Source organism: Pithys albifrons, chromosome 28 (genome assembly GCF_047495875.1).
Source record: "Pithys albifrons albifrons isolate INPA30051 chromosome 28, PitAlb_v1, whole genome shotgun sequence".
NCBI lineage: Eukaryota > Metazoa > Chordata > Aves > Passeriformes > Thamnophilidae > Pithys > Pithys albifrons.
The window spans coordinates 4732466-4800663 of NC_092485.1; the positions used below are offsets into that span (position 1 = coordinate 4732466).

The 68198-nt window shown below is 51.6% G+C and overlaps 3 protein-coding genes across 8 annotated transcripts; all 3 read left to right on the forward strand.

Annotated features, from left to right (window-relative positions):
* Positions 1-961: 961 nt before the first annotated feature.
* On the forward strand, positions 962-19475 carry SLC41A1 (solute carrier family 41 member 1). 5 transcript variants are annotated; one of them, XM_071578801.1, is made up of 11 exons: positions 962-986; positions 2352-3551; positions 8432-8539; positions 12097-12168; positions 12642-12786; positions 12883-13029; positions 13847-13994; positions 14078-14157; positions 14941-15075; positions 15857-16005; positions 17026-19475. In XM_071578801.1, the coding sequence occupies exons 2-11, from the start codon at positions 3186-3188 to the stop codon at positions 17209-17211; spliced, it is 1536 nt and encodes a 511-aa protein (XP_071434902.1). In that variant the 5' UTR covers positions 962-986; positions 2352-3185; the 3' UTR covers positions 17212-19475. The 5 variants fall into 5 exon arrangements, with proteins under 5 accessions (XP_071434902.1, XP_071434900.1, XP_071434901.1 ...); XM_071578799.1 differs by lacking the exon at positions 962-986 and adding an exon at positions 1571-1637; XM_071578800.1 differs by lacking the exon at positions 962-986 and adding an exon at positions 1584-1671.
* Positions 19476-20901: 1426 nt separating this feature from the next.
* On the forward strand, positions 20902-30768 carry RAB29 (RAB29, member RAS oncogene family). The gene is made up of 5 exons (XM_071578821.1): positions 20902-21039; positions 22584-22655; positions 24384-24565; positions 27202-27323; positions 27625-30768. The coding sequence occupies exons 1-5, from the start codon at positions 20916-20918 to the stop codon at positions 27740-27742; spliced, it is 618 nt and encodes a 205-aa protein (XP_071434922.1). The 5' UTR covers positions 20902-20915; the 3' UTR covers positions 27743-30768.
* Positions 30769-33161: 2393 nt separating this feature from the next.
* NUCKS1 (nuclear casein kinase and cyclin dependent kinase substrate 1) lies at positions 33162-52345 on the forward strand. Of its 2 annotated transcripts, none has more exons than XM_071578449.1 (8): positions 33162-33524; positions 42557-42606; positions 43615-43720; positions 44681-44736; positions 45049-45201; positions 45427-45579; positions 46031-46180; positions 46800-52345. In XM_071578449.1, exons 1-8 carry the CDS (start codon positions 33508-33510, stop codon positions 46997-46999), a joined length of 885 nt encoding a protein of 294 aa, XP_071434550.1. In that variant the 5' UTR covers positions 33162-33507; the 3' UTR covers positions 47000-52345. The 2 variants fall into 2 exon arrangements, with proteins under 2 accessions (XP_071434550.1, XP_071434551.1); XM_071578450.1 differs by having other exon boundaries at positions 33163-33524; positions 46034-46180.
* The last annotated feature ends 15853 nt before the right edge of the window (positions 52346-68198 follow it).

Here is a 68198-nt window from a genome sequence, read left to right on the forward strand (position 1 = left end):
TATCCCTGCCCTCTGGCACTGTAAAACCACCACTCCTTGTCCTGTCCCTCTGCCCATGTAAGAAGTCCCTCATCAGAACCACCTTTGTGCTGCTTTCTGTAATTAGTTATCCTGCTCTGCTCCATGTGTTCCAGTAACCTTCTTCCAAAACAACAAATATTTCAGGGAAAAACCTCTCCTTGCTCAACCTTTAATGAGAACAGCCAGAAAAGAAGCAGCAGAGCCCACAGCTCCAGATCACAGTGGATCCCCTGCTGCCATTGCCCACCACTGCCTTTGTTTCTGTAAGAAATGAAGTCACCAGCCCCAGCCACACTTGGCTCGCTGTATCCAGGGGGAATGTGGTTCCTGTGCTGCCCTCCCTCTCCCCCTCCACGGGTGGTTGTGTCACCACCACCCCCATTGGCCCAAGACCTGTCTCCAAGGCCTGGAGCTGGGGATCACGTCATCACTCTGAGTAATAACTTGCTGCTGACTGTTTCCTGGGAGGAAAGGAAAGGCAGGAAGGAAAAAACAACTGCTCATAAGTTCCACTCATGCAGAAAAAAAAAAAAAAGGGAAATGAAAACATGAATCAGAAGAGCTGGTGTCATTCAAGAACACAGAATTCTACTGAGCAATGAGGAACTGACCTCTGTGGCAGGAGTGTTTGTGCTTTTTATGTATTTGTTGTGGGGCAGTTTGGTGTAAACAGAAGCAAAGTGTGTAGGTGACAACGTTCCTGATTTTTTTCTGCCCTCCATCAGTCTGGCAGAGGCGAGAACACCAGTGCTGGAGCTCCTGGGCCTGATTCCAGCCACGTGTCCCGGGATGGGGGGATAACAGAAGCATCCCTGTGGTGGGATGTGGCCACCCCAGTGGACACGGCGTGACCTGTGAGTCCCCTCTCCCCAGGGAGGCAGAACAGAAGCTGCACAGCTCAGAGGGATTCCAGAGGAGGAGGAGGAAGGACAAGGGGAACCTTTGCTTCCAGCACCGTGTCCCAGGTGGGAACAGGGAAAGTCCTGGGGCGAGCAGAAGGGTGGTGGGAGAGGGAGAGGGATGGTGGGAGAGAGGGGAGAGATGGCGGGATAGGGGGAGGGATGGTGGGATATGAGGAGGGGTGGTGGGATAGCAGGATGGGTGGATGGTGGGATGGCAGGATGGATGGCAGGACAACGGGATGGAAGGCAGGATAGCGGGATGGGTGGATGGATGAGGGGATAGCAGATAGATGGATAAGGGGATGGATGGATGGATGGAGAGAGGGAGGGAAGGATGGAGGGATGGATGGAGGGATAGATGGAGGGATGGAGGGAGGGATAGATGGAGGGACGGACAGACAGACGGACCGACCCCACACACCACCCTGATCACCCCACGGACTCACCACCACTGGACCTCAGGCCACGCCCCGCGTGGCGAAAAGGGGCGTGGTCTTTCGGCGGCCCCGCCCACTGCTCACATTGAGGGGCGGTGTCTTTTGCGACGTCACGGCTCGTAGCCAATGGGCGCGCGGCGCGGCGCGCTGGGCAGGGCCGCCATTGGCGGGCGGTGATGTCAGGGCGGCGCGCGCGGCCCGGCCCGGCAGAGCGGGGAGAGCGGCCCGGGGAGCGCTGCGGGAGAGAGGGGACCGAGAGGGGAGCAGAGACCGATCGGTGAGGGGACCGAGAGGGGAGCAGAGACGGATCGGTGAGGGGACCGAGAGGGGAGCAGAGACCGATCGGTGAGGGGACCGAGAGGGGAGCAGAGACCGATCGGTGAGGGGACCGAGAGGGGAGCAGAGACCGATCGGTGAGCGGATCGGTGAGGGGACCGAGAGGGAGCCGTGAGGGGATCGGTGATGGAACCATGAGAGAGCCGTGAGGGGAGCAGTGAGGGGAACAGTGAGGGTGCTGAGGGATCTGTGAGGGGATCGGTGAGGGTGGTGAAGGAGCGGAGGGGGAGCTGTGAGGGGAATAGTGAGGGGGGTGAGGGAACCGTGAGAGGAGCCGTGAGGGGAGCCTTGAGGACTCTGTGAGGGAGCCGTGAGGGAGCGCTGAGGGAGCGGCGGCACCGCGGCAGCTCCGCAGGCACAGACGGTGCCGCAGCGCGGGGACCCGCCGGGCCAGCCCCGCTCCGCTCGGGCAGCGATCCCCGCCCGTCCCGCGACTCTGCGGGCGCTGCGGCACCGCCGCGGGGGAACAGTCCCGGCCGGAGCGTCCCTCTGGCTTTGCAGCCCCTGACACAGCCCCTCGGAGGGGAAGAAGAGCCGAGGGATGGTCCGGGGTACAGTGGAGGCTGAGCCTTCAGCAGGGCGTTGGAGGGGCATGAAGGAGCTGCTGCGCTGCCTGGAACCCAGCGGAATGTCTGTTTTCCTCCCTGTGTTCCAGGTGAAAGACGGGCTTCTGGAAAGCCGCGTTGAATCCAGGGCCACCCGAATGCCAGAGCCCACCCTGCAGCCTCCCTGCCCAGTGAGTGACCTTAACTGAGGACCTGCTGTTGCTCTAAATAAGAGCTCTCATTGCCTCGTGTTGTTGGGTGAGAAATTCTTCTAGGAGAGGAGGACGGCAGTGACACTTGGAGCTTGCTGGAGTTGCTGGCTGTTTTGGCAGAGAGCACAAACCAGGCTGAAACAGAGCAAAAAACCCACAGGAGCCCTCAGACTGGAATTCTGCAGGGGGACAGTGCCACTGGAGAAAGTGAGAAAACCCTGGTAGCAAGAAGAGCTTTTCTGGATGGGAGCATCTCTAAAAGCCAGTCCTGTGCTTCATTATCCATTTAAGCTTCTGTGTTGTTCAGTGTTCCTTATTTCATCTGGTTTTCCCCCTGCCTTGGCTGCTCCATCACAGCAGCTGTGCTGCTGGGAGAAAACCTGCAAAGAGATGCTCTGAAGTGTCACACATCAAAGAAGGAACACTTGGCTCCTGCCTTGGCAGCCGCTGTTCCACTCAGCACTGGAGAGGAGGAGAACCAGAGGGGTCTGGCTGCCATTCCCAGGTCCTGCTCGCTCAGTGGTTGGTGCCCCCCATTCCTGGACTTTGCTTGATGGGGATCTCTGCTGCAGGAGCAGGCTCTGCACTCCAAGGCAGGCGAGCAGGGGTGGGAGAGGTCGCTCCTCGATGCTGGAAAGGCCGTTTGTGTAAGCTCCTGACAGAAGATCCCTCGTGGAACAGCTGCTGGCTGTAGGCCCACCAAGCCAAGGGTCAGGGGAGCCTCTGAGCAGCATGTCTTCCAAGCCTGAGCAGAAGGAGACCCACCAGGCCAACGGGGCTGTGCCTGTGGACCATCTCAGCAGCCCGGACCGGGGGCAGCTGGTGGAGCCCTCGGCTTTCCTGGGGCCTGATGGCAGTGAAGTGCAAGCAGTGGTGTTGGAGTCCCGTGCCAATGCTAAAGGGGTGCGAGAAGACGATGCCCTGCTGGAAAACGGCAGCCAGAGCAATGAAAGTGATGACACCAGCACAAACCAGAGCCCTGAGCCAGCCTCGCCCCTCAAGGAAACCTCCTTTTCCATTGGGTTGCAAGTCCTCTTCCCGTTCCTCCTGGCAGGCTTTGGGACAGTTGCTGCTGGAATGGTGCTGGACATTGTGCAGGTAGGATTGATGCTTCCCTGGCATGGCACTGGGCTCTGAATCCTGTCTCTGTGGACCAGGGTTTTATCCCAAGCCGGGAGGGACTGGAATGCCAAGGCCAGTTCTGCAGATGGCAATGGGGAGGGAAGGAGACCAGTTCCCTCATGTGCTGGCTGGGTAGTGGGAGATGGGGAGACCTCAGTGATGTGTGGAATGAGAGAAGGAGAGGCTGAGGGCACCCCTGCACAGCTGTGGCTCTGAGGAGGAGATCACAGCTGGCACAGCGAAGGACCTGAAACTACTCTGCATCACAGCTTGAAATAAAGCCCTTTCCTGATGGTGCTGGTGACATCCCAGCCCCAGTCACTAGTTCCACTTGTGTCCCTTTTCCATCTTGGCTGTTTGGTGTGCTACACACCTGTGTGTGGGCTCATTCTGAAGCCTGAAGGCCAAGTGGCCCCTTCACCACCTCCTTGTGCTCCTGGAAGTGGCCAGGGGTGGGAGGGCTAAAGGAGTGGTTCCTCCTGAGAGATGTGTGGAGGTGATCCTTAGGAAAGGCCAGCCATTACTCTGGATGAAAACCATTGTGGTACACTGGCAGGTGATGCTGTGGGAACCTGACAGCCTGGCTGTATTTTTATGTGGGAATAGTGCCTCTGGAAGCTGTGGCTCCTGCACTGGTATCTAAGGTGTTTTCCAAGCATGTATGTCTGGCAGCAGATGAGCTGCTTCACCTCTTCCCCTCTCCCTGAAAGGCAGGCTGGGCAGAGCTGTCTGGTGCCTAGCCCAGAGCGGTGGCTGAGGCACAGAACTCGCTCATCTGTGCAGTGGAGGTTTATGAAACTCTTTGGATGGGGGAGTCAGCCATTTTGGAGCTGTGGTCAACCAAAAATGCTCTGCTTGAAGTTCCTCTGTTTGCTCAAGTGAGATAAACAAGCCCTTGCGTGTTGGCAGAGAAAGGCTTGAGTGTCAGTCCTGTGTGTTGCTGGCAGTGTGGGTCATCCTCTCCCAGCCCTGTGCCAGGGTAGGTCAGAGGGTGTTTTTGGGTGTGTGGGTGGTCAGGCTGACACTCCGTGTGCTGTCCTGCCCGTAACAGCAGTTTCCCTGCGTGCCTTTGCACTCTGGTCATCCCCTGCTGCTGGCTGTGGAGAGAGCTGTGAAGTGACTCAAAACAGGAAAGGCTGGATGTGCTATATTAATCTGGGAGGGAGAGATTCAGCAGAATCATTTTCTTAAAACCCATGTTTCTCTTTGCAATGTCTGTAAACTCATGCTTGGCTCTTCTGGAAGATCCCCAGAGTCAGGGATTTGAACCCAACCTAAAGTTTTTCCTGGAGAAGGAGCAGCCCCTCTGGCCAGGAAGGAGCGGGCAGGGGCTGAGCCCCGTGTTCTCCTGCCTTTTTTTAATGGCCATTAGAAACAAAGCTTCGTAATTCCTGTGTCCCACAGCAGCTCAGCGTGTGGCTGTGCAGCTTTTCCTGCCAACAACTGTAGCTCCCTTTAGCCTTGGAATTAGATGAGGCATCACAGGGTGGGAAAGGGGGATGGGAAGCGTGTGGGCTTGGCCTGGGGAGCTGATCCTGATAACTGGCTTCCAAAGGCTCAGAGCCTTGGATGAAAGGAGGCAGCATGTGGAGTGGGTCACTGGAGTCCTGTTGCTTTGGATGCAGCCCTGGTTGGTGCTGCCTGGGGGGCTCCATACACTCCATGTCCTCTGTTTTGGATAACTGGACTAATCAGCCAGCTGTAATTGGTCTCCCCACTGTGAAAACAAGCAGGCCTGGCCTTTGGCCATGCTGTCCCATTAACGTGTCCCTGGGAATGTGCCTCTCAGGAGGAGGATTTGCCTCTGCTCCTTTTGGGAGTGGAGAGACTCGGGGCCAGGTACATGTGAGTGCACCAGCTGGTTTGTGTGTACAGTACAGGACTGTTGGCACAGTCCCCTTTCCCAGCAGAGCCCAGTTTTTGTTTTCCAGACTTGTCTGCTCCCTGGAGGTTCTTTGGATGGACAGGATTTTGTACGGATGAGAGAGTCTGCTCCTTTCCCCTGCTTGACCCCCTCTGGTGTTACCATCCCTCCAGGGTGGGTGTCAGGGACTGCCAGCCCTGGATTCCTGTTAGGGCTGCCCATTCCTTGCCATTTTGGATGGAGAGTGCTGGGAGAAGCAGCTGCACCAAGGCAGTCTTAGCTCTGACCTGCAGCAGCCCTTCCCTTGAGCTTTGAATCACCACCCTGCTGTGATGTGAGTGAAACCAGCTCTTCTTCTGGCCTGTGAGCCCTGAGTTCACTCCCAGGGCTGAAATGGCACAGCTGAGGGACAGCTGTTCCCCTGGGAATATCTGTCTGCAGGTGCAGAGCTTCCAAAAGGCAGCCAGACAGGAGGGAGCTGCAAAACAGCACCTGGGGGTTGATGTTTCTTCCAGAACTTCTGCCAGGCCAGGCCAGGGTCTGGTCTTATCCCTCCAGTACTGCATGGAAGAAACCAGGATCTGCTGTGTCTGGGTGGATTTGTGTTCAAAGGGGCTGTGGCTTAGTAGAAAATAAAGCTGAAATAAATGAAACCCAGACTGTATATATTATATGCATATGTATTATTTATGTATATTATAGTCCCTGTGCTCCCCCTCTGCAGAGGGCAGGGAGGGGGTGCTGGAGGTGAGGGGCCTGTAATTCCCTCCCACAGCCCTGCTGGAGGGCAGCCAGAGCCCCCTCACTGCCCAGTTCCCCTTTGCTGAGCAGACAGGATGATCCTGGAGGATCCTGCATGCTGTGTTTGCTTCCCTGAAAACAGGCTATTCCTGTGCTCCTCAGAGGGGCTGTTACAGGCAGAAAGGGGTTTTAACAGCTCGACATCCTGATCTTAAATTCTTATTTCCTCTTCTCTTTCCCATTTTTTGTCTTGCCCAAACAGCCTGGCTCTGGTTCTCCCCATGGAGCCCCGTGGTGGGCACAAAGATCTCCACAGGGATCTTTGTTCCCTGCAGGAGCCACGGAGGTCTTGGAGCTGTACAAAATGCCCATAGCCCAGTGTTGTAGAACATCTTAATATTAATAAAGCTGGCAGGAGCCCATGGGTCCTGCTCTTTGCAGTGAGCAAGCTGCTGAGGTCTGCAGAAATCCAGAAATCTCCCTGTTTCTCTTCCCCAAAGATGGCTTTTATTCCTTCTCCAGGAGCAGCCCTGCCTTGCTCAGGGAGCTGCTTTAGCAGCCTCCAGTTACAGCTGCTCCTGGCACCAGTTTGCAGTGCAGCCTCCCCTTAAAGGTTAATTCACAAAGCGAGGGCTGGGACAGGGTGAGGGAGGGTTTGATCTGGTGCTGGCTCTTGCCTGGTCCTGCCTCTGTGAAACTCTGGAGCCAGGAAACCAGCACTCCAGCTCATGGTGTGACTAATGACAATGTTCCCTTAATTAAGTGGTTCTGGTGACACCCAGCTCGTCCTGCTGGGAAGTGGGAGCGTGGTGTTCACTGAGGGAGTTCTGGATGCTGCTGAGGGAAGTTGTAGCAAAGGATTCACCCGTACAACACACAGCAAAATAATCCCAGTGACTGCCTAAAAATAGACTGGGGAGAGCCTGGCTCGCCTGGATGTGTCTTAAAGGAAGCACAGCCTGAGTGAGGCTCTGCTGGCTGGTGTTTCACACTGTTCTCCCCTGCCCTGCTCAGCCCTTTGAGGAAAAATAGTCCCAGCTCATTCATCTCAAGCTCCTCCTGCCTCCTGTGATCACAGTTTTCTCTCCAATGTTCTCTCAAGTGAGTGCAGCTTGAATGTGGCATTGCAAAGGACCTACCAGGAAACTGGAACTTGTTGGTTCAGTGGAAAAATAAACAAAAATAACTGAAATCCTTCCCCACAGGAAGGTATTAGTCACACAGGTAGTTACTTGTATTTGCTGTAAGGTGTTGGCTGACAGTCTTCCTTGTCCTAGAAAGAAGTCCATGTCCCTGGTGAGCCTGGCAGTCTGACACTGCCAAGGAAAGCACTGAGAGCCTCTCCCAGGTGACTTTTGCAGGTCACATTTACAGGTAAAGCTGCAGAGCTGTGATGTTGAACATGCCCAGCACAGCCCCAGCTGCTGGGAGGGCCATTGCAGCCCTGCTCAGTGTCCTTTAAAGAGTGTGGAGCCAGGCAGTGTGGGAAGCAGGAGTTATTTTGGACACAGGCCCTTCTTGCAAAACACCCATGACGATACAGGACGGGCAGTGAGGTTTGAGGAGATTTTTTAATGCGGTTATGAGGTTTTTTGGAGTGGTTTTGTGTTTTCCTGGAAGCCAGCTGCTCTTCTGTAAGGCTGCTTACCCTGCAATTACCCTTTGTTTTTAACTAAATAACCATGGCTGCCTCCCTCCCTCATCCCAGGGGAGGTGACTTGACTGCAGAGCCAGAGGAGTTAGGAAATACCTGTGATGTGGGTGCCAGGTGAGGTAGCAGGGACAGGTGGCCACAGTGGGCTGGTTTTTGGATCAGGGAGCAGCAATGCTTTGCTCCAAAATGTGTTTGTAAGACACACATGCAGGAGTGGCTCTCAGCTGAGACTGACCAAACTTCAGACTCTGCCAAAAATTGCAAATACTGGGCAAACTCTCTTCCTCTTTCCCTGTTTTGGCCTCTCTGTGCATAAACATTTTGTCAGTGGTGAATCTTTGGGGGATTTTTCACTGAAAATTGCCAGCTCAGAGCTGGTTTTTGAGCTCAACAGGAACACGTGGTCACTGCTACACAAATGTCAAACACTGTAAAATTGCTGCAAAATTCCAAGTGTGGCAGCAGGAAGGGGACTGGGATGGCTGCTCAGGGCAGTGCCAGGTGTCAGAGGTGATGAGGAAGTGACATCAGACCAGAGCAAGGGTTTGTATCAGCCATGATTAGATTTAATGGTGTGTCTGTGTTTTAATCTTGCAGCACTGGGACGTCTTCAAAAACGTGACTAATTTGTTTATCTTAGTACCTGCACTGCTGGGCCTGAAGGGGAACCTGGAGATGACTCTGGCATCCCGCCTGTCCACGGCTGTGAGTATCCAGGGAGCTGAGGGAGGGAGCGGGAAACCGGCCTGGGGAGGAGAGATCTCTGTGGCACTGACCACAGACACCAGAGCCTGGAGTTCAGCGTGCTGGGAAGGTGTTTTCATCCCGCTGGACTGATTGGATTTGAAGGTTTAATGGCCCTTAAGCTCTGCTGACAGTTCACTGCCCTGTGCTGGGGGCCTGGAGGCTGAGCTGGCTTTGGAGTGCTTGGATCCAGGGTTTGCCATGAGGAAGTGCAGGAATGTCATCAGAGCAGGCTGGAAGCAGCCAGGGTGAGGAGGGAGGGCTGGGGAGGAGAGAGCCTGGAGAGGAGTGTACAGCCAAGGCTAAAGCAGAGGGGACCTTGCACTGAGAGGTTGCAGAGGGATTGACAGGCTCTTGAAGTGATGGAGATCTCTTGCTCCAATTCAGTTGGATTCCTGTGGAACACTGAGCTCCTTGTGAGGGATGGGGCAGGCTCTGTGAGCTCCTCAGAGCACTGTGTTAGTCCAGCTGTAAATGAATTGCTTTGTGTTTAAACGTTCCTACAACACAGCACTTCTGTCTGTGGAGCTGCTGGAGAGAGACCAACATCCTCTCCTGACAGGGACAATAACACTCCTTCCTGCAGCAAGGCATCTTCTGCTTGAGCATGACAGCGAGTGACTGCCTGATGTTCCTGTGCTCCCCATGATGGGAGCTTGGAATTTTACATCCAGAAGGTGTTAGTGCCTGCTGCCAAGCTTTTGACTCCTCTGTGCTGTGAGTTGCTGAGGAGAGAGCCCTTCAGCTGCCAGCCTGGCCTTGGCTTTGACAGTGCAAAGGAGCTGATATGCCTTGGCTCGAGAGAGCTGCCTGGGAAGTGCTCACTGAGATGTAGGGATGCAGAGCTGTCTGCCTGGGTGGCAGCAGCCCCCTCCTCCTTGGCATGTTCCCTTCCTCTCAGCCTTCCCTCCTGCTTGCTGTGGGAGAAAGCACAGCAGAGTTGAACAGATCTCTGCTCTCCCAGGTCCTCTCTTCTTCTCTCTTGAGCAATGGGGAGATTCCAGCTGTGACTTTTTGCTCCTCAGTGCTCTGTGGTGATTCCTGCTGACCATGGGGGTCACCTCCTCCTTGGATCCAGCCCTTGCCCTTTGTTCCCTGAAGGAGCAGGGCCCTGAGCTGCCCTGGGAATGGCTGTGCCAGCACTGCCTGGCAAAAGCTGGGCTGTGGCTGCTTCCCTTCAGTGCTGGGCTCCTCTCCCCAGGCATTGTGGAGAGGACAAAGCTGCTAGGAGGCTCCACACTGCCCCTGGCCCAGCTGTGCTCCAGTGCCAGGGCTTGCAGGGACAGAGGCTGAGCTTTGTTTGCCCCTTCATTCTGGGAAACAAATCCCTTTGTTTTAGTCCCTCTCTATTGTTTGGATCATGACAGGATCCTTGCTGCCCCAGACACAGACTCTTCTCCCTCTTGGCCTTGGCCAGCTTGCACTTCTGAGCATGGGCTGGTCAGGGGAGTGCTTGGCTGTCCTGGGACAAGGGTGGAATGTGGCACTTGTGCATCCTCCTTCATCCTGGGGCTGGCACAGAGCAGTGCTGGGGCTGGCCTGGCAGAGAACTGAGACTGCAGAAAGTCAGGAATGCAAAACTTTGCCCCATCTGCCCTGGTGGCTGCAGGAGAGTCACGAGGACACCAGCACAGAGACCACCCACCTGCCTGGTCTTCTGGTGCCTCGTGGCATCAGCCTTGTGGCCCAACAACCAAGCTTTGGCCTCTGCTTCCCTTTGCCCTGCCTGCCCTCCACATGGATCCCAGAGCTCTGCACTCTGCCTCCTTAAAATCATGGAATCACAGGCTGTAAAAGGCCTCCAAGCTCATCAAGTCCACCCTCCTGGTGTCTGTGCAAGGTGGGATAGGACAATCCTTTGGCCTTTCCTTTTTCCCCCTTCCCTCTTCATCCCTCACTGTGGGGTCCCACATGCAGGTGTGTGGAGGGACCTTCCCTCTGCCTGGAGCTTCCCACTGTGGATCCCGTGCTCTCTCCACAGGAAAGCAGCCCAGGGTGGTTTCTCAGGCTGTGGGTTTCTAATTAGTGCTGCATTAAGGCACCTCAGAAATTCCTTTCACAATTAAGAAGCAAAACTCTCCCATTAGTTAAAGGATTTAAATCCTGTTGGCAGTGTCTACAGCTGGGTTAGGTTAATCCCAACCTAATTGCCCTGTGGCTGGAATTTTAAGGTCAGGCTTCATATGAAGCTCAAATTCCTGTGCTGGATGTGCCACTCCAGTGAACTTTTTGTTGGTTTTCCCCCATTCCTTCCTCCTCTCCACTGAACTGCCCAGAATAGTTCACTCCAGAGGTGGAGGCATCTCAGTGCTGGTTGAATTGAGCTGCCAGCTCTCAGGCACATGCAGCAAGGAGAGCAGAGGGATTAGTTGATCACTGACTCTGTTTTCTTGTTTTTCTTTGCTGGAGACCAGCAAGGAAACCTGAGAGGAGGAAATTGCTGCTGCATTGTTGTGCTGAAGTTTGAGTTTGGTGCTCTCAGCCAACAGCTCCAGTGTGCATTTACCACTTCTGTTTGAGCCTCTCTCTTGCTTCCTCTTCATCCTCTAATAATACAAGTTGGATATAAGCTTATACACTCTGCTTATCCATCCCTCTGTGGTGCTGTGAAGCCCCAGAAGGTGGTAGGGAAAGCAGAGCTTGTGCTCTACATGTCCAACCAACTGCAGCGACTCCGCTGGGCTATTTTGGATCCCACTGCAGGGAATTAAAGCAACTTCCCGTCTCTCCTGGTTATCCTGATTGGCATCTCCTGCAGCTGCAGCGGTGCCAGGTGACCCCTGTGCCCTGTGCTAGTCCATCCCCACGTGGCACTGGCCTTGTTTACTCAGCTTTTAACCGAAACAGGAGGTTTTGATGCCAGCTCCCCCTGCCCACATGCTGCTCTGGCCTCGCTGCTGTCAGAGCAGGGGCACACAGCTGACCTGGGACCCTGTTTCCCTCCTGCCTGGCTGACCTGAGGGGCAGCGTGACCCAGCTGGGCCTGAGCCAGGCTTGGCTGGATCTGCAGGAGGTGAATTTGGTGAGTAAATGGGCAACAATGTGTGACTGCACAGGGACAGAGATCTGGGTGCTTTTGCAACATTTCCATCAGACACTTGATTGATGTTGGTTCCCCTTCACACTCCCTCAAACCCCTCTGCAGCAGGTCTGGCTCAAGGAGAGTCAGCCCATTCCTGCAGCTGGAAAGGAGAAGGTGCTGAAGTTGGAACTGGGAACTGCTTTCTGGGACTATAAAACCAGAGTGTCCTTTAGAAGAGGTGCTGTAGTTACCCAGGGTGTACAGCCCAAGGGACACTCACAGCCTGTGCCCCAGCTGTCCACCCACACCTGCACACAAACACACACCTTTGCTGTGAATTATTCTCCTATAAGACCTGAGGAGTTGAGGGCATCATCCTCTCCTGTTCCTGGCACAAGGAACAGCTGGATGGCAGCAGAGCTGGAAGGCAGGAGTTTGACTGTGAGCATGTGCAAAGTGCTGTCAGTCTTTAATGATGTTTCATGTCCTCTTACAGGCAAATATTGGCCAAATGGACACACCCAAAGAGTTCTGGAAGATGATAACAGGAAATATGGCTCTGCTGCTGGTAAGAAAAAGGGAAAGAAAAAGGAAGTGGAATATTGGTAACTGGTGCAAGCCCAACTCTGGCAAATGTAGAAGGTTTAAATGCCTGGGTTTGCTATTGACAATATTCTGTGTCTAATGGGGAGGCAAGTGGCACCTTTTTGTCCCATAGTCATGTCTGCCCTACAGGTTAGACTTGGTGTTTCCCTGCTGGATTCCAGTCCACCTGACATGGAAACCTGGGTGGTGCTTTCCTCTTAGAATCATAGAATAGAATCATGGAATGGTCTGGGTTGGAAGGGACCTTAAAGCTCTTCTCCTTCCATCCTGTGCCATGGGCAGGGACACCTCCCACCAGCCCAGGTTGCTCCAAGCCCTGTTCAACCTGGCCTTGGGCACTCCCAGGGATGGGGCAGCCACAGCTTCTCTGGGCAACCACTTCCCTCAGCCTGGGACCATTTTCTCTCTTGGTGACCCTCCAGTTTCCAATTTCAGGTTCAGGCTACCGTGGTTGGCTTCCTGGCCTCGATTGCAGCGGTGGTGTTTGGATGGATCCCAGATGGGCACTTCAGCCTCTACCACGCTGTCCTGCTTTGTGCCAGCAGTGTGGCCACTGCCTTCGTTGCTTCCCTTGTTCTGGGTGAGAGACACTTGCTGAGCACCCTCCCTGCACCCCTGCCTAAAATGCTCAGCTCCCTGTGACCTCATCCTGCTTTTCTCCTCTTTTCGGCTGTAGGAATGATTATGATTGGGGTCATCATTGGATCCAGGAAGATGGGGATCAATCCTGATAACGTGGCCACCCCAATTGCTGCCAGCCTGGGGGATCTTGTCACCCTGGCTCTGCTTTCAGGAATCAGCTGTGGCTTGTACAAGGACCTGGGTGAGGAGCAACAAAGGGCCTTTGTCTCTCCCTGTTCCTTCCATGTGCTGCTGCCTCTCCCACTCATCTCGCCCTCTTCCTTTGCCCTTTCTGTTCTTGGGATATGTAGGATTCCTGGTCTGCAGCTCCCTCAGTTAGTGAGACCTAGTCAGACTGATAAGGGGAGGAAATGGACCTCCTTAGTGCCTTGTAGCTGCAGACAGCCTTGGCAGGGACCTGCACGCTTCCCTCTCACCAGGTGAAGTGGTAAAGGAGAGGTTGTCCCCATTCCAGGTGCCAGGGGCTTGTTTGTGGCTGAAGCACTGGGAGAAGGAAGGTTTGGGTTTCACCTGCTGTGCTGTCAGCACGGCTGGGGATCCTCAGTGCAAGGCTGCAGCTGTAGACTCTCCACTTCCTCCTCCTGCCCCTCCGCCTTCCTGCCCTGGGGCCGGAATACAGGGGATGTGACTCAACCAGGTTCATCCAGAGGTGAAGCAACACTGAGAGATCTTGCCCAGGAGCAGGAGGTGGGAATGAGCAGCTGAAATGGGAGAGACCTCACTAGGATCTTTTGATAAGCAGAACCGTGTGTTGTACTCACAGTCCTGTGAGCTGGGATGTTGTACTGACACCCCTGTGTAGGCCCCCCTCTGTAAGTACACCAGGAGAAAGAAGGGCCACATCCTGCAGAGTTGAAGCTGCACTGGCCCACTTTCCCTGCCCTTCCTGGCATTCCCAACTCCCAGTCTGTAGACAGGCTCCCTGAGCTCGGCTGAAGCAGCACCTGCCTCACTGCAGTGGGATGTGTCCTTGATATCTCTGCTTATTTCTCCCCCAGAGAGCAAATTCTACGTGAATGCCCTGGTGTGTGCCTTGTTCTTGGCCCTGCTGCCCATCTGGATCTTCATTGCCAGGAAGGATTCTGCGACCTGGGAGGTGCTTTGTTCCAGCTGGGAGCCCGTTGTCATCGCCATGGCCATCAGCAGGTGGGAGGGTTCCTGTCCCCAGACACGCAGACTCACCTCAGGGGACTCTTCCAGCACTGACCTCTTCAATCTTCCCCCTGCAGCGTTGGGGGGTTGATCTTGGACAGGACGGTCTCGGATCCAAACTTTGCTGGGATGGCTGTTTTCACACCAGTGATCAATGGTGAGTCCTTTCCACCCTGGTTGGTGTTGCAGCTCTTGGGGGCTCTTGGCAAACAGTAAATTGTCCCACATACCTCATTTCAAGCAGGTTAAGGACACTGATTCCCTTTTGGATGCCAGTGAGACCCTGTGGTTTGACTCAAGTTTACAGCACCATGGCTCCCCAGTGCCAGCCTTTCATTGAAGGGGGTCTGGCCTAGGAGGGTATTCCCTAAAAGACACTTTTCCAGGGACTTCTTTATTTCCTGATTCCTTCCCCATCTTCCAAAATATTTGCCTTGTGGCACCTGGCAGCATAAAGATTTGTATTTGGACCTCAAAGTCAGGAAATCCAATTGCTTCTGGTATAAAGCTCTGATCTCCTTTCTGCCTAATTAACCAGAGAAACTCCTTTTTTATTACTTTTTGCAAGAAATGGAGTTAATTCTGAGCCAGTGCCTCTTGTGCTGGTGAGTTTCACAGTTTCATTATGCCTCATGTGAAAAATAATAGTTTTAAACTTCCTGTGTCTGTTTTGGTGTCTGACTCATCATTTTTGTTTCACGTGTTTCTTCCAACCCAAGCTGCACTAGTAGAAGTGCATCTATTTTACTGAGGGGTCTGAAGGGAAGCCACAGAACAGTGTGCTTTGTCTGAGCTCCTCACATCCTGCAGCAGTGGAATTTGGGTCAAAAACAGACTGCCCTACATTATCCCAGCACCTGGCAATTCTAGATCTGCTGCTTGTTGAAAACAGCTCTTCAAAGTGTTTGAGCCATCACCTTCTCTCTCTCCTGACCTGCAGGTGTGGGTGGCAACCTGGTGGCAGTGCAGGCCAGCCGAATCTCCACCTACCTGCACATGAGTGGGATGCCTGGAGAGAGCTCCAAAGCGGCCCCCTGGAAGTGCCCCAGCCCTTGCAGCACTTTCTGCAGCTCAGGTACCTCAGGCAGCTGTTGAAGTGCGTTGACTTGTGGCAGCTGCAGTTGCTGGCTGGGCTCTCTGTGGCTGTGGCTGGAGCCCTGTCACATGGAATGGTGGCTTAAGCCTGTTGGGAGGCAGTCGTGGGGCAGAGCACAGCCCAAATTCCAGCACATTCCAGCAAAAAGTGGGCAGAGGTTGTTACTCTCCAAACCTCATAGATGAGCTTCGTAGCCTGCAGCCTGGGGCATAGAATCCCAAATGGTTTGGGCTGGGAGGGACCTTAAAGCTCATCTTTCTAGACCAGGTTGCTCCAAGCCCTGTCCAGCCTGGCCTTGGACACTTTCAGAGGGGACACTTGCAGGGTCCTGGCCTTCTGTGCCAAGGTTGGCCCTGAAGAGCAAGGAGAGGGGAGAGGTCTCCAGTGTGGTCATGATCTGTTAGAAAACTGATCACTAAGCAAGGTACAGGCAGAAATCCAAGGAAATTCACTGTTCATGGTAAATTCTTGAGACCTCTGTTCTGAGTAGCATCACAGGTGGGCCATGATCCTTTTGGCAGCTCAGCTCTGAGCCAGCTTTTACTCTGGGGACAGAATTAAGCTCTCCTTGGTGCAGAGTCCTTGGGGATTGTGGTGGTTGGGTCAGTGTCCAGGGTGCTGGGAGTAGGGTCCAGTGTGGTGGCCCCTGCTTCTGATGTGGCCCTGGTTGTGCTGCCTTGTCCCCCAGAGCCTGGGTGAGCTGCAGGGTTGTGTGTTCAGGTCTGTCTCAGGCCTGATGTCCATCTTTGCCCCCTCACAGATGTGAACTCCCGCTCTGCCCGTGTGCTCTTTTTCCTGGTGGTGCCTGGACACTTGGTTTTCCTCTACACCATCAGCTCCATGCAGGGTGGACACACCACACTCACCCTGATCTTCATCGTCTTCTACATGACAGCTGCACTGCTCCAGGTGAGTGGAGCCCCTCAGGGGCTGAGCCCTCAGTCTGGGTGAGGGGACACTGCCATGTCACTGCAGAGGGAACCTGCTCAGTCACTTGAGTGGGACATCCACAGCTGAGGGAGGGCAGGGTGCTGTCACCCAGCAGGCTCAGTTTAGGCTGGGATTTCCTTCTGGTGGGTCTGGGCACTCCGAGGGGCTCTGCAGAGGGAGCAGCTTGGGAGCCCTGGAGCCAGAGGTGGCACTGGAGGGACCACCATGTGCTGGCTCTTGGGGTCCTGAGCTCTGCCTGTCTTAAGCAAGACTCTCCCAGCCCCAGAGACACCAGAGCAACAGTTCTGTGGCACTTCAGATCCTTGTCCCACACCAAAGGCTTGAGAGGATCCCCTGGAGATTCCTTGTCTTTAGGTACCAACACGAGCCTTTTGCTGCACTGAAGCAGATGGGGAGAACATCCCACTGTGGCAGTTCCAGTTGCTGGGCTGAAAAGTTACTCTTTTAAGTACTAATTTAAAAAAAAACCAACAAAAGTTACTCTTTTATTTCTGGAAGCCAGGTGTTGCTGTCCCTGCCTGAGCAGCCTGTGTGCTTTGAGTCCCATCTCTGCCCTGTGTCTCCTCAAACTTGTTCTGACTAGATCTGAAAACTGAGATGCAGAATTCAGACCCTCTGGTGGCAGGGTGGCAATGATCTCTCCCTTTGAGCCTAAATTGGGTGGTGACAAGATAAAGAAGGGCAGGCAGAGGCTGTTCAGTGCACAGAGGGTTTGGATGCTCAGGGACCCACTGAAACTCGACAGCTCCTTTGGACTGTACTTGTTGCTTTGGGGATGCAGCAGCATGAAATGTCTGGACTGCAGCACTCGGGCAGGTGGCTCTGACCCCTCACCAGCTCCATTCTTTGGGACCTCTGTGCTTCTCTGAGCCTGCCCTGCCCAGCTGGAGCTGCCCCAGCTGACACTCCCTCCATGAACACTGGGACTGCAGGGTCAGGATCCATGGCTGACGTGGCTCTTTCCTTCCTGCCTCCCAGGTCCTTATCCTGCTCTACATTGCTGACTGGATGGTGCACTGGATGTGGGGCAGGGACCTCGACCCCGACAACTTCTCCATCCCGTACTTGACGGCGCTGGGGGACCTCATTGGCACAGGGCTCCTGGCCCTCAGCTTCCGCATCCTCTGGCTCATCGGGGACCGGGACTCCGATGTGGGGGATTAGCTCTGCCTCTCCCCTTCCCACAGCCCTCCTCCTCCTCATTTCTTGTTGCTTCTTTTCCTCCACCTCTACTCTTCTTTGCTTCCTCGCTGTCTCTCTTGAGACTTCATCTTTAATACCAGATTCTCATTATTTTCAATGGGAATTTTACGTGGTTTATATTTCAAGCCGACTTTGTACAGAAAATCTTATCTAGTTTTAGGAAGGAGAAAATAAGAAGTGTAATGAGACAATCACCAAGTGCAATTCCGTAGTAGCTATGGCTGAACCAAGGTTACAGTGCAGTTCCTGATCCCTCAGACCACGCCAGGAGCCCACCCTGCCCCACTCACTCCAGGTGAAGGGCTGCTTTTCGCTTCATAAGCGTTTTAAATCCTGGAGGTCAAGTTCAGGTTTATTTTTTTCTGAACTGCCACCTTCTGGCAAAGTACAACCTCATGGGTGAGGGCACAGGGTATCTCCTGCCTTCTCTGCCCTGCTGTCCTCCTGCTGGCTCTCTGAAGCTTCATCCTGTGCCCAGCATCCAAAGGATGAGTGAGTCTCTGGGAGAGGGAGGGGTGAAGATGGTGAGGAAGAGTCCTGTGTGTGCCCACAGGGAAGTGAAGGATCTTGGGATTGCTCTCGGGAGCCATGAGCAGGCTGGTCTCTGCTGGCAGGTTTGGTGTCCCTTTTGCCAACCACCCAGCAGCACCTCAGGCTGCTTGTTCTGTCTCTTGTGAGCCCTGAGCCTGCAGGGCTGGCCACGAGCCCCCCAACACACACACACACTCAAGGTGGTTGATCCAACACAGTAATTAAACAATCTGGTGATATACAAATCCGGTCCCTCACAGGCATCTGTCAAGGATGGGGAAAACAGCCCATCCCATGGAGGCTGTGTCTGCTCTGCAGAGCTGCTCCTGCTCTGGGCACTGCCCATCCTACTGTTGTGCAGCTCCCAAAATTCAGGATTGGATTTGGGGTTGTGTGCTTTTCCTCCCAGCACAACACAACCATCCTTGACTGGCATCAGTTCCTCCTTTGGCTTAATTTCCATATTTCTCACACTCACCTACTGTCTGTGACCTCCCTTTGGCTTTCTGGTAAACAGTCCAGTTGTGGTGCTGGGAATGCTTCTCTTCACCTGAAATAAGGCCAGGTGGGGAGACCTCTTTGTTACTCTGGACTGCCAGACCTACCTGAGCTTGACAAAGCCCTGCCTAAGTGGGCACAGCTTTGCTTTTCAGGCAAGGAGCAATTCCTTGGGGGCAGTTCCTGCCTCTCCCAGAAACCAGAGCTAATGCACCTGGTGGGCAAGTCAAGACCAAAGTTAGTCTGGGATGACTGTCCCAGCCCAAAGATCTGGGTGCACAGTTTGTCCTTACTCTAGAGCTAAGCCTGTTGGGAAGGAAGATCAGGATCAGTGAGTTCTGGAGCAGGTGTATCCAAACCAAACCAAGCAGCAGCCTGCTCCAGGCCCTCTCTGAAGTTGTGGAACCCTTCCCTGGGGCCGATGCTGTGCAGGAGGCAGAGGTGGGGTGCAGGCTGCTCCTCTCAGCCCCTCAGAAGGGCAGGTGACGTAGTTTTGAGATGATTTCCCCCTTTTTCCTTTGCTAATCCAACATCAGGCTTGTTTCCCTTTCTCCTCTGCACCATGTCCTGTGTGGGAGCAGCTCTGACCCTCCTCTCCACCCTGGTGAGTTCTCACAGATACCATTTGGCCAAAGCTGTGCTCAGAAACAAACCCCAGTGCTGCTGTGCTGAGCTGTCAGCCTGGAGAATTCTGGAGTATTCTCTGCTGCTCACCTGATTTCTCTGCCTGATGCTGAGGAATAGATACAAAACTTCCTTCCATTAACACTTCAGCTTTTATGTATATATAGAGAAGCTCTCCTGGTTTTTTAGGTGTCACATCACCCTTCATTTCCTCAAAAAAAACCAGGAAAAACCTGCCCCTCTTGGTCTCCTGTGCAGTGCAGAGACCAAGAGGGGGTGGGAACTGCTGGGCTGGGGGTCCATATGCTGTATATGGTCTAAAGGTGTGTTTGGGGAATGGTCAGGGAAGATTCTAATTTAAAACTGAGGAATATTGATGGAAAAACCTCTTCCCACTGGTTGCACTCAAATGCATGCCTACACTACAGCTGCCTGCAGATGGAAATCCTGGTCTATTCTTTTATTAAAGGAAAAGAACTGTCTTTATTATTTATAGTTCCTATAACTGACAGATGTCAACTTAACTGATAAATTATATTTGGTTAAATAAAGATGACATTTATTTATGTGGACTGTGGGGTGTTTCCTCCTTGTGCCTCTGCTTGGTTAAAGGTCCCTCTCACGTTTTGCAGCTTATTTTAGCTCACTCTGAAGCTCTTTTGTTACCCAGTGGCAGGAGAGTTATGAAAATCAAATAAATTGCTGGGCATGAAGCAAACTGGGATTAGTGTAAGTGCCAGATTACCTCGACCTGGCCTTGGTCAGGTCCTGGGAGCTCAGGGGGGGCTCCCAGCAGGAATCTGGGTGTTTGTTCTGGATACAGAACCCGAGTGCTGCTCACACGTGGCCTCTGCCTGTGCCTGGTGAGTAAGGTTTGTGTGACAAAAGGGTTCTGCACCTTTGGGGTGCCCCTGGAATTGCAGGAATTGGTGGCTGTGGAATGACCCCCATCCTCCCCAGCTGTGGGATGTGCTCTTGGGGACTGTTTCCCTGCAGGGCTCTGCCTCCAACAAGGACCGTGATGCAGAATCCCAAAACAAAGCCCTGGCAGTGCCAGAGATGGGGGAGCAGCCACTCAGCCCGTGTCACACACTGAATATTGGGGTGATCCTCAGGGATCCTGCCTTAACCTGGTCTGGGCTGGGGGCCTTGTGGTGGCCTTTCCTGGGGCTGGTTGTGGATGTGATGGGATCTTGGGGATGCAGGAGATGCACAGGGCTGGATCTGGGGGTGCAGAGAGTGGGATCTGAGGGTGCAGGGGACTGGGGGGGCACAGGATGCACAGGCCTGGGTCTGGGGGTACAGAGAGCTGGATCTGGGGGTGCAGAGAGTTGGATCTGGGGGTACAGAGTTGGATCTGGGGTTGCAGAGAGCTGGATCTGGGGGTGGAGGGATGCACAGAGCTGGGTCTGGGGGTGCAGAGAGTTGGATCTGGGGGTGCAGAGTTGGATCTGGGGGTGCAGAGAGCTGGATCTGGGGGTGGAGGGATGCACAGAGCTGGGTCTGGGGGTGCAGAGAGTTGGATCTGGGGGTGCAGAGTTGGATCTGGGGTTGCAGAGAGCTGGATCTGGGGGTGGAGGGATGCACAGGGCTGGGTCTGGGGGTGCAGAGAGCTGGATCTGGGGGTGGAGGGATGCACAGGGCTGGGTCTGGGGGTGCAGAGAGTTGGATCTGGGGGTGCAGGGGACTGGGGGTGCAGAGGATGCACAGGGCTGGGTCCAGGGCTGCAGAGAGCTGGATCTGGGGGTGCAGAGGATGCACAGGTCTGGATCTAGGGGTGCAGGGGGTCCACAGGTCTGGATCTAGGGGTGCAGGGGGTACACAGGGCTGGATCCAGGGGTGCAGGGGATCTACAGCGCTGGATCTGGGGGTGCCCAGGGCTGGCCCGGCGGTGTCCGGGGCAGGCAGAGCCAGTTCCATCGCAGCGAACTACAGGTCCCGGCAGCCCCGCCGCGGTTCCGCCGCTGCCCCACCTGACCCTCACATGACCGGCGGGGCCGGGCCGGACCGGGATGGGGCAGCGCGATCGCATGTTCAAGGTGCTGGTGGTCGGGGACGCCACGGTGGGGAAAACCTCTCTGGTTCAGCGCTACGCGAACGACAGCTTCAACCGGCACTACAAATCCACCGTGGGCGGTGAGCGCAGCCTGCCCTGCCGGGGGTCCCGGGACAGCCCCTCCATCCCACGGGGGGTCCCGGGGCCATCCCCTCCATCCCGGGGGGTCCCGGGACCATCCCCTCCATCCCACGGGGGGTCCCGCGGCCATCCCCTCCATCCCGGGGGATCCCGGGGCCATCCCCTCCATCCCGGGGGGTCCCGGGACCATCCCCTCCATCCCGGGGCCAGCCCCTCCGTCCCGGGGGCTCCCCGGCATCCTGGGGATTTCCTCGGTGTCCCAGTACCATCCCTGGGCTCCCGGTGCCCTCCCTCTGGTCCCGGTGCCATCCCTGGGGTCCTTGTGCCCCTTCTGGGGTCTCGATGACATCCCTGGGATCCCGATGCCCTCCGCGGGGTCCTGGTGCCATCCTGTGTGTCCCGGTGCCATCCCCGGGGTCTCGGTGCCCTCCCCGGCACCGGCACCGTCCTCTCCACGGTCTGTCCCCGGTTTGCAGCCCGAGCCTCCGGTCCCTCTCTTGGAGCATCCCGGGATCGCCGCCCCTCGCCCGTGGGATGCTCGTCCCACTCCTTCCACAGCCACAGGGATGGGAATTCGGGAAAGGAACAGCCTCCCGTGGGTGGTTTGTTGGGCATTCCCGCGACAGCTCCCAGACCCTCCTCCCTGAGCCCCCGGGGGGTTCTGTTCCTCTGCCCAGCTCTGCCCCAATCCCCTGGGAATAACCATCCCCGGGAGCTGGAACCGGGACAGTCTGAGGTTACAGGCTCCGCTCTCCCCAGCACAACCAGCATTTGGCGTTTGTTGAACAGCCTGGAACCACCACTGGGGTGTTGGAGGGGCTGGGGAAGGGGCTGGAGCAGCGACAGGGCTGTGAGGAGGAGCCTGGGAATGGGGCTGAGCACGACTGTGGCTCTCTGTTCCACACCAGTGTAAATTAATAACCTGGAAGGAGCAGGAGCTGCCAAGGCTTGGAAATCTCCCCAAGGACCCCAGATAGTCCAAGGAGGAGGGTCCAAGCACAGCTGTTTAAATATTGTTGATGAATCAAGAGGGGATGGATTAAAAGTGGAAAACACTGGAGAGCCACATCCCTGTGGGCAGAGCTCTGGGCTGTGTCTGTGGTCACTCCCAGCAGGAAGAGCTGTAGACATTTTTCTTTCTCTTTTTTTTTCCCTTAGTTCCTGGTTTTGGTAAATTCCAGCCCTGCTGGGTCTGGTTTCCCCTGCAGTGAAAACCTGGCCCATGGTAATCTGAGCAACACAGGGTTTCCCCTTTTGACTCACTGCATTGTTAGAGCAAATCATGGAATGAAGGAAGGGACCTCAGAGCTCATCCCATTCCCCCCTGCCATGGACAGGGACACCTCCCACAAGACCAGGTTGCTCCAAGCCCTGTCCAGCCTGGAGTTGTGCATGGGCTGGTAACAAACCTGGTGGTTCAGGACTCTGAAAGCTCCCGTGGTTTAGCCTGTGCTGGGAGATGGGGAGAGGCTGTGGAGGAACGAGCCCCATGGGGCAGAACATCCCTGATCAGGTTTCCTTTCTCTTTTTGGGGATTCTCCAGTGGATTTCGCGCTGAAGGTGGTTCAGTGGTCGGAGTCGGAGACGGTTCGGCTGCAGCTCTGGGACATTGCAGGTGTGTTCACAGCACCCAGGGGATGCTCAGGAGCAGAATTTAGAGTTCTCAATGTCTTGGCCCTTTCCCCCTTCCCTTTTCCTCTTCTTTTTCCTCTTCGTTTCCCCTTTTTCCTCCTCCTTTTCCGCTTCCTTTCACCCCTCCTTTTTCTCTTCCTTTCCCCTTTTTCCTCCTCCTTTTCCCCTTCCTTTCCCCCCTCCTTTTCCTCTTCCTTTCCCCTTTTTCCTCCCCCTTTTCCCCTTCCTTTCCCCCCTCCTTTTTCTCTTCCTTTCCCCTTTTTCCTCCTCCTTTTCCCCTTCCTTTCACCCCTCCTTTTCCCCTTCCTTTTCCTCTTCCTTTCCCCTTTTTCCTCCTCCTTTTTCCCTCCTTTCCCCCCTTCTTTTCCCCTTCCTTTTCCCCTTCCTTTCCTCTTTTTCCTCCTCTTTCCCCCCTTCCCTTCCGTCCTCTTTTTCCCACTCCTTTCCCCCCTTCCTTCTCCTCTTCCTTTCCCCTTTTTCCTCCTCTTTTCCCCCTTCCTTTCCCTCCTCCTTTTCCCCCTCCTTTCTCCCCTTCCTTTTCCTCTTCCTTTCCCTCTTTTCCTCTTCCTTTTCCCTTCCTTTCCCCTCTTCCTTTCCCCCCTTCCTTTTTCTCTTCCTTTCCCCCTTCCTTTTCCCTTCCCTCTCCTCTTCCTTTTTTTTCCATTTTCCTTCTGCTACCGAAATAAATCCCAGGAAGCCTGTGCTGGTTTGCAGGGCTGGCTCTGCACTGCCATAGTAATTTAAATATCTAATTAGAAGCCCATTTGCAAGGAGCTCAGCAGCACAGACTGTAATTGCTGCTGAGCATTTCCTTTGGATTTCAAAGCCAGAGCAGAGGGAATGGGGGAACAGGATCATCTGCAGCTGGATATGTGACATCTCTGGGGGCCAGAGCTGTGTGAGCTGAGGTGGAGTGAGCAGCCCCTGCTCCCTGCAGAGGTGCAGAGAAATGTGGCTCCCAAATTCCCTGACACCAGGACAGGTCAGGGCAGCAGCAACTTTAAAGTGTCACTTCTGGATCTGGAGAGATGAGAAAAACAGGGCTGTGGTTTCCTCTGGTTTATCTGCTGAGCTGCCCAGGGCTGGATCCTGAAAAAGGCAACAGGAAGGAGAAGTTGGCAGTGGGAGGGTTGCAGCAAGAAGTGGTTTCAGTTTCAGCCCTCAAAAGGCTTTGGGGATGTGGAAAGCAGAGGGGCCAGGCTGGCACTGTGCCCTTGTTGTGCCCCAAGAGAAGGAGATGCCCAGACTGACAGTCCCTGGGCACTGCTGGCACCTCAGAGGTGTGTGGGGACACACAGGTGGCTTGAGGGGACTCCAAGTTATACCAGGAATAAAGCAAATATTGTGGCTGCCCCAGCCCTGGGAGTGTCCCAGGCCAGGATGGACAGGGCTTGGAGCCCCCTGGGCTGGTGGGAGGTGTCCCTGCCCATGGCAGGGGGGGAAATGGATGGCCTTTAATGTCCTTTCCCACCCAAACCACTCTGTGATTCCATGAGTTTATGATCTGAGTGCTGGGGCAGGATTCAGACCTGCCCAGTTTGCTGCAGCCCTTTCACTGGAACACACTGGAGTGCCTGTATGTCCTCATTATTCAACTGAGGGTCATTAGTGTCAGCTGAGGCAACGATGGACTGTGACAAACACATCATTTGCAAGAACAAATCGAGAAACAGGAACTCTGGGGGGTAATTTTGTGCCTCTTGATCCAAAGGACAGGAACGTTTCACCTCCATGACCCGCCTGTACTACAGGGAGGCCTCAGCCTGTGTCATCATGTTTGATGTCACCAACATCAGCACCTTCAGCAACAGCCAGAAGTGGAAGCAGGATCTGGACAGCAAACTCCTGCTGCCAGATGGGAATCCTGTGCCCTGCCTGCTGCTGGCCAACAAGGTGAGGAGCTCTGGGTGTGGTTGTGTGTGTGTTCTGTGTGTTTGTGGATGTGTTGTGTGTGTTCTGTGTGTTCTCTGTGTGTTGTGTTCTGTGTTTCTGTGTGTTCTGTGTGTTTCTATGTGTGTTCTCTGTGTGTTCTCTGTGTGTTCTGTGTGTTCTGTGTGTTTCTATGTGTGTTCTCTGTGTGTTTCTCTGTGTGTTCTGTGTGTTCTGTGTGTTCTCTGTGTGTTTGTGTGTTCTGTGTCTTTGTGTGTTTCTCTGTGTGTTCTGTGTGTGTTCTCTGTGTTCTCTGTGTGTTTCTCTGTGTTCTGTGTGTTCTCTGTGTGTTCTCTGCATGTTTCTCTGTGTGTTCTGTGTGTGTTTGTGTGTGTGTTCTCTGTGTTCTCTGTGTGTTTGTGTATTCTGTGTCTTTGTGTGTTCTCTGTGTGTGTTTCTCTGTGTTCTCTGTGTGTTTCTCTGTGTTCTCTGTGTGTTCTCTGTGTGTTCTCTGTGTGTTCTCTGTGTGTTCTCTGTGTGTTCTCTGTGTTTGTGTGTTCTGTGTCTTTGTGTGTTCTCTGTGTGTTTCTCTGTGTGTTCTCTGTGTGTTCTCTGTGTGTTCTCTGTGTGTTCTGTGTGTGTTTCTATGTATGTTCTCTGTGTGTTCTCTGTATGTTTCTCTGTGTTCTGTGTGTGTGTGTTCTGTGTGTTCTCTGTGTGTTCTCTGTGTTCTCTGTGTTCTGTGTGTGCTGAGCTGCTGGAGGGAGGGCTGTCTCACTCCCATGTGGATGCAGCCCCAGGTTTCCCTGTGTGGATCCATTGCTGCCTTTCATGATGTGTTTTCCCTTCCTCTGAGAGCTCCCTTTGTGTTCCTCGTGTGCCAGCCCTGGCTCAGCAGCTCCTTCCACTTTCAGTTTGAGACTTGCCTGCTTTGGGAGAGCCTAAAACTGGAGATGACTCAAAAACGTGATGGGTGGGCAGGAGAGTGGTTTTGTTTTTCCAATTCTCCACAAATTACACTTCCCTCAGTAACTATTTCCCTTGATTGCTCTCTGCAACTCCCTCAGGCTCTGCTCTCAGGGAACAGGGACAGGAGAGGGAACGGCCTCAGGGAGTGCCAGGGCAGGGGCAGGTGGGACATCAGGGGGAATTTCTCCAGGGAAAGGGTGGTCAGGCATTGGAAGGGGCTGCCCAGGGAGGTTTGGAGTCCCCACCCTGGAGGTGCCCAAGGAAGGACTGGATGTGGCACTCAGAGCTCTGGGCTGGGGGACAAGGTGGGGATCAGGCACAGGGTGGGCTCAGAGATCCTGGAGGGCTTTTCCAACCTCAGTGATTCTGGGATTCTGTCCTGAGGTAACAGCTCTGCCTGTTTTAGGGAAATCTGTGTGCCTGACCCATGAGCTGTTACAGGGCTGGGTCTGTCTCTGCCTCCTCGTTGCCATCAGGGTGGCTGCAGTGCCACCACAGCTGGGAGTCCCCTCCTGGCACATCTGGAATGGGCTTTGGAGCTACATCCTGTGCCACCACAGCTGGGAGTCCCCTCCTGGCACATCTGGAATGGGGTTTGGAGCTCCATCCTGTGCCACCACAGCTGGGAGTCCCCTCCTGGCACATCTGGAATGGGCTTTGGAGCTCCATCCTGTGCCATCACAGCTGGGAGTCCCCTCCTGGCACATCTGGAATGGGGTTTGGAGCTCCATCCTGTGCCACCACAGCTGGGATCCCACCCAGGCACATCTGGGATGGGGTTTGGAGCTCCATCCTGTGCCACCACAGCTGGGAGTCCCCTCCTGGCACATCTGGGATGGGCTTTGGAGCTCCATCCTGTGCCACCACAGCTGGGATCCCACCCAGGCACATCTGGAATGGGGTTTGGAGCTCCATCCTGTGCCACCACAGCTGGGAGTCCCCTCCTGGCACATCTGGAATGGGGTTTGGAGCTCCATCCTGTGCCACCACAGCTGGGAGTCCCCTCCTGGCACATCTGGAATGGGCTTTGGAGCTCCATCCTGTGCCATCACAGCTGGGAGTCCCCTCCTGGCACATCTGGAATGGGGTTTGGAGCTCCATCCTGTGCCATCACAGCTGGGATCCCACCCAGGCACATCTGGAATGGGGTTTGGAGCTCCATCCTGTGCCACCACAGCTGGGATCCCACCCAGGCACATCTGGGATGGGGTTTGGAGCTCCATCCTGTGCCACCACAGCTGGGCGTCCCCTCCTGGCACATCTGGGATGGGGTTTGGAGCTCCATTCCACACGTGCTTGGCTGAGGTGTGTCAGTAGCACAGATGAGATAAAGGAATTGCCACTTGCATCATCCCAGTGAGAACCTTGGCCTGAGAGTTCCATCAGCCCAGGATCAGGGCCATGTGGAGCTGAGCTGCTGCTGCTCCACACAGGCACTCAGTGGCCCTCCCAGCCTGAAAATGAGGGAGAAAATCCTCCCTGGGAGGGTGGCAGGCCCTGGCACAGGTGCCCAGAGAAGCTGTGGCTGCCCCATCCCTGGGAGTGTCCCAGGCCAGGTTGGACAGGGCTTGGAGCAACCTGGGCTGGTGGGAGGTGTCCCTGCCCATGGCAGGGGTGGCACTGGAGGGGCTTTAAGGTCCTTAAACCCAAATCATTCTGGGATTCTGAAATGCCTGGTTCCTGTCTTACAGTGTGACCTTTCCCCCTGGGCAGTGACAAGGGAAGAAGTGGATCAGTTCAGCAAAGAAAACGGCTTTTCAGGATGGGTGGAGACATCTGTCAAGGAAAACAAGAACATCAATGAGTCCATGAGGTAGGAACAGTGCCTGGTTAATCCTCCAAGAGTTAATTCCCTGCCCAGAGAGGTTGTGGTCTCCCTATCCCTGGAAGTGTCCAAGGCCAGGCTGGATGGGGCTTGGAGCAACCTGGGATAGTGGGAGGTGTCCCTGCCCATGGCAGGGGGTGGAAGGAGATGAGCTTCAAGCCTTTTCTGGAGTTTTGTGTCCTTCTGGGCTGAATTTTTGTTTCTTTTCTGCACTGCTGAAGAGCTGTGTGGCCCCAAAGCTGCTGGTCAAAGCCCCCACAAACCAAACTCACCCCTGTTTGTCTTGCAGAGTGCTGATTGAAAAGATGATGGCCTCATCCACAGGTGATGGAAGCTCCTCCTCTGCTGGGAGTGGGGATTACATTAACTTAAAAGAGACCTCCCCACCAGGCTGGGCTTGTTGTTAGAGCTCCTGACACTCCATCTCCTCGGGTCTGGCAGTGATGGGCCTTTTGTTGTCATCATTATTTCTCCCTGAAGTGGCTGTCACTGCTTTTGGGGTTTTTTTTTACATGCTCCTGGACTGTTTGGTGGATGTTCTTCCTCAGTAAAGCATTTCTGCAGTGACTTGGGTGAGGATGGAAAGAAGAGGAGAGAGAAGATTCCTCTTTTTCCCCAGTGCAGCTGGAGCTCTGCTGGAGCACAGTCTGTGCCCAAGCCCATGGCTTGGATTCCACTTGGGTTTGAAAATTCTCAGCACTTCACCTTCTGCCACGTGCTGGGGAAGGTCTATTTTTAATGTTGTTGCCCCTTCATCCCCCACCCCCTGCACCCACCAGAGCAGCCCAAAGCCTGGCAGTGCCCTTGGGCCCCACACAGAGCCCAGGAGGGCTCCCTGTGCCTGTGGGATCCCAGTGTGGGATTCCAGCTCTGGAATTGCAGAGTCTCTCCTGGAGGGACCAACACACCCCACTGAACACCCTGAAGATGTGCAGGGATGGCTCAACGTGGTGCCCCAGGAACCAGAGCTGTGAGCCCAGCAGGGGGAATTTGGGAATGGTGCACAGAGCCCCCTCCCTTCCCTGTGTTCTCCCAGCAAACCCCTCCAGTTTGGGTCAGGAATTGCCCCCTGCCCTCCCCCTCTGGCACAATCCCATTGTCCTCTCCTGCTGCCCCTTTATGAGGGCACAGAGGAACAGGCTGTAAAGTCCTTTGTGTGCCACAACAACAGCCCTTTGCACGCTGAGCACACCCAGACCATCCCAAACAGCTTTGCAACTGCTGCTGAATTGCCTTCCCACCATTATCCTGCAGCCAGGAGGGGTTTGGTGGCAGGGCTGGTGCAGGAAACAGCTCCCTGAAAGCCTCCCCTGCTGCTTTTAGTGGGGGAAGAGGAGGAGAAGACTCAGTGGGACAAAAGGAAATGAAGAAACCACTCCCCAGTTCCCTTTGGTGCCTTCTGCCCCCCTCATACCCCAGGTACTGGTTGTGGAGAAAAACTGGTGCCCCAAAAGTGGTCCAAGCAGAGTGGAGATCTCAGGAGGGTTTGCAGGAGGCTCAGACTGCAGGGCTGGAATAAAATATTGGGTGGGTTTGATGTATTTTATGTATCTTGGATATCCCAGGGCTCTGAGATGTCAGTGTGAGATGGTACAGAATTCCCTGCCCATGCTGCAGGTTTGGATTTCAGCAAATGGCCTTTCAGTGACATTTTTCCCTTGAAAACAGGACTATAAATTGCTCTGTCCTGATTCCTGCTGAATTAGGACTGGTTTTCTTTGGCAGATTCTTCCTCCTGCCTGTCTTTTCTTGCTCTGTGTGATCTGTGGGGGGAGAAAGTGGCAAGAACAGGAACCAACTGCCTTCAAAAAGCCCCAAAAAAAACCTGAGTGGAAAACAATGAATAAGTGAAGAGTAAGAAATTTAAAATGAGTGTTCCAGTGTTTGAATTACAAGCTGGGATACCTGGGCCAGGATTGTGTGGTGCAAATGTTGCCAAATTTGGGTTTAGGGGTGCTTAAAAACAGCCTTTTCTGTGCCATTGTTTTCACTGTAGAAACATGGAGAGCAGTTCAGGAACAAAATTGAAGAGAATTGCTGAATTTTACTTCATTGTGTTAAGAAAAAAAAAAGAGAAAAAAAGAAAATGGGTTTTAATCCTATAAATATTTCTAGTTCTTTGCAGAACATGAGGAGACATGTCTTAAGTTTTTCAATGATCTGTCATGAAATGATTAATATTCTGATGTTATTTATTGATTTTTGTGTGTGCACCTTGAAGGGGTTTGGCAAAGAGATCAAATGTTGGAGCCTCAGAGATGGAGAAATCCCTGCCCAGACCCACCCACTGCCCAGTTCTGCTTGGCACTGAAAATTCCCAATTCCTCTTCTGGCCAGTTGTAAATCATGGAATGGTTTGGGTTGGGATGGAATTCCTGGGCAGGAAAACCTCTTTTAAATGTCATTTTATTACCTCTTTGGTGCCTGCACCTCCCAACCTGCCCCTTCTCTTTCAGAAGTGCCTCTAAAAATCAAGCAAAAAAGCCAAAGGAAGGTGTTTTTTTCTATTGTTTTACATGATTTCTGTTCTGCCCAGTGGTTTCCAGTGCCTGTCTGTGCCTCTGGGGGGTTGTTTTGCACCCCCCTGTGGGTTCACATCTGTCACAGATGGCAAAGAAAAGGAGCTGCACAGCAGAAAGAGCCGTTGCTGGAGCTCCTGGAAGCCCAACCAGACAGGAAAAGCAAGTCCCTGTGCAGATCTGTGTGTGTGTGCAGAGATCTCTGTGCCTCAAGGGGCTTAAAAAAGCCAAAAAAAACCCCCCAAACCCCCCCCTTGATTCAGTCTGGTCAAACTGATTCCAAAGCCCCAGCAAAGATGCTCTTTGGGCTGTGCCAGCTGAAATAATCCTTGTTCTTAAACCAACAGAGAGGGAAGGACTGAGAAATATTTGAAACAAAGTTCCTGCAGGTGGATAAACCCCTGAACCTTCCAAACCTGCATCAGAAAATCAGTGTCTTGATTATTCTCCATTGGTGCCTTCCAAAGGAATGGGAGGATTGGGAAGTGAAGGTGTTTATTTTCCCTGCCTTGCCTTGGCACCCTCTGGGTGACTCTGGACCTGTTTCTCTTCATCCCCACACTCTTCCTCCTTTCTGGAACTTTCATTTGTGGTCCTGGGACTCGAAACCAAATGAAGGTTTGTTTATGAAGGTGCATTTTCTGCACACTGTGGGTCCACACAGCTGGAAGGTTTTACTGCAGGAGAATCTGAAAGCAGATTATGGGTCATAAATAAGTGACCAATACCCAAACTTAGCTGTTTTTTTAATTGCTTGCTGTTACACAGAAATATTTTAGAGTTCTGATGACTGTAAAACTGCAGTATTATCATGTTAATGTAAAGAGGAAAAACTGCTGGGGGGTTTAAGCCACACCAATCAGTAATTATTGAAGTATTGAAAGAATTTGAAATAAAAACTGGACATGACTTGGTGGTTGTTTTCCTGTCTCGACTGTCCTAAGAAAGGAGTTCACAAGTTGGAACTAAAAATAACAATACCAGGAATGTATAAAACACACACTCTGTATTGTCAGCAAAACAAATTGGATCCTTTCACTGAAACTCCCTCATTTTTTGGAGTTCTCTGGAGCCACAGGCAGGACATAAACATGCAAAAATTGTGTCTCTGAGTCAGCCAAGAGTGGCTTTCAATCCAACCCGTCCAGCTCAGAGCAGGGAACTCCTTCATGTGGTTCCTGCACCTTCCAGCCCCAGGGCCCGACAATTCCCTGGATTTGGGGCTGGATGTGCAGGCAGTTGCTCCAAGGGGCTCTTTTTTCCAGGCTCAGCTGGTTTTTAGGAATATTGAGCCATGGCACAGCTGGATTGGGCAGGAAAGGGGCAATAACTCCAAAGGAGACCAATGGAGCTCAAGCAGGGCATTAAATACACTCCAATTAAGCTGTAATTGTAATTACTGCCATAAAGCTGACCACATTTGTATTGTCAAACCAGACAACCCAGAGAACCCAACATATAAAACTATGATTTTAACTCCTATTTTTAATAAAACGGGAGGATGAGTCTCCCTGGAGGTCCAAGTGAGTTGTTATTGTGGGAACTGCCATTTTAATGACTGGGGATACATTTAATTTTTCCAGCTCCTGTTCTGAACAAAATGACTAATTTGGGGGGTTCTGGGGAATTTACAGGCTAAAAGTCAGGTATCTCCCATGGACTTTGCATGGATTCTGCATGTCCATCTGCTGCCCATCCCAGGGGAAGTGATGATGGAACTGGTGCTGATGACAAAATCTACTGCTGAAATTAATTTTCTGCATTTCCTCGTAATAAAAATGAATCCCACTGGCCCCAGGGCTGCTCAGGGGAATAAAATAACCAAAGTGTGCAGGTAATTCCTAATTAAGGCAGTGCCATCATCCCCCCCGGGGGCCCTGCAGAGCTCGGAAGGTGCTGTTTGACCCGGGGCAGAGGGGCCGGGGTGGCAAATCCCATGGAATTCCAATGGAATTCCAGCGGAATTCCGAGTGCCAGGGCTCGCTGTCACTGTGGCCCCTCGGGCTGTCCCAGCGCTGTGTGTTCCCAGGGTGGGTCCTCTGAAGTCTGGGAGGAATTCCATGACAAAAGGGTTGAATTCCATGACAAAGGGATCCTCCTGCCCTAACCTGGCTGCCTAAGTCGCGATAGGCACGACAGGGACGGGCAAAGCCCGGTGAGAACTGCCCTGTGCCACAGCCAAACAAACCAGGTCCTTTCCACCCAAATATCCGCAATTATGGGAGTTTTATTGAGCCATAAACATGCAAAAATTGTGTCTCTGAGTCAGCCAAGAGTGGCTTTCAATCCAACCCGTCCAGCTCAGAGCAGGGAACTCCTTGATGTGGTTCCTGCACCTTCCAGCCCCAGGGCCCGACAATTCCCTGGATTTGGGGCTGGATGTGCAGGCAGTTGCTCCAAGGGGCTCTTTTTTCCAGGCTCAGCTGGTTTTTAGGAATATTGAGCCATGGCACAGCTGGATTGGGCAGGAAAGGGGCAATAACTCCAAAGGAGACCAATGGAGCTCAAGCAGGGCATTAAATACACTCCAATTAAGCTGTAATTATAATTACTGCTATAAGCTGACCACATTTGTATTGTCAAACCAGACAACCCAACATCTTAAAATAGGTTTAACTCCTATTTTTAATAAAATGGAAGGATGAGTCTCTCTGGAGGTCCAAGTGAGTTGTTATTGTAGGAGCTGCCACGTTAATGACTGGGGGATACATTAAATTTTCCCATGGTTAAAGCGGCTCCTCTTCTGGACAAAATGACTAATTTGGGGGTTTCTGGGGAATTTAAAATCCAGAATCTTCAGCGGGCTTTGCATGGATTGTGCATGTCCTTAATTGCCGCGGTGCCGAGGGCGAACCCGCTGCCCAAACCAATTTCTGGCGTTTTTTCCCCAATCGAACTCCACGCCCCGAACCCGCGCCCGGGGCCGCCTTTTCCCTCCAAAACCGCGCGCGGCCCGCGCGGCGAATCTGCGGCACGGGGCGCCCAGGCCGCGCCACGCCGCGCAAAACCCCGCGGGAACCGGCGGAAAAAAAATCGCAGGGTGCGGCGATGGCGGCGGGACACTCCTGGCGGTGCGGGGCGTGCGGGATGTGCGGAGGGAGCTTTGCGGGATTTGCGGCAGCGCCCGCGGCCCGTGGCGAATCTGCCGCGCCCGCCGCGCCGCGTGCACCGCCCTCCCCAGCGGGGGACGAGGAGGCGGGGCCTACGCGCCGTGATGGTTCGAACGGACCAAAGAGGGCGAGGGTGATGGTCGGAGTGACCAATCAGAGCGCGGAGGGGGCGTGGCCAGCGCGGCCCGGGGCTCCGCCCCTTCCCCGCTCGCAGCCGCTCGGCGCGGCGAGCGCGACCATTTTGCGGGGGGAGCGGCGGGAGCGGGACCGGCGGCGGCCCCGGAGCGCTATCGGGGACCGGGGGGCGAGCAGCGGCACCGGCAGCCGCGGGAGAGCAGGCGGGGACCGGCCGGGCAGCGGAGGCGGCGCTGCTGGTGGTGGTGGTGGTGCCTGCCGGCGGGGAGCGGCGGCTCCGGCGGCGCGGCCTGAGGCGCTGGGCCCAGCGCTCCGCTCGCTCCGGGCGCCCTCAGCGGCCTCGGCGGCCTCAGCGCGCCCGCGTTCCCTCCGCGCCCACCCCCGGGGGCGGCCCGAAGCGCCGGGAAGATGTCCCGGCCCGTCAGGTGGGTGCGGGCGCCGCGCAGGCCGCGCTCCAGGCCGGGCCCATTTTCTCCTCTATTTCCCCTTGTTTTTCCCCGCGCGGTTCGCGCAGCAAACACGGCGCTGGGCCCCGCGGGGGGCACAGGGGTGGGCACCGCCCGGAGCGGGCTTGGCCCACATTTCACAGCCTGGGGAAGGCAGGGAATGTTGTGCGGCCGCCGTGACCCACTTGGCGCGGGGCGGGCGATCCGCGGCCCCTTCCCCGCGGCGGGGCCGGGCCCGGGAGGGGGCGAGGGCTGCGGGGCCACGGGGGCTGTGCGGGAACCACGCTGAGGGGAGGAGCCCGGCAGGAGGAGCGGCAGCAGCGGGAGGAGGAGGAGGAGGACGGGGACACACGCCCTGCGCTGTTCCCGCCCGGCCCCGCTCCGGGGTCGCGTCGCGCTGTCCCCCCGGAGGGGCCGGGCCGGGGGGTTTGGCGTCGCTGGGGTTGTGTCTTTAGTCCTGAGGAGTTGCTGAACTGCTGGAATGTCGTGGTGGGTTCGGAGCTGTACAGCGAGGGGAACTGGTGCCCGTGGGAGCGGCCTGGGGCTGTGTCAGGGAGCGGTGGGTTGGGGGTCAGGGAAAGGCGCTGCCCCCAGAGGGTGGTGGGCACTGACCAGGCCCCCCAGGGCAGTGGGCACAGCCCCGAGGCTGCCACAGCTCCAGGAGAGGTTGGACAACACTCTGAGGCACAGGGTGGGATTTTGGGGTGTCTGTGCAGGGCCTGGAGTTGGACTGGATGGTCCCTGTGAGCCCCATCCAGCTCAGGATGTTCTCTGAACTTGCCTTGTGTCTGAAACTTTGTCGGGGGCAGGAGCAAGTCCTTTTTCACTTTGCAGAGAGAGTAAACTTGGGATTTTAGGAAGGAAACATGGAATTTAAGTTGTTTTTACAGAAAAGGTGGGAAGTCTCCCAAGGTGCTCTCCTAATGCTGTGGAATTGCCCCATTTTCAGGATACCTCAGTTAACTGGTGGTACTTTTGTTCCCAGTGAGCCTGGTCTGGGGTGTGGGTGTATGAAATAATAAATATGAAATGGATTGTGGCTCTAACTCTGACATACATTCATTTGTAGATGATAATTGATGTCTGTAATACATGAGAGTTAAAGAATAAGTGGAACCCAGAGGTGCTTTGCTGAGTAGGGAACTCACTCAGTGATTCAGTTGTTTCATAGCTCATTTTTTGGACCAGCAGCGGGTCCTGCCTGGAGAGGGGAGGGCAAATAAAGCTCCCTGGGATCCAAAAGGTGGATTGAGCCAACTGTGTGTTCCCTGCTCTGAAACTTTGGCCTTCTGCAGGGCAGGATGTTGTGCTGGGTGGGCTCTGATCCCGAGGGGCAGGGCCTGTGCTCCTAAATTAGTGTTGATGAGACTCTGGGACGTTTAATTGCCGGGGATTCCCTTGGCCAGCCCTGGGGTGTCCCTGCAGGGGAGGGGAGAGTTGTGTCTTTAAAGAAACGCTCCTGAGCTTGCTGGGAGTCAAGAACTTTGCAACTATTGCTAAAGAAGAATGAAATGAACCCTCTTGTCCCCCCTGCAGGGTTGTGGAAGGTCTGGTTTGTCTCAGCCCCAGAAAAAAGCACCAAAGTCCAGCAGGTTGTTGGGAGCACCAAACCTGCTGGCACATGTCACGATAGTTGTAACACTCCCCTGCATTAATAGCCCTGCCAGGGGGAAAAAGGTTGATATTCACTGGCTGCTACATTGTATTTATTGCTCTACTAAGAGTGCTCTGCTGGCAGATTTAGACCATTAATAACTTAATTGTGAAATTATTTTATTCTGGCTTTCTCAGCCTGTGGTTGGTCACATTGAAGCTGGTGGAAGGTTCTTCATCATGGTGAGATTTAGTGTTGGGAAGTTTTCCTCTGGTCAGTGTTCTTTGAATCAATTTATGGTGTCTGCTGGTTTCTTGTGAGTATAAAACAGTGAACTTAATCAAATCCAACATATATTCCTGGTTTTTACTGCACTTGTCATGGAATTCTGGCTTAAAACTGAGTCTGGTTGTTGAAGTCAGTTCTTTAAAACTGTTAAGTGGTAACAAAGTCCTGGTGTGTGCAGAGGGTTCATGAGCCAAGTGCTTTCTACACAATTAAATTTCACCTGCCTGGATAATGATGGAGTTTGTACTATTGTTAGAAAAGGCAAGAAGTAAAAAGTAAAGGAACTGAAATCATTGAACCTTTGCATGTGTGGGGGACTCCCCTGAGTCCTGCAAGGGCAGCTGGGGCTGGTGGGGACTTGTCATATCCCTCCAGTGTGAAATAAATTAAATAAAATACTTTGAACCACTTTTTGATGTTTTTCAAGTCAGAATTTTGACTCTCAGTGGATTTGGCTTCTGCTTTTTCTCCCTGGTCACTTCCACTTGTTGGTCCTTCCCTGGAGTGGTGGCAAAGTGAGATGCTGTTAATCATGTTAATTGATTACCTGATATGGGCAGGTGTGGAAATCCCAGGGATTTTTTGGTGGTTCATGTTAAGACTAAAGCCAGTTATGGATTGATTTCAGTGCTTTACATCCTTAATTTTCCTGGATTTGAATCCCAGTCTCTTGTTGGCATTGCAGTCAAAGGTGAAATTTTACCAGCAGGGAAAAAATACTTTATTAAATATAACTTGTTGTTAATGTTGAATGTGGGCAATGTAAAGTGTAAATATTGTGATTCTGGAAAAGCTTCCATGGGGCAGCAGGAAAACAGCAGTTCCTCAGGGACTGGCACTTGAGTGAAGCTGTTTGGTGGCCCAGAGATGGGTGTGGAACTTTGCAGATGAGTAAAAGGATGATCTTTGCTCCTCTTCAGTCTGAAGAGAAACAGAGAGAAGGAAGAGGTACAAAAAAGATCAAAATTCCAGAGAAAACAAGAGATTGCAGGAGGGATTTGGGTTTGGTTCCCCTGCCCTGCACCAGAACAATTCTATGTTAAAATCTGAATTATATTGAGAGTCCAATAGAGCAACAGGCCCAAGGCTGCTTCAGTTGTTGATGGATAAATCATTTATTATTTGCTTTATGGAGCTGCAAGTTGTGTATCCCCAGAAATTCTGCAGATGCCTCCACAGTGCCTGGTCTGACAGACCTTGGAGTCCCCCCAGGCCCACCCCCAAACACCAACCTGTCCTGGGTGAGCCCTGTCTGAGCTCAGCTGGGCCAGTTTGGACAGTCTGACCCATCAGGGAGGTGTTGATGTCCCCAACTGTCCCCACGTGCAGCTCTGCTGGGGAGGGCAGGGCCAATCCCACCCTGCAGGTGTGGCTGGTGGTGCTCTGAGGGCACCTGCAGGTGGCACTTCTGGCTGGGATTTGCATTATCTGTGTGTGAAAAAGGAACCAAAGGTGCTTTTCGTGGCAATAGTTACTAATTTGGCCTCCACGGGGACACCTTTACCCCCTGAATGAGCAGCAGAAAGGGATCCAAGCCCCGAGGGGGAGGGAGTGGCTGTGGCTTCCTTCACACACCCTTGGATGGTTTATTTTGGTTCAATGCTGCGCTTAAAACAGGTACAGAATCTCAGTAACCATTTCATCCATTCCTTGGGTTGTTGTTTTGTGTTTGAGGGGGGGTTGTTGCTTCTGGTTGTCATTTGACCTGAACATTCCTCTGTGACTCGATTTTTGAAGCCTCCCTTTAGTGTTGCTTTTGTGGTTTGTTTTTTTTTCAAATTTGAACTTTCCTCGTGGATTTTAATGCCTGTAGAAATATCTGGGGATCTAAATATCCCCTCAGAAACCCCAGAATATTTCTGATTGCAGTGTCTGTTCTGATGGGTTGGTTTGCAAAGAGGGCTGAGGGACCTCACCAGCTGAAGGTGAGGAACTGCCATACAGTCCTTACTCCTTTTAGAGGCATTCAGTGATCTTTTCACATGTTGATTCTGCTTTTCATCATTTTAAGGTTACAGTGTGGTTGGCATCAGGTACAGGCTGCAAGATCACTCTGCATTTCTGAGTTGTATTTAAATTACCTGAGTGTTACTAAGCCAAGTGCTCCCATCCTGACATGCTGATGAGTTGCTGTTTATTCCACAAATATTGCACTGACAGCTCTTACTAAAACTGCTCTTAGACCCCTCTCTGTACCTTTTCTCCCCCAGTTCATAGAATCACAGAATCATAGAATGGATTGGGTTGGAAAAGACCTCCAAGATCATCAAGTCCAAGCCTTGGGCCAACTCCAGTCCCTTTACCAGATCATGGCACTCAGTGCCACGGCCAATCTCAGTTTAAAAACCTCCAGGGATGGGGAATCCACCCCCTCTCTGGGCAGCCCATTCCAATCCCTGAGCACTCTCTCTGCAAAGGATTTTTTCCTGATCTCCAACTTCAATTTCCCCTGGCAGAGCTTGAGCCCGTCGTGCCCCCTTGTCCTATTGCTGAGTGCCTGGGAGAAGAGACCAACCTCCACCTGGCCAGAACTTCCCTTCAGGCAGTTCCAGACAGTGCTGAGGTCACCTCTGAGCCTCCTCTTCTCCAGGCTGAACACCCCCAGCTCCCTCAGCTTCTCCCCACAGCACTTGTGCTCCAGTCCCTTCTCCAGCCTCGTTGCTCTTCTCAGTTGGGTTGGAAGAGACCTCTGAGCTCATCAAGTCCAACCCTTGATCCAACCCCACTGTGATGACCAGCCCAGGGCACTCTGTGCCCTGGGCTGGTCATCACAGTGGGGTTGGATCAAGAAGTGGTGGATTCTCTGTCCCTGGGGGTGTTTCAGAGGACACTCAGTGCCACATCCAGTCCCTTCTCCAGCCTCGTTGCTCTTCTCTGGCCCCACTCCAGCCCCTCAATCTCTTTCCTCAACTGAGGGGCCCAGAACTGAACACAACACTCAAGGTGTGGCCTCCCCAAGGCAGAGTCCAGGGGAAGGGTCACTGCCCTGGGCCTGCTGGCCACGCTAGTTTGGATCCAGGCCAGGATCCCATTGGCCTTCTTGGCCACCTGGGCACACTGGTGGCTCCTGTTGAGCTTCCTGTCCCTCAGTCCCCCCAGGTCCCTCTGCCTGGCTGCTCTCCAGCCACTCTGTGCCCAGCCTGGAGCGCTGCAGGGGGTTGTTGTGGCCAAAGGGCAGTTCCTTCTCACTTGTACATTTGGATGTTAAGCTGAAATTACTTTGAATTTCAATGCATATTTTAAGCCAGATTGAACAACACTCATCCCAGATGTCCACCAGCCCATCTCTTTATGCTCAGTCCAACTGGATTTACCAAAGAGTCTATTTTTATAGCTGGTTTCTTGCCTTAACATCTTCAAGATTTTGCTGATGGCCAAGAGGCTCTTCATTGACAACACCTGCAATCTCTTTTTCTGGCTCTCCATGAATTTACACCCAGTGTTTGGATCTCCTTGGTGTAGTAAACGTTGCAGTCTCCTGTTGCAAACTCATAATTATCAGCCCTGTTGACAGTTCTAAATAAAACCAGAAGCTGATCCAAAGGAGCTGAATGGTGAGGATAAAGTGAGGAGAAGGACAGGGGGGGCAGCTTGGTTGGTGTTTCTGTCCTTTGGAGCTTCTCTGGCTCTCCTGGGAACTGGCAGATTTTTATCTTCAGTGATATCAGTGCAGATATTCCTTCTTTACTCCACCCTTCTCCTTGCCCTGCAAAATAAGATAATACCAGGAAAGAGCTTTCTGTTTTCCTCTGAAATAGAGATTTATGGTTGGTTTTTTTAATATAAATATCACAACTCCTGTTCACCAGGTGCAGGATTCACTTGGTGGCTGCAAACTCATGGACAGTGCCTGGAGAAAGGATGTTTTCCACAGGGACAATGTTTTTGTCTGTTTTAGCTGGCACTGTTACATTCTCAGTACCTGATTTAATGTGTGTCTGACCAAAGAAGGCAAACATGGGGCTGTGCATGATCAACTTACCAGGTGGAAATACCCATTTCCATCTTGCTCGTTAGATCAGAGGTGTCCAAACCTGCAAATTCTGCTTTTTTCCCCCCCTATTTATGCCTTTGTAGGGAAGAAATCCCTAATATTTGGTATTTAACCAAACCAGACATCTTATTTAGTAACTTGATTGCTCCTCAGGTAAAATCATAGAATGGATTGGGTTGGAAGAGACCTCTGAGATCATCAAGTCCAACCCTTGATCCAACCCCACTGTGATCACCAGCCCAGGGCACTCTGTGCACTCTGTGCCCTGGGCTGGTGATCACAGTGGGGTTGGATCAAGACATGGTGGATTCTCCTTCAGTGCCACATCCACAGAATCATAGAATGGACTGGGTTGGAAAAGACCTCCCAGATCATCAAGTCCAACCCTTGGGCCAACTCCAGTCCCTTTACCAGATCATGGCACTCAGTGCCACGGCCAAGCTCAGTTTAAAACCTCCAGGGATGGGGAATCCACCCCCTCTCTGGGCAGCCCATTCCAATCCCTGAGCACTCTCTCTGCAAAGAATTTTTCTGATCTCCAACTTCAATTTCCCCTGGCAGAGCTTGAGCCCGTCGTGCCCCCTTGTCCTATTGCTGAGTGCCTGGGAGAAGAGACCAACCCCCACCTGGCCAGAACTTCCCTTCAGGGAGTTCCAGACAGTGCTGAGGTCACCTCTGAGCCTCCTCTTCTCCAGGCTGAACACCCCCAGCTCCCTCAGCCTCTCCCCACAGCACTTGTGCTCCAGTCCCTTCTCCAGCCTCGTTGCTCTTCTCACTTGGGTTGGAAGAGACCTCTGAGATCATCAAGTCCAACCCTTGATCCAACCCCACTGTGATCACTCTGGCACTCAGTGCCCTGGGCTGGTGATCACAGTGGGGTTGGATCAAGACATGGTGGATTCTCTGTCCCTGGAGGTGTTTCAGAGGACACTCAGTGCCACATCCAGTCCCTTCTCCAGCCTCGTTGCTCTTCTCTGGCCCCGCTCCAGCCCCTCAATCTCTTTCCTCAACTGAGGGGCCCAGAACTGAACACAACACTCAAGGTGTGGCCTCACCAGGGCTGGGTACAGGGGAAGGGTCACTGCCCTGGGCCTGTGAGATGGGTCAGGAGGCAAAATCTGCAGCAGGACTGGCTGTTGGAATGGGATGTGAATCCCTGGATGAGGAGCCATCAAAGCCTTGTCAGTGTTTGTGTTCCTGGATTGGTGTTTTCCCCCTCGGGCTGTGAGTGGCTCTTGCTGCTCGTGGACTTTGCTCCACTCACACGTGCTCTTGAGGCTTGGATGGGATTCAACCTGTAGGAATCAGTGACTGCTCTTGCCTTCCTTTCATTCTCCTGTTTGTTTGTTTGGGTTGTATTTTTGTTTGTTTTTTTTCCGTAGGATTTGTTTTGTGTTTTGGTTTCTGATTGTTTTCAGAGTCTCGGTGTAGGGTGGAAACAGAATTTGGGAGGTACTTGTGCAGCTTAAAATTGATTGAAATGGATCAAGAGCCACAACAGAGATGACTTTGAGTATCTTTCAGCTGAGCAGTTCTTGATGTTCTGTGGGAGCTGAAGGTGGAGCTGCCCAGTCCTGCCCTGCAGAGCAGGAGAGGGGAAATAGAGGAAAGGGTGGATCTGGATCCATGGGGCTGGTGTGGCTGCTCCTTCAGTGCCTCTCAGCTCTGAGATGCTGGGGAGGGACTTCATCCATGTTTTCCTGACTTTTCAAGCTGTCCCAGTGAGCTCATGTGATGATTCCTGCAAAATCAAATTGATTTGGGCCAAAATCATAGAATGGATTGGGTTGGAAAAGACCTCTGAGATCATCAAGTCCAACCCTTGATCCAACCCCACTGTGATCACCAGCCCAGGGCACTCTGTGCCCTGGGCTGGTGATCACAGTGGGGTTGGATCAAGACATGGTGGATTCTCACTCAGTGCCACATCCACAGAATCACAGAATGGATTGGGTTGGAAAAGACCTCTGAGATCATCAAGTCCAACCCTTGGGCCAACTCCAGTCCCTTTACCAGATCATGGCATGTCCAATCTCAGTTTAAAACCTTCCAGGGATGGGGAATCCGCCCCCTCTCTGAGCAGCCCATCCCAATCCCTGATCTCTCTCTCTGCAAAGAAGTTTTTTCTGCTCTCCAACTTAAAAATATTAAAAAGGATTGTCAGAAGTGACTGTGGAGGGAGGGGGTGTTCAAATATCTGGGCCCTTTTCCAGCTGTGCCTCCTCCTCCCATTCCCTGTGAGTTGTTACAGGGAGGGTTTGGAGTCGTTATCAGTTAACTCAAATGTAATTGGTTTTGTGGCTGCTTTGATTCCCTCTGGTGGCTGCATTTCAGGGCAGTTACATCTTGTCAACAAAGTAGTTGGGACTTGATTGACAAGGTGCTAATAAAACACCCACCAGTTATTTATATTTCACTTTTGAGGCCTCAGTAAGTTGGAGGAGCAGATCTGGTTTTCTTGGCCAGTCAGGCATCACTTTCAGTCGGAGCTGCTTGTGCAGGTAACTCCTTTTGTGTGGAATTGGCCATTGCATTGGCACTGTTGGTGATCCCTCAGTGCCACTCTCAGGCTGGTTCAAGGGCAGAGGAGCTGCCAGAGAGGGGAACAATTTCAGGTTCATTCACTAAAAACACAGTTTGGGGAAATGAGTGTTTGGTCTCACTGGGTGACACAGCCAGGCAGAGTGACAGCTCTGACACCTTCCTGGAGTCACTGCAGCTCCTGCAGGAAACCCCCAGAAGGGCCAGGGGAAACTTGGAATGCTTTGGGAACAGGGATCACACAGGAACCAACATCCCAGGAGAAGGTGTGAGTGTGTCTGTGGGGATACTGAGCTGTGAGAGGCAGAACAGAGAGCTCAGAAATGAGACTGATGACAATAGGGGTGTATTTATCAAAAAGCATTTTCAGGCTCAGATTATAATCCAGACTCCTGTAATATTTCCTTAGGAAAATGCTGGAATATCCTGTGTGTTCACCTGGGGAGGTGACTGACTGTGAGAGTTTCCTTGGGATATTTCTGGGCTACAAATCCAGCACTGGAACCAAGGAAGTGGAACTTCCTTGTTACTTAAAGAAAGTTTTTGTCTCTGTAGTTGTGATCCCTAATTTATTTTTTCCCTGTTTTTTCCCAGGAACAGGAAGGTGGTCGATTATTCCCAGTTTCAGGAATCAGATGATGCTGGTAAATGACTTTTCCCTTACCAGTATAATATTCTTGGGCTAAAGCAGTTAATTAGTGCCATATATATTAATTATTTTATTTTAAACTCAAATTCCAAGGAGTTTCTGCTCTTCACAGCCTGAACTGTTAATAAGTATTTGAAAAATATAATGATTTTTCATATGTTTTGTATTAAACAAACAATAGTGATAGAAATCTTATTATTTAATGCTTTATTGTTGTAGTGCCCTGGGGCCCTTGGCAGCAACTTCTCCTTGCTCTGTGTTATGTTCTGAATCTCCCTGATGCCACTTTTTCTACAATAAAATATGTTTTCCATTTATTTTAGTGGACTCTACTTGAGCCCATAATATCAGACATTGGGGGGATTGCATCTAAAAAAACCCCCAATCTTTATGTTCTGTGTGAATTCAAACATGGAACATGTTTTGAGTTCTTAGAAGGCAGACACGAGGCTGCTGTTTGTTATCAGGTTCTGCTGGTAATTAATATGAAGCAAATATGTTAATTGCAGCCCTGTTACTCATTAATAAGGTTACTGTGTAATAGTTGTAAAAAGTTGTGCTGTAAACTCCTGTATAATGACATTCTTTTTTTCCCATCATAGGACAGTGAGTTGTGTTTGCTGTTAAAAACATGTAGAAATTCCTATTAATATGAATTTTTTATAGGTTTATATAATAACTGCCTAACTGTAAAATGAGATTTTTATGTTTCTAAATACCCCTGTGTCAGACTTGACTGTACAGACTTGACTGTAACCTCATTTATTGTGCTGTTGGCAGCAGAAAAGGGAAATCTCCAGTTAAAGACAGGACTTTGCTTCCATAAAATCTTGTTTGAGGCTTTGGGATGTTGTTTGGTTGTTGCTGTGGTGTTTTTCCTTGTTTGTTTTTTAAGAGTCTCTCTTTGTTGTGTGTGAGATGCTCAGTTTAAGTTAGAGCTGAGGAGTTCAGTTTGCTGGGAAGTGGGAGTTGGATTCAAGCCCATTTTCTCCATCCCACCCAGATGAAGATTATGGAAGAGATTCGGGTCCCCCATCCAAGAAAATCCGCTCGTCTCCCCGAGAGGCCAAAAACAAGAGGAGGTCTGGGAAGAACTCTCAGGAGGACAGGTAAGGGAAGCACTTGAGCTGTTGGGAATGTGTCTCCAAGCTTGTCCTGTGTGTGGGGAGCAGGATCTCTCTCCCACAGGGAATTGGAGTGAGTGGAGTTCAGGTCTGCAGTGTGAGATGGATGGGGAGCTCTCCCTGACTCTCACGGTATAATTGGCAGCTGGGGTGGCTCTCCAGGTGAGTTCTGGCAGGGTGCAGGTCATTGTCCAGTTTGCAGCATGCTCAGAGATTGAATGGGGAGGGGCATTTGTGTTGTGCTTCTTTTTTTCTCATTCTGTCTTAATTCTTAACCACAGTCACTGAGTTGCTCCAGTTCTCAGGGATGCCCTGCTGAACTCCCAGGGAAAGTTTCCTGCAGAGTGAGGATATCTCCCATTTCACAGCCATGGTCCTTAAATGGTTGCCCTAACACCTGTCAGATCATTTCTCTGTTTTCAGGACAGACAGAGCCTCAGGGGGGAAGTTCTGCCACCTGGTTCTTGTTCTTTTATTCTCCCTCAGAGATCAGATCCTTTGAGAGAGCCTGGACCAAACCAGTGCCAGTTCAGAGCTGGTGCAGCTCCTGCCCAGAGTGGGATCTAAACAATGACATAAAGACCTATTCAGAATAAACCTTTTTTCCCTTTTAGATTCAGCACATAAACCATCCAAATTATGGCTAAAATGGGAGCCATGTTGGTGGGGGTCAGAGTGAGGTGTGTGGTTCTCCTCAGCCTGGTTGTTTCACTGGACTCCATGGAATTTGTGTCCTCCAGAGTTTGAGCATCATCTCCCCAGCTGTGATTGCTGCATAAACATCCAAGTAATCCCAGAGTAAAATGTCTCAATGTCCAGGAAAAGTGAATGTTTCCCAGCCTAGACATCAGTTTGCTCCTTAAAAATTGTTATTTTCCACACAACAGTGACTGAAATCCAAGTCAAAAGAGCAGAGTCCAACTTTGATCTTTCTCTCATTTGCAGTGAGGATTCAGAAGACAAAGATGTGAAGACTAAGAAGGATGATTCACACTCAGCAGGTAACTCCATTGTGCTGATACAGCTTCAAAATAGGCACTGAATCTTCCAAACCAGTTGGTGAGAGTTGCAGGAGTAGATTTGACACAGATTGACTAGAGGAGCAGCACTTTTAATACACTGACTTCAAGCTGGATTCTGCCTCTATTAATTCCCACCCTGGTTTGGGATAATGTTTTTTTTTTTTTGTGTAATGTGATGGTACTATAAAGTTGTCCTCACAGGTGGGTGGGTTTGTTAATCTCTGCCCTGTAGTTTTCATCCATATTTCAAAGTTACACAAGAAGCTTCATCTTGGTACCTTTTCCTTGCAGATGAAGATTTTGGCAGTGAAGATGATGACATAGGAGCAGATGATGGCAAAGCTGACAGTGACTATGAGAGCTCTCAAAAGAGCAAAAAAGGAAAAAAGGCTAAACCAGACAAGAACAAGAGAGCAGCCTCCAAATCCAGGAAAAGGCCTGCAGGTAAAAAAAAAACAAGAAAGAAAAGTCAGAAAAAGAAGTTGCTGGTAGTTGGGTGACCACAGAAAGGTGTTTATTTGTTGAATGTGAGTGTGTTGTCCTCACAGCTCAGTTATTAAGTGTCTTGATTAAGTCTCTTGATTAATGACCTGACCTTTGCCCACGAGCTGCCTCGAGGCAGGGGGGCTGAGCTGGGTGTTCATCACAACTTGGTGGCTTTTGCTGCAGAGGACAGTGAGGATGAGAAGGAGGACCACAAAACCGTCCGCCAGCAGCGACAGGCGGCGTCCAAAGCGGCCTCCAAACAGCGGGAGATGCTCATGGAGGACGTGGGCAGTGAGGAGGAGGAGCAGGAGGATGATGAGGCCCAGTTCCAGGAGAGTGAGTAAATGGGACTGGGAAAAGGGTTTAGTGCCAGAGGGGAGTTTATGGGTTTGGCCACACAGCAAAAGGAGCAGAGTTTGCTTTTTGACTGTGACACTGAAGGCATCAGTTGTCCTTGTTGGCAATTTCCTTCCCAACAGACCAAGCTTAGGCTTTCCACACCTAAAGTTCCTGCTCCAAGCTGTGTGTGTTTTCCAAAGAGGTGTGTCTTTGTAAGCAGCCCTGAAGGATTATTGTAAAGCTCTCAGTGCTTCTCACTGTCCCTCTGGGTTTAAGGCATTGGTGCCACTTTCAGGTGATGTAAAAACTGAATTAAATTTTTCAGCACAGCAGATCAGTGGAAGCTCCCAAGGTCCTGTCTCCCAGTTTAACTGGCAGGTCCCTCAACTGCATCTTCTGCTCCCTTTGCTCTTTTCCCACAAAACCTGAACTTTCTTTCTGCTTCCAGCAGATTCAGGAAGTGATGAAGACTTCCTCATGGAAGATGATGATGACAGTGATTATGGCAGTTCAAAAAAGAAGAATAAGAAGGTCTCCAAGAAATCCAAGCCAGACAGGAAAGAAAAGAAAATGCCCAAGCCCAGGCTAAAGGCTACAGGTGAGGCTGCAAAGGAAGGGCTCAGTTTGCTTTAGAGACCTGAATTGTGTCTTTTTTTTCTGCTTTAAAGGACTTGGTGGAAATCTTGGAGCCAGTAGCCACCCACAGAAATGTTGGAGGGCTAAATTTGCCCTGATAAAAGCTGTAATAGAAGTAATGTGGTGGTTTAATTCTTACTTTAGGGGCTGAATTAGTATTCAACACTACACAGTATTCAAAACCTTCCCTATTCTTACTCTTTATGCCTTGTAGCCAAATAAGAGAATTTGTGGCTTTGTTTGGGACTTTGTGATGTTTTCAGGGTGGAGGGAGGTGGGGAAATCTGAACCAAAGGAAAAAGGGCTGCATTTCTGCAGGAGGATTAAACTTAGAGTAGTGATGTATGTTCTGGTGTGACAAGAGCTGTGTTCATTTATGGTGCCATGTCCAGTAATTAGGCAGGACTTGGCAATTAAATACCTTTAAAGTCTTGGTAGCTGCTAATACAGAGTTCAAACCCCAATGTGGGGGGGGTATGGCCAAAGCAAAATGGAACCTGCTGCTGAAGTGAGTTGTAAATCCTGTTTGTGGCTCTCTGTGTGTGCTGATGGTGAGTTTGACAAGGCCTTTCTCATTTCAGTGACCCCCAGCCCAGTGAAAGGCAAAGGCAAGGCAGGTCGCCCCACAGCCTCCAAGGCCACGAAAGAAAAGACCCCGTCCCCCAAAGAAGAGGATGAAGAGCCTGAAAGCCCCCCAGAAAAGAAAAAATCAGCCAGCCCTCCACCAGAGAAGTCAGGGGATGAGGGATCTGAAGATGAAGCACCCTCTGGTGAAGATTAAATGGCAGTTGAGGAAATCTTTGTTTAAAAAAAAAAAAGAGAAAAAAAAGAAAAAGGAAAAGAAAAACATACTTAGGGGTAGAACACGGTTTTGGCTGTGGCTTGACTCATGGGCTTTGAATGCTGTCTTTACTTTCAGCTGTTTAATACAGTGTATCCTTTTTTAATAAGAGGAAACCCTTATACAGTAATATTTTGAAGTCAATGTTCTCTGTTGGCCATTCCGTTCTCCCTCCCCCACCAAATCTGAAAGCCATTTGAGACAAATTAACTGACCATCAAATATATTTTTTTTCAAGGGATATTGCAGTTGTGAAGCAATAAGGTTTGAGACTGATAATGTGGAAACCATACTTAAAAATCCTTAAGTAGAATAGATTTCCCAGTGCTGGTAAGAGTTGTTTAAAACTATTATTCTGTATTTGAATATATGGGAAAAAAATGAACCTATGCTTTAACAGACTTTGTTGAGACAAATTCACTCTCAGAAAAAATGTAGTTGATGTAATTCCAGTGGAGGCAAAGGAGACCCAAGGAGTAAACCTGTGTCTTGGATTCAGGCACGTTTGTCATGGAAAGCAATCAAGAGACTCAGAGATGGTCCAGTGTCTTTGGTTTAGAAAAGACCCTCCAATTATGATGGGAGATTTTTTTTGTCTTTGCTGGATAGAAAACTGTTCTGCTGTAGGCAAATTGCAGCCCATTCTATACAAATCCAGATAACTCTCCAAGCTTCCCACATCCATTAACTCCACTTTGGTCCTTCAGGGTTGGCTGTAGGTGGGCAGAATAAGGAAGAGAAATTGCAAACAACTTTTAAAACCAGTTTCCATTTGGTATTGTGGAAAATGTCTTCAGAGTTTTTCCAAGGGCAGAAACCCCCAATGGATAATGTCAGAGTAAATTCTTCAGCTTTTGGGGCGAGGGATGTGAAGCAGAGGATTCCTGTAGTGCTCTGGTCAGTCTTGGATCCCATGAGTCAGGCCTCAGTGTTTCTCTCCTCTCCCTCTGTCCTCAGAGAAGCTCTGGTGGTCCCTCAGCCTGTGCAGCTGCAGAGGGCACAGCAGGCAGGGAACATCCATCAGCCCACTCCCATCCCTCCTGTCCCTCCATCCCCCCCGGGCCAGGCTTTGCTCCCACCCCTGCTGGCCCCTCCTGAGCCTGGGAAGTGCTGGTGGGAGCCTGGGAAGGTGGAGCTGGGAGGGAGGGGAGTGTTGGGGGCAGTGGGGCAGGGCTGTTGTTCCAGAAGGAGAGCAGGATGTCCCTCTAAATGCAGGACACTCGAGATGTGTGTGGTTGGTGGCATTTTAATGTGTTTTTATCAAAGCAGCCATATCCTTTTTGCTTTTTTAAACCTCCCTTAAGCTACACAAACCTTGGTTTTCAAACCCTGATACAGAGGTTGCTGCCATGTTTGTTGGTGGAAATACTGAAAACTGGACCTGCCATTTTTCTTTCTTTTTTTTTGTTTCCTTTAAACCCTTTGTGCTTCTGTATGTTGCTCACAGTTATCTTCCAGCTGACAAGCTTTGCATCCTGTTTTTTTGTCACAGAACTACACATTTTGTAACCAGCCTCTTGAAGGTAACATAAGGCAGCTAATTAGTTGGATCTCTGGCAGCACATACCTACCAGATCTCTAATCCTGTTTGGATTTTAGAGAGCTCTTAGTTGTGATACACTAAATATGATCAGGAAGGACACTTGGCTGAATCCATAGGGAGGCTGAGGATGCTGAGCACAGAGTGGAGCTCAAATGGGGAATGGAATATTAAACACAACAGCCAAGTGATTGTCTTGTGTGGTTCATAGCCCTGGTTTTTATTGAGGCTGGTAAATTACTTTACCTTGGCTTATAAAGTTTAAGTTCTCTAACGTTCTTTACTCTCATGAAACTACTGTTGCCGTTACAATAAAGATGATCGTTGTTTCCATTGTAAATCTTTGATTTTTTAAGGGGTTTAACTCTGCAGAACAGCTGGAGTGAGGCACCAGTCTTGAAAAAGAAGTGAATGTGATCCCCACACCCCTTCCCTGATCTCTGGGAGGGCAGAGTCTCCTGCATTCCCTCTGCTCCTGCTCCTGTGCTTCTTGGGTATGTGGGGAGATAAATGGCCGTGTTTTAAACACCAGTTGAAGGAAATTTGGGGGTAGCAAACACTTCTGCAAGTGTCTGGTTCACACACTTGTTCCCCCTCAGTCCAGACTCTGTTCCAAGCTGCTCTTGCCCATTGGGTTCTTAGGGGATTTTTTTGGTATTAAAGTGTACAGGGATTATTCCAGCTGATCTGGTCAAACAACTGAGTCTTCACCTGCTAGACCAGATCTTTCTGAACTCTGTATTTTGTAAATTCCACTTCAAATATATTTCTGAGGGTTTTTTCCTAATGGTTAAGAAAAGTTAAGGCTGTGAAAAATCTGTTGGCCTCAGTTCAGGTTTGGGACTGGATTATTTTATGCCCTTTATCTCCCAGAGCTGTTCTGCTTTCTCCCACAGTCATTGCAGGCTGCAGGATCCTGTCTGAGGCTGTCACAACCCAAACACTCTGGGAATCCTGTCCCTTGGGGGTTTTATAACCTTCTCTAAATCCTCCTGTTTTGCTGATTTATGCAAACACTACACCCCAGTGGTCTCTTGGTTCCTCTGTTAGAAATGCAGCAGTTCACATTCATGTTTTTATCATTTTTCAGCACACACCATTTTTCAGCAGCAGCACCTTCACATTTTTCAGTGTCCTTTTGAATTAATTTGTGTTGAGCATTCTGATTTCTTGAAGGGAAGCTGTGCAAATGCCTTTCTTTGGGAGCAGGAATAGTTCTTCATGGAGCAGAAGGTTTCATTCCCAGGAGAAGGCTTTGACAAGATGGTCCTCTGTTCACAGCTGTAGCTTTGGAGCCCTTGCAGGGAGGTAAAGAGAAGCATTCCAAAGTTCAGTCAGTCTGGAGCCCTGCCCTGCTCTTACCCCCACAAAATAGGAGTTTATAATTTGCTTTTTATGTTCTTTTGGCCATTCTGAGTCCACACCACCACGTCAGGTGTTGCAGTTTATTCCAACAGCCCTGCCTGGAACTGCCCACAAGGTTTGAGGAGTCAGAAGGGGCAGTTTCAGTTGGAATTGCACACTAAAGTCTGTGTGTGATCAGCAGGGGGGCTGAGCTGAACAGGCTTCAGAGGGGGCTCTGGGGGAGAGCCTGACCCGAAGGGGCAGCTGAGGAGCTTTGATTTTAACTTCATCAAAGCAGAGGAGTGGGAAGGGAGAGAAGCAGCACCCGTGGGTGACTCCTGTGCCAGGTACTGGTGCTGAGTGTGCCCAGCTCCTGTGCCAGCACAGCAGGTGATGGACAGCCAGGGCAGTGGCAGAACATCTGCTGGAATTCCTGACTTTTTCCCTTTTTTTTCCCTTTTTCCCCCCCCTCCACTAATGATGGTCACAAAGGTACAATAGACACCAAGGCACCCAGGTTGAGGAGGGAGGGAAGCAAACTGTAACATGCTGGAAGCTTTTGAGCTGTAGAAACTGGTGCTTTGCTTTCTGTAATTTGTTTGTGAAGTGTTTATTTTTATAACAGATCATATTGTTGAACACATGGTTGGTTCTTCAAAGCTACAAACTGCTGGGTGAGTTTGGGGCTGGCTGGAGAAGTGGATGTTCATCTGCTGGGGGAGGCAGGTGTGGAAGTGAAGCAGAGGGATATTTGAAGGGACACTGTCACAAAGTAGTTGCTGAAATAACAGGAGATGACAGTTTGGGGGTCACATCTATGTGGAAAATATATATTCTATATGTATATGATCAAATAGAAGATGTTCCCTGAACTTCTGAGTATTTTCCTGTGGTTTTGGGAGGTTTAAATATGAGTTCTAAGAGGAAGCAACACTAACTGTGCTGTTCTTACTGCCCAAGGGGTGACTTTCTGGTTTTTAAGTGCTCTGAGGAACATCAGAGCTCTCAGTCCTGACTGTCCTTTTGAGGCCTCCCCAAATCAAGTGTGTCCTCCCTCATTTTAGACTTCCCACTTCAGCAGTTGACTGGCATTTGAATGTCTTTCCATGGAACTCTTTCTACTAAAAACAAACCACAAATATTTCTAAGTCTAGTCAAGTCCTGCCATGTGCTGACTCTGTATCAACCACTGCTGGCCCCAGCTCAGCCTTCCTGCCCCTGGTCCAGCATGCTCAGTGTGACTGCAAACCACCTTTGTGCATATGCTTTGTATATTGGGGCAAGGGGTTTTTTATATATATATTTTGGGAGGGGGGAGTGGGTGGGATGGAGGAATCCTCAATCAGCTTCAGCCAGACTTGCTGTGTCTCTGGTGTGTGAGTGCTCAGGTGTGAGTGGCACATGGGAGTGGCTGACACCTGGTTCCCTTTGTGTTCACAAGACTGGGGAGTTTTACTTGCTCTCTTTTTTAATTTCTTTTAATTATCCCCCCCCCTCCTGCAGAAGCAATTGTTACAGAATTAAAATTGTAAATAAGAGCTACGTAATTTTTCATTTCACATCATGTCACAGCAGACCCTGAATAATCAGTTTGAAAAGGTAGAGGAGACTCCAGGTAGGGCCTTGGGCCTCTGCAAGGCATCATCACATGGTATGCAATGAATATTTGTCTGGAGTATTTGCTGAGCTTTTCTAAAAATCAGGCTCTTTGCAGTTCCCCTCCCCATCCTTTTAATTTTGATTTTTTTTTTTGAACCTCAAGAGCAGAGAGAGAAGGGGCAGCTGCAAAGAGTCACTCTGGGCCCAGTGGGGTTGGCAGCTCTTGCAATACCTGGACAACACTGAGACCCACATGGTACTGAGAGTTAAGTCTGAATGTAACATTACTGCTTTATTTAAAAGGCAAAAGAACCCCACAACTTTCTTCTTTTTTTCTTATTTTTTTGTTCTGTTTTTCCAAGGGGTTGAAGTGAACAGGACTGTTGACCATGTTTGTGACTTTATAGGTGCAACATTCATTGGTAGAATTGTGTGATGGTCTTTTGTGCTACTTAATTTGACATATTCCAGTCTCTGTATGTACCTGCAAAGAAAGAAAAAAAAAATAACAACCCCCTGCTTTGCTTTTCTTGAAAGGGTTCCCAGGACTGCAAACCTGCTCCTGAGCTCTGTTTTAAGTATGTGTATCCTTTGCTTGTATTTTGTATTAAAAAAAGAACCACAAGGAAAAAAAGAACCCTTTATTGTTCAGCATGTTGGAATTGTGTCCCCTCTTTTATTTTTCTCCTTTTTGGAATATATTAAGCAACTCATTCTTCTGTATCTTTTATTTTCTTTTGTAAACTTTTTGGTTTTGTTTAAAAATGGCTTTATAAAAGGGCTTTTATAACCCATAAACACGAGTTGTGTAATTTTTCTGCTGTTTGGAGGTGTCGTCCTTCTCTGGTTGGTTTTTCTTTGAATGTCAGGTGGAAAATGGGTTCATCTTCCAGGATGTGTGATGGTTTGGGATTGATTCCTTGGATAGGCTGAGGAGGTAAGTCTGGGTTTGGCCAGTTGGGCAGGTGTGACCTTCCCATGACTACCTGTGAGGAGAGGGGGAGAACTGAAGAATTAAAGAATTAATTAAAGAATGAAGCCCTGCTGGCTGTGGAGAACAACCTGTGCTCTCACAGGAGAATTGTGGGTTGAGATCTTTAAATTCAAACCCAATCTGAGCGAGGGATGATGAACAAGAGTCCAAACCCCTTGGCAATCACCTTCCCCTGCAGCAGCCAAAGTATTTCTGCTGCCCAGGTGTGCCCAGCAGTGCCAGGAGCTGCCCCACCGCCCGTCCCTGGGGAACAGACCCCTCTTGTGTCCACCAGGGATTTGGGATAAATCATCTCAACCCTCTAAATCACCATCAGTTGGTTGTCCTGCCAGTGTGGAGGGTTTGGCCCAGGCCCGGGGTGTTTGTCCCACACCCTGGAGGTCCCGGTGACTGTGAGTTTATTCTCGTAATAAATCCATTTTTCGCCCCATTTCCCGCAGCATCCGAGCCGAGTTTGGAGCCGGTTTTACCGATTTGGGCTCATTGTCGGTGTCCTGCCCGCGCTGTGCCAGGAGGGGGCGCGCTGGGACGGCGCCTTGGCCCTTCCCTTGGGATGCGTTGGGAAACCTGGAATGCCACCCTGGAATGCCGTGCTGGGCAGGTGTGTCACCATTGGCACCGTAAGTGGTGGCTCCTGCCGGTGGTTTGTGTTTCATTTGTGTGCACTAAAACCTGAAGTGGATCATCAGGACAAACCCCTGGAATAGTTTATTTGCAGGGATAAGGCTGAAGCTGCTCCTGGAATCCAAAGGGAACATATTTTCCTGAAGGTTTGGGATGGTTCTAACCCAGTGAGTAACTTTGGTGTGTGTTGTCACAGGACACAGAACCAAAACGGAGTCGTGATCTCAGTGTTTGGTCCTGGGTGCTCAGACAGGAGAGCAGGGCAGGGTTAATTAATATATTTGTTTTCAGGGGCTGTTTGAAGAGCTTTATGAAATGCCACCTCCATTCCTGGCTGCAGGTTCTCCACCTGTCCCCTTTGTTTCACCCCACAGGGGTTAAAATGAGGTTGTGTATCCCAGGAGGGTCTGGTGTTGGATCTGCTGCTGGCAAAGGTGCTCCAGGATTTTGGAATGGGATAAAGGGCATGGAGGAGCTGCTTTAATCTCTCTACTTGTGGCATTCCTGCCTTTTCCTCTGGACCACAGCAGCCAGTTAACCCTGCCAGGTATTCCTCCCTCACTGCTGTGGCATCTGCAGCCCTGACAGGGATTCCTGACCTGGAGCAGCCTCAGTTTCCTTCAGGTGCTGCTCCACTTCACCTCTGGGCTGTTTTTCTCCTCAGCTTTGCTCTTCTGAGCCCAGTGCACTTCTGGCTGCTCCATCCTGTTGGCAGATGCTCTGCCAGCACAACTTCAGGAAACTTCCCCAACCCAAGTTCCCCTTGGCTCTGGAGTGTTTACAGGGAATTAATCCCAGAAACAAATGATTTGTGTTCAGATTTTCTGGACGTGCATCTGAGCAGTGGACACGGATGAGGTTCAGTAACTCCAGCAAGTGCTGCCAAACTGGGGGGAATAAGATTCCCTTGGCAAACAATCTCTCTTGTCAAGTTTTAATCTGAGAGAATTTTGCCTCAGGAATATCCTGTTTTGTTCCTTTTGGTAGGATTTGGTTCTAGGATGAAAACCAAAGTCAAAAAGTGGAATTCAAGATGGGACCTGTTTGCTCTCAGGCACAGGGGGGGATTTTGGGGTGTCTGTGCAGGGCCAGGAGTTGGAATCAGTGATCTCTGGGGGTCCTTCCAGCTCAGAATATTCCATTATTCTGTTCTTGCCCATTTTGCATGTTGAAGGAAACATGGAAAAACTATGGAAATTTGGGATTCCCACCTTTAAAAATCTTGTGAAGTGAAGTCAGGACTGATTTTTTTTTCTTTTAAAATAGTCTCTACTTGGACTTCTTTCTGTATCTGAATTACGGTGACGGCGGGGGAATTAATTACGGTAGCGGCGGGGTAATTACGGTACCGGGTAATTACGGTACCGGGTAATTACGGTAATAATGACATTATGGTAGCGGCGGGGTAATTAATTACAGTGATGGCGGGGGAATTAATTACGGTAGCGGCGGGATAATTACGGTAATACTGGCATTACGGTAGCGGCGGGGTAATTAATTACAGTGATGGCGGGGTAATTACGGTAATAATGGCATTACGGTAGCGGCGGGGTAATTAATTACGGTAACGGCGGGGTAATTACGGTAATAATGACCATTACAGTGATGGCGGGGTAATTAATTACGGTAATAATGACATTACGGTAACGGCGGAGTAATTAATTACGGTAGCAGCAGGGTAATTAATTACGGTAATAATGACCATTACGGTAATAATGACCATTACGGTAGCGGCGGGGTAATTAATTATGGTAATAATGACCATTACGGTAGCGGCGGGGTAATTAATTACGGTAATAATGACCATTACGGTAGCGGCGGGGTAATTACGGTACCGATGGCCATCCTGGTATTGGGTAATTACGGTACCGGGTAATTACGGTACCGATGGCCATCTGGTGTCGGGGTAATTACGGTACCGGGTAATTACGGTACCGATGGCCATCCTGGTATGGGGTAATTACGGTACTAACGGTAATCTGGAACAACTTGGTTAAGAAATGAGACATGAAATATTTCAAATATGTGCAAATTTACTTTTTTTTTCCTGCTAGAGGAATTAATTCTTTCATTTCTTCTGCATGTGTTGTAGAGTTTCTGCTTCTTTCATTCATGTCTCAGGAAGGGAAGGGATAATTTGAATATAATCCTCTTCACTACATAGACCTGTCACTTCTTTTTCCCTAAACAGGCCTAATTTCAATATTTTTTTAAATTAAAATTTAATTTTAATTTTTAAATTTCATTTTACTTCACTGCTGATTTTAATAGTGCATTTTAAACAGTTTCTGTTCCCTGAACCAGGTCAGGGCATTAGTTTGAAACTAATAAGTAACACATTTCTCCAAGGTTTGGAGGTGACTCATGTTCTTTCAGTCTCGTTCACATTAAACTGGTTTTACACCTTTAAATGCATAAAACCACTTAAGTGACTTTTAAACATTTCTCCCACTTCCTCCTTTTGCAGAGAAAAGTGCCAGAAGGAAAAAGAAAATCTCCTTGGGAGCAAGTCCTTGTTCTCACTCCTGAATCTCCTCCTTCCCACACCACCAAGGGCTTTGAGGTGTAAAAAAGACCAAGATGCAGAGTTTAAAAACTGCATTTCCCGAGTGAGTTAAATGCAAACAAAGGTTTTAACACACAAGCCTGGGCTGGCTGGCAGAGCAGCTGTTGGCAAAACAGCCTTGAACAAAAATGAAATAAAAGCTGCCACCTCCTTTTCCTCACTGATGCTGCAGCTTTTCTCCAAACTTCCTTTCACCTCCAGGCTTTTCCCTGAATTTCATGGACCTACAACGAGGAAAGGGCTGGGAAATGCCCTCTCCAGGCATGTGAGGCTTCTGTGCTTCCACAGCAGGTGTGGATAAAGCTTGTCCTGATGAGCCTTGGAAATGAACTTGGACTCAACCTGGTGCTAATTAGGGCCCATTCCTTGTTGGGGTCTGTCTGAAGTTCTGACCAAAATCCAGGGGGAAGCCAATTGGAGCCAATTCCTTGTGGTTTGGGGAATCTTCTCCCTGTGACTGAGGGGCTGATTTGCTGTCAGGAATGAGGGAGAAGCTTCTCTCTTTGTGTCGTGGTGGAAAAGCTGAGAAATGTTGTGTAAGAGTCAGGAAAAGGAGGGAAAACCTGAAGGATCCTCATCCTCGTGAGGCTGAGCTGGGAGTGAGGGATTTGTGCTCCTCTCCACGTGTCTCTGGACAGGCTGGGACACTTTGGGTTGTTCCTTCAGCATTTCAGGGAGAAGTGGCCCTGGATTGTTCCTTCAGGGAGAAGTGGCCCCACCAGCTGGTGGTTCTGAGCTGCAGAGGAGGCTCAGCACCAAACCTGCTCCTTCAGGTGCAGAATTAACTCTGATCCCTTCCAGGGTTTGGGCTTCAGCAAGAGAAGAATTCCCTGCTAAAAACCAAGGCAAGTGACAGCCAAGTCTGCTCCAGAAGAGGTTTCTTGGCTCCTTAAAGAAAGAAAGGAATAAAGGGGGGTGGTAGATGGTCCTCTGGAGCTGATCCCATTCTGACAGGGCTCATCACATCAAATGTGGGCACTCACTGTGCCAGGGGGCACGGGGGGACCCTGTCTGGGCCACTGCTGGGGAACGTCTCCAGTGCTCTGTGTGTGCCTTGACCCCAGGCAATCCTTCCTTTCTTCCCTTGTTAATCCAGGGATTTGTGGAATGCCAGTGACCCCTTAGGAAGCCTCCTGAGCTGCCAGGGCTGGGAGTGACACAATTGTCAATAATTATATCTGGACACTTCATCTCAGAGCAATTTTTAACATTCAGGTCAAGGTCACCACTGGGATTTTAGAGGGTGAGGCTGATTAGGATTAATCAAATTAATCACCAAGTTATCAAGGCCCATGGACTATTGATATTCTTTAGTTTGTTTGGGAATAACAGGAGCAAAGGAGTTGATGCCTTGGCTGGTTCTAGGAGACCTCCTGGTGCTGGAATAGCCATAAAAAGTCTGGAGAAGTGTGACATAAAAAAAAAAGGAAAATAACTGAGAGAGACGTGAGAGAGAGACATGAGCTGTGAGGACACAAAGACCTGAGACAGAATCATTGATAGCCCTGTTTGCCCTGTCCTGTCATTGTGAGATTTGAGTGGAAAACTCTTATTATTCCTTTGATGATCCCCTTTTTTCACTAATAATTAAGGTTCTCCCAATCCTAAAGGAGCCCTTTCCTCTTTGTTTGCAGACAGGTGTGTGGCCTCCTCCTCCTCCTCCATCTGGGCTCCCTCAGCCTTTCCAGGGCAGGATTCCCCCTCCAGAAAGGATGGATCTTGTCTTCCAGCTGCTTCCAAGCCTTGCTCTGGACAGAGCAGAGTTTGGGTGTCCTTCTCCTGCAGTTGCTTCCTGTCTGTGCAGCTCGAGGGCTGCAGAATAAACACACTGGGGAATATTTGCACTCTGTCCTATAAACAGGGTGCACGTTGTTTACCTGGAAACCCCATCAGCTGGATCATAAAACAGTCAAGAAAAGGCACAATTTCAGTCTGCTGCAATTTCACAGATAATTGCTCTTGATCAACTGGTTTGACAAGAGATTTCTGTTACAGCAAACGTGGCTGGGGTGGTTTCTGTAAAGATTTTATAGTTATTTTCTGTTTGGGGTTTCCTGCTTCATCCAGCAATGATGGATTGTGGCAGTTCTCTGAAAGAATTGACCCCAAGTTCTGCAGAAAACTGTCTGGCAAAGCTGAGAAGTGTCAGGGCGAGATAAGGACGTGGACTGGAAGAATTGTGGCTGTGGGAAAGAAAAACAGGGATGGGATGAAAATAATTGTAAACGGGGAGGGAAATCCAAGAGCACTGTCAGGAGGAGTCTGGGGACTCCCCCAGAGTGGCTGGAGGTGCTGCCTGAGGAAAGGTGTGGATTTAGAATCAAAGAATCCTCCTTGCTCAGGCTCTGCTTTATCCAAGCAACTGGAGCTCCGTGTGTCCCTTTGCAGATAAGCAGAATAGAGATGGCCCCAACTGGAACAAACAGCAAAAGCTGCTTTTTCCTCTGGTTGTCCTTCTTGGAGAGGGACCTGTGGCAGTGCTTGTTGTTCAGTGCAGGTCCCCAGGGCCCACCCAGGGCTCTGGGCAGGGCTCAGCCCTGATGCTGCCCTGGCAAATCGAGTGGATGGCTCCTGGGGAGCATCATTTGCAAGTGGCTGAGCAAATGTGTGTGCAGGGAAAGGCTGAGAGGCTGAATGGGAGCTGACAGTTTCCTTGGCACCCCAGGCACAGGCAAAGCCAGGGCTTTGTTCCTGGCTCAGCACAACGACAGGGCAGCGAGGACGGGGTGGCTTTGAGCTGCTGGGACCCAACGGGCAGGGTGGGAAAGAGCTCAGTCCAGAGGCAGCTCTCTCTGAGACCAGATTTGAATCAAAATAGGCTGTTCTCACAAGGAAGAGCCTCAAATCTTATGCCTGGAGCTGGAAATTGTGAACTGACGCTGGAGTTGTTTGCTCTGCCCTGTGGCAAAGGGATTCTGGGCTGCACTGAAAGCAAATTCACCCCCTTGGGGTAAGAGTGGGAGGGAGGGGGTGGGATGTGAGCAATTATGGGATGCTCTGGGGAGGAAAAGACCTTGCAGAGAAGAGTGAGATCCTCCCAAACTGGCATTGTCAGGCACAGCCCTTTGGAGGACTGAGGTGGGTGAGCACAGACTGGGGCAAAGCAGCAGAGGTGCAAAGTGCCCTTTCTCTTCCCAGTGCCCTTCCCGAGTGTGCTGAGCTGCCCTTGGGGGGCAGAGGGTCTGGGGGGCACAGGATTAAAGCTCAGAGAGCTGGAGCCCACACTCTGCAGTGTGTGGCTGCTGCCACAGGGCACCAAAACCCAGAGCTGAGCTTCCTTTCTGCACGTGGGAAATGTGGCTTTTACCTGCCCCCAGAGGGGAGGGCACAGGAACCAGCAAAGCACAGCCCCTGGTGTGTTCCCCTGGCTGAGCCTGCCTGGGTTCCCTGCTGCAGGGAGACATCCCTCCCTGCCAGGCTCCTCTCTGTGCCCTCCTGGCAGGACCAGGGGCAGCCACAGCTGTGCTTGGCACCCTCCAGAACTCTGGGTACAGCCTGGAGGGCAGTGGGGCCCGTGGTGCTGGGGAAGGGAGGTGCAGGAGGCAGAGGTTAAGAATTCAGCCCAGGGAGCAGCAGGGGGAAAGCTCAACTGTTTGTGCTGCTCTCTGTAAACAGAGCAGATATACCCAGATTTCAGGCTGGGTTTAGCAAGACCTGGTTTGGTTCTTCCTCTCCCAGAAGCAGCAACTGGTGCTGAACAGCAAACTGGGAGCCAGTCCAGTGTCAATAAGGATTGTGACAAGGGAGCAGGTTTGTTTGCTGGGCTGCAAAGGCCTTGGAGTCCACTGAGTGGGACAGAGTGACCCCACGGAACAAGAAAATCTCTCTGACCAGTTCCTGTGTGGGACAGGCTTTGTAGAGGCTCAAAATCATGAGGTTGTTTCACTCCTGAGAGTCCCCAGTTAAAAATAAATAAATAAGCAGCTTCCTGGGTTTGGCAGTTCAGGACTGGTGATGTTTCCAAGCTTTTTTTTTTTCCCCTGCAACCAAAACAGGAGGAAATCGATATGTTTAAAAACAAAAATATTTTTAAAAACTCCCATTTCACTGAATCCACGACTGCAAGTGCTCCAGAACTAAATACTGGGGGAGATAAAAATGGTGCAAAGCTGGTCCAGTGCCCTCCCTGCAGCCTCCCCAGGGAGAAGGAGCTGCCTGCACTGCTGGCACTGAGGAGGGACACAGGGAAGCTCTGGGGAGGTGCAGCTTTGCTTTGCTGTTGGAGAGGAAGGAAAAACGTGTGTTGTTCCCTTCAGCCCTCAGGAATGGGCACCTTCCAGCCTGGCACTGCTCCAGCCAGAGGTAATCCCAGAATCCCAGGATGATTTTGGTGGGGAGTGACCTTAAAGCTCCTCTCGTTCCCTGCCATGGGCAGGGACACCTCCCACCAGCCCAGAGTGCTCAGAGCTCCATCCAACCTGTGCCTGTACCAAGGAATTCCTCCTGCCATGGGCAGGGACACCTCCCACCAGCCCAGAGTGCTCAGAGCTCCATCCAACCTGTGCCTGTACCAAGCAATTCCTCCTGCCATGGGCAGGGACACCTCCCACCAGCCCAGAGTGCTCAGAGCTCCATCCAACCTGTGCCTGTACCAAGCAATTCCTCCTGCCATGGGCAGGGACACCTCCCACCAGCCCAGAGTGCTCAGAGCTCCATCCAACCTGTGCCTGTACCAAGCAATTCCTCCTGCCATGGGCAGGGACACCTCCCACCAGCCCAGAGTGCTCAGAGCTCCATCCAACCTGTGCCTGTACCAAGGAATTCCTCCTGCCATGGGCAGGGACACCTCCCACCAGCCCAGAGTGCTCAGAGCTCCATCCAACCTGTACCTGTACCAAGGAATTCCTTCTGCCATGGGCAGGGACACCTCCCACCAGCCCAGAGTGCTCAGAGCTCCATCCAACCTGTGCCTGTACCAAGGAATTCCTCCTGCCATGGAAAATGCAGCCCTGCAGTTTCCCTGCCCCAGATTCTCCTCCTCCCCAGTGCTGACTGGGGCAGGTTCTGATGGGCAGGAGTTGACCTGGGAGCTCCTCCTGCATCCCTTGATCTTCCCCCTGGTGTGCTGGAGGCTCCTGCAGCACCAGGCCCTGTGTTCCTGCCCTGCTGTGATGGGCACCCACCCACCACCTCTCAGACCTCCTGAGGTGCTCAAAATGTTCTGTTTTGGCACCCCACGCTCTGGAGGTTGTAGCCTGGTGGCTTCTCCTGAAATGCTTGAGACAAAAATACATTTCCTGTTTAGAGAGAGAGCGAAGCTGAGCCCTGAAGTGCAGCCTCCTGCTCTGGTACCTCAAGTATAAACAGCCTGTGCTGCTCGTGCTTCTTCCAGTGCCTTTTGCTCTTTAAAGGTGCATTAGACACAATTATACAAAGTCCATCTTCTGGCACAAGAGTTTTGTAACTGTCAGGGAAGATCCTTCTAAAAGCCCCAGCACAAATTCCCACCTTTGTTCTGGAGGCAGCAGCACCAAACACCTCCACAGTGGGGGTTTCCTTTGCATTTCTCCAACCCTTTCCCCCCTTGGTGTCTGAGTGCAAACAGTCCCTCAGCCTCCCTGGGTGGGGTGCTGAGGTTGGGTTTGTGTTCTCTGCTCACAGAGAGAGGAAGGTTTGGGTTGTGAGTCAGACCAGCCAGGCTGCAATCAAGGTCAGGACTTGCATTTTCTGGAATTAAGCACAAAATGGGCTTCAAGCTACTTCAGGCCAACCTGAGGCTTCCAGAGTCAATCAGAGCACCCATGAAATCCCTCTGTGGAGGGGTCAGGGTTGTGAATTCTCCCTGTGTGGCTGCAGCAGAGGGATCTGAGCTGTCACAGCTCAGCTGTGCCAGGTAAAGCTGGCAGGGCCCCTCTCCCTGGCTCCTTGTTTTCTTTGCCCCCTGTGATGGTTCCTTGTCCCTGGCAATGCTCTGGTTGATGCCACGAGCTCTGCTTGGTTGGGCACATGAGACTGAGATAAGGCCAGGGCAAATCTGGGCTGGGATCTAATCAGGGAGGAGCAGCTGAGATGGCAGTTGCCTCTGTGTTTCCCCTGTGTGATAAATAATTCTGGTTTGCAGATTCCCACCATGGCTCAGTCCTGCAATGCTCTGAACCTTCTGGTCCTGCTTCAGAAAAAATTATTAGGTCTACTTATAAGCCCAGGACTGGCTCTACAGGAACCAGAGTGACTCTTATGGTCCTGTTTAGGGACCCAAGTGCAGGGTCTGAATGTTCAGAGTTGCTGCTCCCACTGAAGATCCAACTGAGCTCTTGCCAAAGGCCTTCTGGGAATTTGGTGTGGGATCTTCAGTAGTTGGAAAATGCCAAGTCTTGGGTTTGCTCAGTTTTGGGGAGATGTCACTGGAAAAGCCACAGTGGAAGGAAGGAAGGACCTGAGGAGGGAGGAGTGGGAGTTCTACCAGTGCTTGGCTGCATTTTAGTTCTGTGGGGATGTTTCCTCCTGTCCCTTGGCAATGACCATGGAATGTCTGTGGAAGGCCTGGGATGGGGCCCTGCAGGCAAACCTTGGTGGTTCAGGGAATGACTGGACATGGCACTGAGAGCTCTGGGCTGGTTGCCACGTTGGGGTTCAGTCACAGGTTGGACTTGATGACCCTGGAGATCTTTTCAATCCTCAGTGAATCTCTGACTCTGAGCAAACCCTCCCCATCTCCAAGAGGTTTTGCTTCTCTGCACTGGTATGAAACACTAAATGTTAATTTATCTCATGACTTTTGAGCCAAGGGAGGTTTTCTCTGCCCTGCCCCAGCCCCTGGTGTGGGTGCAGGTGGTACCTGGGACTCTCAGAGCTCAGTGTCAGCAGAAGGACAAGCAGAGCCTCCCTCAGTGACACCCCCAGTCCACCACCCCACCTGCAGTTCCTGCTCTCCAACTGGGGGCTGTGCCTGACCCGGGATCACAGAGTGAGTCAGAGCCAGGAATAGCAGAGAGGAAACTGCAGTTCGTGCTGCCCCAGGGCTTTGCCATGCCCAGCTCCTCTGGCTCCACGTGGGCACAGCTCTTGGGCACCCACCTAGGGACAGTCAGATGTTCCAGTGCAAGGGAGGGAGGAAAACAGAAAAAAAACCCAAAACAGCACTAATAGCTCTTTAATTGCTTGTGAACTTCTCTGACTAAAAACAGGGGCAGTTCTCCCCACCCAAATCTGGATCCTGGCACTTCCCCAGCTGAAGTCATAGCCCAGCTCTCCACTGCTTTTTGTTGGGTTTGGATTTTTTGTTCCTGAGTTCCTGCATCTGGAGTGCCAAAAAAGCTCTTCTTTTTTTTTTCAGGAAACAGCAGTGTCATTTCTCCTCGTCAGCCACCCCAGTGAGTGAGTTCTCATCAGTTCAAGTGGCAACAAATGCAGGTGCTTCTCTGCTTTTTCTGGGTAGGGTGAGTCCTTCCAGCAAACCTGGGGAGGGAACAGCTGCTCCCAGTGAGAACACGACTGTCCTGCTGACCCAAACTGAAACGTGACGTGGAAATGGGACTTCTGACCTTGAGAGGGACAAAGTTGCTCAAAGGAGAGACCCTGTGAAGATTAAAAATAACAAATCTTTGTAATTCTTCTGTAACTAATAGAGCTGGATGAATTCATTGCAAAGCAAAGGGCCAAATCTTTAAATAGCACAAACCAGCACAAGCCTTTTGATGACTTTTGAAGTCTTCAGCTGAGGAACTGGCCCAAGCATTTGCAAACATTAATTTGGGACCAGCTGGTTTTGTCAACTGCATTCTTGTCTCATTTTGTTCACACACAAAAAGAAGATACTTGTTGCTGCAGATGTTTGGGGAGGGCTGTTCTGTGAAGGGTTCTCAGCTCGAGGGGGGGATGGATGAATAGAACATTGATTTTTCCTCAGCTCAGGGTTCTGTTCAGCTCCTGGTGACAAGTTAAAGCTGATGGAATGTCTCGATCTCTGTGTGTATATTCCGTGTCTGTCCCTCACTCCCCATGAGAGTTCAGCAGCCCCTCCCTGAGTGATGTCCGGGCCAGGTCACCAACTTCAGGGGACATTTGCATAAAATCCAAGCAATTACGGTAATGAGCACATCAGTAAACCCAAACAAAACAAGCCAACTCCTTCCGCTGCGGGGAACGCTCGGGAGGGAAAGAAAAAGTTACGAAAAAAGATTTTTTTTTTTTAAATGCCGGTTATTTGGGTTGGATGGACCGGCGGGGGCTGCGCGGAGCGGGATGGAGGGAGCGGGGAACGGCGTGCGGGGAACGGGGATGCTCTGTCGGCTGCGGGAGAGGCGTGCGGGGAACGGGGGTGCTCTGCCGGCTGCGGGAGAGGCGTGCGGGGAACGGGGATGCTCTGTCGGCTGCGGGAGAGGCGTGCGGGGAACGGGGATGCTCTGTCGGCTGCGGGAGAGGCGTGCGGGGAACGGGGATGCTCTGTCGGCTGCAGGAGAGGCGTGCAGGGAACGGGGATGCTCCCCCGGCTGCGGGAGAGGGGTGCGGGGAACGGGGGTGCTCCCCCGGCTGCGGGAGAGGCGTGCGGGGAACGGGGATGCTCTGCCGGCTGCGGGAGAGGCGTGCGGGGAACGGGGATGCTCTGCCGGCTGCGGGAGAGGCGTGCGGGGAACGGGGATGCTCTGTCGGCTGCGGGAGAGGCGTGCGGGGAACGGGGATGCTCCCCCGGCGGGGGCTGCGGGGAAGGGTGTGCGGGGAGAGGAGCTGAGGGATCCGGGCTGTTCTCCCGGGAGAGGCTGCAGGGATCGGGGCTGCTCTGCGGGCAGGGGATTCAGTGCGGGGATTTGGGATCGGGGCTGCGGAGCTGCCCTCCCAGCAGGGGCTCAGCTGCGGGAATGCGGGATCGGGGCTGCTCTGCGGGCGGGGAATTCGGTGCGGGGCTGCGGGATCGGGGCTGCTCTGCGGGTGGGAGGTTCAGCTGGGGGGCTGCGGGATCGGGGCTGCTCTGCGGGTGGGAGGTTCAGCTGGGGGGATGCGGGATCGGGGCTGTTCTCCCGGCGGGGGCTGCGGGGCTGCTGTTCCTGCGGGGGCTCGTTGCTGGTCCCGGGGCCGCCGGCGCGGTGCGGGGGCTCGTTGTGGGTCCCGGCGTTGCGGGGGTTCATTGCGGGTCCCGGAGCCGCCGGGGCGTTGCGGGGGCTCGTTGCGGGTCCCGGGGCTGCTGTTCCTGCGGGGGCTCGTTGCTGGTCCCGGGGCCGCCGGCGCGGTGCGGGGGCTCGTTGTGGGTCCCGGCGTTGCGGGGGTTCATTGCGGGTCCCGGGGCTGTCGGGGCGTTGCGGGGGCTCGTTGCGGGTCCCGGGGCCGCCGGGGCGGTGCGGGGGTGGCCGGGCCCCCCCGGTGGCCCCGCTGTCCCGGGCAGCGCATGCTCCCTGCCGGGCCCAACCTGCACATTTAAACCGCGGCGAGGCGCGGGCGCTGCGCGGAGCCTCGGGCGGCGCCGAGGTAGGAACAGGACCGGGAGCGGGGTAGCCCCGCCGGGAGGGGATGGTCGTGCCGGGCAGCGGCTCCTGGGGCAGTTCTGGGAGGGCTCTCGGGGGGCTCAGCTCGCACTCGCAGCCGCGGGCAGGGAGGGCTCTGCTCGCTCCGCATCCCGCTGATGCTCCCGCCGTCCCGCTGCGAGCGGACAAACAAAAAGCCCCTTTTTGAGGGGGTCTGCGCCTCCCCGGGGCCCGTCCCAGCATCGTGTGCCCCTCGGAGGTTTCCCCAAGCTTTTCATTCTCCCCGGGACATCCGCTGTGCCCGGGGAGCGCTGAGGGATCGCTGAGCGCGCAGCGAGTTCGGGACGCGGGATGTGAGCCTGGACTTCCAGAAATCCCGAGGACTTGCAGGGACAGGTCAGTGGAGTCTCAGAACCCGGGCAAGGCAGCGCTTGGCAAAGGGGAGGCGTTTGTACACCTGGTTTAGGCTCCGTGTGGATTGGCCGCCGGGTTACCTGGGTCTCCCCTCCGGCTGCAGGGGGAGCTTGACCCGGCTGATGCTTTAACGGCGGTACCTCAATGTCATAGTGGGATATTCCAGAGATTGTTGGCTTTGGCACGACATTCCATGGATTGCATGACTCGAGATTTGGGTGGTGAAATTCCTTAGTTGTTTATGATAAACATAAACTAAAAGACTAATTTATCTTCCTGTTGATGACAGCTTTAGGAAGAAGAGAAAAGCATTTGAATAAACTTAATATTTATGTTTGTGATGGCCAGACTTGGCAAAGGTGCTTGATTTTCATGCTGATGATTAAAACCAACCAAAAAATAAAAACATCGGGAGGGAAATGTATGAGGAAGGGAGGAGGGAAATGGATGAGGAAGGGAGGAGGGAAATGGATGAGGAAGGGAGGAGGGAAATGGATGAGGAAGGGAGGAGGGAAATGGATGAGGAAGGGAGGAGGGAAATGGATGAGGAAGGGAGGAGGGAATTGGATGAGGAAGGGAGGAGGGAAATGGATGAGGAAGGGAGGAGGGAAATGGATGAGGAAGAGCCCTGCTGGTCCTCACCTAGACCTGCCAGAGAAAGTGGCCAGGCTCAAACCATGTCCCAGCCTGGCACTGTTCTGGTTATAGATGTGGTTCAAGTGAGCAGCATTTCTATGAGTAACATGAGAATTACTCCAAATTTATAGAAATAGAACATGAGTAAGAACTTCAAAAGCACCCAAATGACCTGGGCACTGAAGTCATGCAGGCACTCCTGAAAAACGTGTACCAGCCTTGAAACCTTTTCTATTATTTGCCCCACCTGTAATTTACTTTCTTCTTTACTTTTTTTTCCCCTCACTTTTAAATGTATGATGCTCCCTGGACTTTCTGGCATCATCCACATCTCCTGCCCTTCCACTCCTGGGGAGTGGCAGAGCCAGGAAAGCCACATTGCCAGCCCTGTGCTGGCATTCCAGGCAGTGCCTGAAACTCTGGAACTCATTACCAAACCCCATCGTGGCAGCCAAGAGTGCTTGGCTTATGGGATTTGAAAGAAAGGATTAGAAATCTGATATGGATAAGGAGAATCCTCCAGAATTACTAGCAAATTAAATGAGAGCTTTATGAGGGATATAAATCCCTGCATTTCAGAGCATAAACCCATCTTGGGATTTAGGAGGAAACTTCTCCTTGTAGGGAGTTTTGCTTGCCCTGGTTGCTGGTGGGATATTCCCCCACAGCTTGACACAAACGTGGCTGGGCAGTGACAGCTGAGAGTGTTTTGTTCTCTGAAAGAGGTTCCAGTTAAAGTCCAGGAGCCTCCAGATGTTTCCCAGCAGCAGATTGTGGAGGGAAGCCCCAAATCACCTGTTTTGTGTGGAACCTTCCCAAAGAGGAGAGTGACATCACCTGTGAGCACAGCAGGGGTTGGACAGACTGTCCTCACTGCAGGAGGTGGTGGTGGGCACCAGGCAGACTCCAGCAGGTTCTGTTGGATGTATCCACACCATGACCAGAGGGGAGAAGCTGAAATCACTGGGCTGATGCTGAGTTCAAAACTGCAGCCCTCGGTCTCTTTATCTTTGCAGAGTTCCTCGGAAATGATGTTTAGCATAAACTCTTGCTAACCTTTTCCCCAAGCTGTTTATTTTGCTGGAGCACTCAAGTGGCAGCCTTGGGGTGGGGGGAAGGGCTTGTTTGGGGCTTTTTTCTCCCTGAGTTTCACATCTCTGCTCTTCAGCTCCATATGGAGTTCAGGGTGATGGCTGGACTCTTGTGGCTGGTGGCATTGGGAGTTCAAAGTCTTAAAGATAAAAAAATATAACTTTAGTTGCCCACTCTTGTACTGAATGTGAAAGTAGAAGCTTTGCTTGGAGTGTGAATAAAAAAACTTGTCCTAAAAGCACCAAATCCATTGTAGGATGAAGTCACAGGACAAAACTCCTCCTTGAACACAACTGGGGGGTCTCCTCCTTTGTCTTCCTGTAAAGCCTCTTTGGAAATCCCTGTGAGCAGAATTCCTGCTCCACTGAAAACCTTAACCCAGGTTAAGGTTTGTTGTGTTGGGTCCATGAGAAGCTCTGAGGGTTTGCAAATGCCTCCTGAGGGCTGTACAAAGGGAAAGGAAGGAAAAGGTGTTCTGAAACAGCAGGGTTTGTATGGGATATTTCTGATCCACTTTACCCCCGAGTTCCATAACTTTACATGGACCAAAAAACGCCTGAGAAGTTGTGCCTGTGGTGCTTCCCTGACTCCTCCCTTTGTGAGGAGTTCCCTGGATGGGGATGTGGAAGAGAACTTCAGAGTCTGTGTGCTCTTCCCTGGGCATTTCTGGTGGTTGGTTTAATTCAAGCTTTTTAATTCAAGAAAAAACTCATAACAGACACTACTAAATAATGTGCTGATGGTCTCTTTGTTCCTCTGTGACTCTTTCTCCTCTGACTTTACTCACTTCAGAAATTCACCCCACTTTTGTCACAGTGGGGCCAGAGCCCTTCTGAGCTCTAAGTGGTGTGAGTAACATGTTTGTGTTTATCTTCCCCCTTTCTCTACCTTCACCCAAGGAGTGTCTTGTTGTGGTGGTTGTTTCAGGTTTT

What these genes read in the sequence shown, in the direction of transcription:
- NUCKS1 (XM_071578449.1), top strand. An exon ending in TCAGGAATCAGATGATGCTG is followed by an intron (nt 42,607 to 43,614) that starts GTAAATGACTTT and finishes CATCCCACCCAG; the next exon opens with ATGAAGATTATGGAAGAGAT. An exon ending in TGAGGCCCAGTTCCAGGAGA is followed by an intron (nt 45,580 to 46,030) that starts GTGAGTAAATGG and finishes TTCTGCTTCCAG; the next exon opens with CAGATTCAGGAAGTGATGAA.
- SLC41A1 (XM_071578801.1), top strand. Translation starts at nt 3,186, where the DNA reads ATGTCTTCCAAGCCTGAGCAGAAGGAGACCCACCAGGCCAACGGGGCT. An exon ending in TGGTGCTGGACATTGTGCAG is followed by an intron (nt 3,552 to 8,431) that starts GTAGGATTGATG and finishes TTAATCTTGCAG; the next exon opens with CACTGGGACGTCTTCAAAAA. An exon ending in ATCGCCATGGCCATCAGCAG is followed by an intron (nt 13,995 to 14,077) that starts GTGGGAGGGTTC and finishes TTCCCCCTGCAG; the next exon opens with CGTTGGGGGGTTGATCTTGG.
- RAB29 (XM_071578821.1), top strand. Translation starts at nt 20,916, where the DNA reads ATGGGGCAGCGCGATCGCATGTTCAAGGTGCTGGTGGTCGGGGACGCC. An exon ending in GCAGCTCTGGGACATTGCAG is followed by an intron (nt 22,656 to 24,383) that starts GTGTGTTCACAG and finishes CTTGATCCAAAG; the next exon opens with GACAGGAACGTTTCACCTCC. An exon ending in GCCTGCTGCTGGCCAACAAG is followed by an intron (nt 24,566 to 27,201) that starts GTGAGGAGCTCT and finishes CCTGTCTTACAG; the next exon opens with TGTGACCTTTCCCCCTGGGC.